Genomic DNA, 72089 nt, shown 5'->3' on the forward strand with positions numbered 1-72089 from the left:
TATATTTATATATATATATTTATATATATATATTTATATTTATATATACATTTATTTCGCAGGTAATTTTATGATATATTTTATGTATGAATATATAGGTATATACATGAAATCTGCATGTATATGACTATATCTATTTTTATATAACTATATTTTTTTTTTCTTATCATAAAACAGAATCTATGAAAGATTCTAATTTCAATTACAGGCAAAAGTAAAGTAATAATTCTATTTACTGTAGATATTATTTTCTGTAAATAAATAATGCTAGTGTTTAACAAAAATACCTAACTTCAACTCTATCAAGGACTAAGTTTAACAAATTTTCCAGCAACCTAATAAGTATAGATTTTATTTAAATGAAACTATAATAAGTTAAGATCTTTATTTCCCGCATTTATTAAATAGGCAGGCTTGCAAAAATCTACAGTAACTACTTAAATGATAGAGATGCATTTTCTATAATGAAATAAATAATAGAATTAACTAATCCTAAAACAACAACTATATTAAATAAAGAATTCCTTAACTTAAACTATAGAAATGATTTTGATAATTTTAGATTTTATTTTCTACATTTAAAATAGAATCACAGATAAAGTAGGATCATAGATTTAATTAAAATACTTTTTACATTTCCATGTATAATCCTAAGTGCTTTTATATTTCAGCCCTTGCATGCATGCAAAATCAGTTCTATTTCTTTTCCAGTAAATAAGAGAATAAATTAAACTCATTTCCTTTCAAGAAATAATAAATACTCTACAAGATTTAACCTTAACTCTAGAACAAGAACTTAGAATAAACCATTTAGCTTTTCTGCAAAATAACATGATATTTTTTGCATAACAAGTAACATATCCTCAAGTCTTTATTCCTATTTTACAAATAGCCTCTCATTTCAAACAAGAGAGGACTTTTCAAAAGGTAATAAATACATTTGCAACTCTTTTTTTTTTTTTTTAAATCAACATCTTCCACCATAACTGCATGCATCTGATATTTCCTCTAACATCCTACAAATAAATCAAATCTATGACCATGGAGTGCTCACCTCCTAGCCTAGGCTAACTGGTAGCCACCCCCGAGCTCAGAGAACTAAGCCCTAGATGGGAAACAAACATGCAAGCACAAAAGATAGAATACACACAAATTCAAACACACTCCCAACCCGGCTACACTGCACCACACCTTGGTGATGACCTTTTTAAGGGTGGTAGTGGACCAAATACCCTGAGGAGAACTGCAAGTATGGAAAAACATGTAGCCACCTCATGGAAAACCAAATACATCAAGAATAGCAACCCCTTATTCCTTATCCCCCCCAAGGAAATCATGTCTTATTTCCCTCCTTGTGACCCCCATTGCATAAACAAGCCATGCAGCAAGGGTCACACAAAATCCCTTGTGATCACTCTCATAACGAGAGTCTCTCAATTGAGGGCTGTCACTTCTACCACCCACGAGATCCTCCTCTCTCCCAAGAGTAAGAGGTCTTGATGAATCCCAAAAACACATACAATATATAACACAAAATACCAAATAAAATTTCCAAAATAACATGCACGGAAGCAAATCTTTTACACCAACATTACTTTCAAACACATGCAATAAGAAAGCCATTTTAAGAAGAATGCAACCAACCTTAATCTACCCAAAGGTAGGTTAGTTTTGTTGAGGATGAGCAGCCTAGTTCCATGGTTCTTCTCCTTCTACCCTTAGCCAAAAATCTCTATTCAAAATCTAGCCTATTCTTTTCAAAAATTCTCTTGTCTCCAAAATTGGAGAGTGGGTGATTACCCACAAATTTTCTAATTCTTGCTTAAGAAGCCCCTTGTGAGAGTTCTCACAAGTTTCTAAAAACTAAAGAGGAAGGTAAGGTAGAATGGGAAAGGGAACTCTCATTCGAAAAGGAAGGTTTACAACTAGGTTCAAATCTTCTAATTTCAATTTTCGCACAACTTAGAAAAGTCAATTTTTAGGGTGTCTAAAAGGTCACATGGGAGTAGAAACTTGCCTTAAATTACCCCTAACCCTTAGGTATACCTTATGGGCTTTAGGAAACCCTATTAAACTACCCCTGGGTGTCCATTTAACCCTTTTTTAACCCCTCTGAAGTTTATTTTCGGGTCAAACCTATGTTGATCATCCCAAAGATTCTTTACCCAAGGCATTTATGACATCACGTTACACTAATTGAAAAATCTATAGTTAAACAATTCCCACCAAGAGACAAATTTAAAAATTCAAACATAAATCCACATGTGTCAAGTGACACAAAGAAAATACTTTTACAAATTAATACATGAAATCGTCTCTTGTGGATTTTACATAAATCAATTAAATAACACTTAACACACATGCATCATTTACTGTTATGAATAAAATACAACACAAATGGGGTGTTGTCTCTCCAAATAGACAAACCATGGCTTACGAACATACATAGGTCTAGGTTTGGTTCTCCGTAATATTTCCATGGTCACATGGATAACTTCCTGCGCATCTCAATTTACACATTAGTAACTTTCAAATAACCACATATAATATAAATCATAGGAATAATAATACACATCATCACTTGCATACAATTTACATTTGAACAATTTAATACATCTTTTATCCAAGCAATTTCAAATAAGCAATTCATCTTAATTCTCATAATGTTGTTCCATACTTAAACATACATCATAATTCTATTATCATAGTAAAGTTCTGCAAATTCAATAACGACATTTATCACCGCAAATTCATCCTATTCAAAAATCATGTAGTGTTCTATATCATAAAGCATATAAATAAATCATCAACATATAGCAATGTTATCCAAATCATGACATCATATAAGTTCTAAATCCATAATGCATAAAAATAAAGCATCCATAATAGTCTCAATATAAAAACCACTGAAATGTCAGATTGAGTTGAGGTGGGGTCTCACAACTTTGATGGTATGGCTAGAGGAAATCGAGGAATATTAGGTGCTGGATTTTTTATTTCAAAATGGGATGGAAGGATCATAGATAAAATGACAAAGCCTTTAGAATAGGGTACCAACAATCAAGCAAAATTCCAAGCTTTGGTGTTAGGGCTTAAGAAATGTAGAGATCTAGATATAAAACTTTTAGAGATCCAAGGGGATTTTGCCATAGTAATCAATGAATTGAGAAGAGAGATAACACCAAATTAAAGATTAAATACACTATTAAAAAAAGCTTTAAGTATTGTTAGCTCCTTTGAAGCAGAGTGGTTTTCAGCCATATTTACAAGGAAGGAAATTGGGCAGCAAATGTTTTGGCTAATAAAGTAGCAGACGGTATTTGTATAGATGTAGAGTATCTACTTTAAGTCATGTTTGGTTTGTCAATTATTTTTATTAGTTTTGGTTTGGTAAGGTTTTAAAATCCTTCAGAGCGGGAATTCAATCCGAATTTTGAAAATTAAAGTGGAGACTTCTAGGCCCATAGTGATTTAAGTTGGAATAACACATCATCAATAATAAGAATGGGCATATTTTATTTAAAAAGTAAAAAGTAATAAGAAGTGAAGTGATGTAGACAAATTGTTAGGGAAAGTATTGATGAGTAAGAAAGCATGCGATCATAGCATCATCATATAACATAATTGAGCGGGGATTCAAGAACTTTTTGCTAGATATGTTGAAGGAAGTACTCCCTTGCCAACTCTTTAGCCTAAAGTCTTACAGTGATCACATGAGTGGAGTTGGATATAGATATTGCAATAGATTTATTTTGTGTGTCTCCAAGCATTCATTATGGGATGTAAATTTTGCGTGAGAAGCTTCATCGCCTCTATTAAACCAAGATTTTATAACCATTCTTCATTCATTTTCTCTTTGTGTTTAGCAAAGCTATGTGGATAATTTCAGTGGATTCTAATATCAGGCTGGTAGCGAAGAAGTGATAAATGGCACTCTTGGGTCTTATCACAAGTAAAATGCTTCAACAAGTGACAAATATTTCACATCCACTCTTGTTGGATGTAATCTACGACATACTCCAAGAGTCCAGTTTCTCATAGCCAACCATAGGTATAGAGTCAATACCGACATCCCGACTCATTTCTTGGCTACTATCTTGAAATTGGGGGAATCCAAAGTGGTAGCAGAATCTAATTATGTTTGAGCATTTTTAAGGCAGGCTTTTTGGGGGATATGGACAGAGCTCTCTATGAGAATTATCACAACCTTACTATCCCTCCATCTTCCTTTTACAGGTTAACATGTAGGAATGGAGTCCCAATGCCTAGGTTTCCAATACTTTTCATATGGGATCAAGAGAGTTGGGAAGTGAGTATTCATTTGAAGAGAAGATGCTTAGACTTTATCAAAAAAATTATGGGATTTGCAGATGATGGAGTTTTGGTTCCCCCTATAGGGGATGATATTGATGTCACTCTGTAGTGGGTTTGTGAGTTCAAATGTTTGACTGGAAGATGTGATAAAGATGATCGTTTCTCAGAGAGTGGGAGTAGCAACAATAGTGAAGACGAGGAAGGCCCAGTTCTAGGGAGGGAGTGAGCCCTATATTGACTTATAGCCCTATCATGGTGTTGATAATATATACAGGATAATATTTAGAAAGGTATGTATGGTCGAGATATGATAGTAAAATATCTCTGGCTTTATTAATTGTCAGAGATAGTAGATCTACTATGGTTTCCATCCCTATTTTTCTATTTAGGGATTGTTGTAGCTTAGAAGTGTCCTCTGAGATAAATTAGTAGTGATATGGCTCAATATATCATTTAAAGAGATTCGAGAAGGTTTATTTTTTAAGATGTAAGTTTCTACTTATATTAATACAAAAAAACTATATGCCGTTTACTGAGCAAAATAAATAAATCTGATTGTGTAATTAAACATAGCTATTATATCATTTAAATTCTCATCATAACCTGATTGTACAATTAAATCGTAGAGAAACTAACAAATTAGGTTTATGTCATAATTGACATCTTTTTAAGATAAATAATGTACTATTATGCTTATCCTAACCCTAACTTTGATGTAAACCCTAAACATAATTGTAACCCTGACACTAAATCCTAACCATAAATGTCCCTAATATTAAACCACATCCATAACCCTAGTCCTAAACACAATCCGAATTGTAATCCTAAACCCTAATGCTAATCATAATCCTCGACCAAAACCAAACCCTAATGTTGATGCTAACGTTAACCATGATAGAAATCCTAATCATTATCATAAGCCTAATGGTAAACTCTAACCCTAATCGTAGACCTAACCCAAACCATGATGTAAACGTTAACCCTGACAATAACACTAAACTTAAGCCTATCACCAACCATAACCATAATACTCATGATTAAATAAAGTTTAATATATCTTAGATTTTAGTATTTTCTTTGATCTTGCAACACATATATATTATAAAAAATAGTCTAAATAGATATATAAAATTTCATATATCTTTGTGTAATAATATAATAATATAATTTATTTTAATAGAAAGGTACTATATAACATTATATTTTGATTTATTTTATGTTTTCCATATCGTGTCGCACGACTCTGGCTAGCATATATACCTTAAATTTTAATTTAATCTATTTTATATAGATTAAATTACAACTTAAGGTATATATGCTAGATATTAAGCCTTCCTTACTTTCAATCATATAGAGCACTTTCTAAATTGAGGAGGAAAGGAATCATTGTACAATGGTAGCAAAGGTAGAGTGTAAAGGTGTGAATATGTTAACAAAGAACTTTATTTTGTATCTTCAATTTGACAACCATTTAGACATCAAAAAGTTGATTTATTTTCAATATTTCTTTTTATTATTTAGTTTAAACAATTGTATTTCTATATTTATCTAAAAATTATAGTTTAATTTTTAAAAAAATTCTATTTATTTTTTATTTATTTTGAAATTATTATGTTTATATTAAATTAAATAAAGAACAAATAGAAATAAAATTTTAAAATACAGCTATATTTTTAGATAATTGTATTTAAAATAAATAATTAATTAAAAATATTGAAAATAAATAAAAATAAAATTTTAAAAATGAATCTAAAAAAATATTAACAGATCTTAAGGAAAATTAATTTCTTTTAATAAAATATGTTTTTTGATATTTTGTAAAATAATAGTAAATATAATAGTTTGCAATAAAATAAAGTAAATTTTAATAAATGAAATAGCTTAAAAATTGATATCATTTTAGATTTTCTCAAGAGTGTTGAAAATATTTATACCAATTTATATAATATATACAATAATATTATAAAAAAAAATATAATCTTCTTAATGCAATAATTCTCAAGTGAATAAAATAATCTAAACTACTATATATATATAATCTTTAATAAAAACGTAATTCTCAAGTGAATAAAATTAATAATAAGAAGAAGCATCTACCTTTACCAATTTATACAATATATACAATAATATTATAAAAATTATATAATCTTCTAAATGTTATAATTCTCAAGTGAATAAAATAATCTAAACTACTATATATATAATCTTTAATAAAAACATAATTCTCAAGTGAATAAAATTAATAAGAAGAAGAAGCACCTACCTTTGTTGTAGATTTATAAAGAAAATTTTCTTCTTATGAATAAAATTAATAAGAAGAAAGAGTCGATGTCTGCAGCTGCTTTGTTTTGTATGAGCTATGGATGGAAAAGCGTCAACCTCCCCTTCACCTGCAAAACGCAGTGGAGTGTCAAAGAAATAGAAACAGAAGGAGAAGAAGAATTTGCAAAAGAGAGCCCTGCGCAGGAGGTAGAATCTCAACCATGACCTGTAGATGTATCATGACAAGCATAAGCACGAGCATAGTCCCAAGCTCAAGAAAAGGTGCCTTGTATTGGCATCCCGCCTCGCCAAAATGCTGCAGCCCACACCTAATCTACGCAATGCAACTTATTTAAGTGTAAGTCAATCTCTTACAATGCGTCTCTATTTTTATCATGGCTGGCAAATCCAACAAGTGATGTGCAGAGAAATAATTGGTTGTGCTCCTGAGATGGTGATTCACTCCTTGTGTGCAATGTTTTAGTTTGCCCCGATTTGCCACCATATTTCTCCTCATATTTTTATTGTATGGGAAAATGCCTGCTGTTTAGAATGAAAAAACTTTCTTTTGCCAGAGGATGTTTCCTTGTGTCATAAGATTTTTTCTATTTGTATGGGTTCATGATTTATCATTCTTATGTATTTGCAACTCAAATTTAGGTGATGTTTTAGTGTATGCGAAAACCCCTTCTATTTTTTTTTTCCCCTCTTTCAAGAGGATGTATAATTCTGGCTGTATCCAATCTTATGTATTTGCAACTCAAATTTAGATAATGTTTTAGTGTATGCGAAAACCCCTTCTATTTTTTTTTCCCCCTCTTTCAAGAGGATGTATAATTATGGCTGTATCCAATTTTCAATTCGCTTGGGTTTATCACCGGGGACCTAAACCCACAAGAATTGAACACTTTCCTTTTGGTGATTGCTCCAGCTTGTACACTGCAATTCCGTTGATGGTTTTAATTTTTGCAATGGCTTAGGTTTTGTTATGGAATATAACTGAGGTCTTATTTATAAATTTGGAGCGGGTAGGGTTGTATAGTTCAAAGCAACATAAGGTAAATGGAAAAAACAAATCATCTAGTGGAATGCTTGCATGAGTGTACTCTCATACATCAAAATGGTGTCTTGTTTGGTGGTGATCTAGTATAGGAGTTGTCCTCCTAATTTTCTTTTTAGATGTCTATGAAGTTATCTGATTGTCCATGAACTTGAAGTTTGGAAGATATATAACATTTTTTCAACTTTACATAGGGTAGAATAATCCATTGCTCCAGGGGCATTTGTTGTTATATTCTTAAGTCTTAATAGCTTCAGTTGATGTCATAGTTAATGAACACTTATCGTAAAGACATGTCAATAACAATGCAGTGTTTGTAGCCAAATGAAGAAATAAATCATATAAATGTAAACCAAATTCTTTGTTAATGGTGGACATTATTATAATTTCTTGGATTATATTTCATGCCTGTGTGCACTTCATGTCTTATGGTACTTATGTATACTTGTGTCATACCTTAAGTGAATTCATGTGTATACTTCATGCGTACACTTGATTCTTTACATGTATTTGTGCCTTATGTGTATATTCTATGTTTTGCATGGATGCTTCTTGCCTTATGTAATTTATTTGTATACTTTGTACTTTACACCTTACGTGTATTCATGTGTATGACTCATGCCTTATGTATTCATCTGTATGCTTCATACATGATGTATTGGATTGATTCATACTTGATGTATTGGATTCATTCATAAAGTGTTTTTGTATACCTTTCTCACGTATACTTCCGCCTCTATGTGTATTGCCTCCCATGTGTTCATCCATGGATGTGCTTTGTATCTTATGCAATTGTTTCATGTACTTTCAGCATGAATTCTTTTTGTTTGAACGAATGCCCCTTATCTTACATGTTTCAATGTGATTGAATATGCTTAGTTATTCCATGAGTATGCTTTATGAGTACTTATAAATGGGGTGATTGTTATAAATCACCTGAGCCCTTCTTTTTGCAAACATGGGTTTCATACTCCTAATAACATGGGAAGGACAACATAGGGATTACTAAAACATGATGATACTATGAAAATCTATAGGATAGAAGAATGTGTAAGAGTAATATAGGAAGGAAGAATGTGTAAGAGTACAATTGCTCAAACCATGAGGTGATAATATAAGAACTTGATGAGTATAGAGATTTTGCCCATAAATTGTCATAAGAGGAGAAAGAAAACATGTTGAGAATGCAGTCAGACAAAGATAATATTAGCCATGTTCAATTTATTCATGATATATTTAATACCAATCTACCACCTAAGTTTACCAATACGTCAATATCCAATCATAACAATCTATATGGTTACAGACTGTATGACATGAAGGAGTGATACCAAACTTAATTAATTGAGATCTTATTCATTACCCACCTCTATTTGGTAACTATGATGTCAGTGACATTCACGCTGCCCACTGAAATTTCTCATTGACTAAACATTTTCCAATATTAATACATACTCTTTATGGATGTTAACATTAAGCCAAGTTATTATTATTAACTTTTCATGTTGTCATTTAGATCAAACATCTTGCACATTCTCTAATTAATACAACCTCTACATTTTGGGAAATTTATCCCTCTAATTGGGGGTTCAGACATATTCATCCAACAAATTATAAATCAATAAATTTAGACATATCTCATATATGTATTCCTCTCATGCACAATATGTAATGATAGAGTAAAATCATCATTTGTGGTTTCCTTACAATAACTCCTAGAATCAAAAGTGATACTTAAAAATAGTATTTATCATTTCACAAACTGCTTATCACAAATTGTTATGTTCAAAATTTGTACCAAGCCTGACTGAACATAATCATCTTCCATGATATCAAACCCCTTTGCAAATGTTATAGCATTTTATCATCTCTCAAGCAATGGTGTTAGGCTACAACTACCATACAAAACAACAATATTCAGTGAACAAATTTCTAAGGGCCCCATTCTATAAGGCATAGGCAGCATGATAATCTCACAATTAAGGTCATTTTTCAAATCATCATATTACCAACCTAACCAGTTTTTGCAAACACAATTGGATGGCCCTTATCCTTTCCTCTAGAAGAGAGTGGGCTTGTCTTAAGTTAAATCATGCCGATTTCCCACTATTGGTTATAAATCACACTCAAATTAAAGGTAAAAGCATATATGCCTTAATTCAAACCTACAACGTGTAGTAATATCAGAGTAGAGTCATCTTGAGCACTACCATTATGATCACCCTAATTTGAAATTGCTTGAGGACAAGCAATCTGGGGAAGGGAAGACTGTCATGTGCCCACATTTATAGTAGAAATAATTAATATAGTTTTTTCCATATAAAATTATATGTTAAAAACATATCAAAATTATATTATATCGTATTAACATTAAAATAATATTATATATTATCAATTTACATTTTATATTAAATGATGTTATTATATTAACAATAAATAATATTATATTATCAATTTACATTTTTTATTGAATGATTTTATTATATTAAAAATACACATTATATTATAATGGTGCTTTGTATTAAAACTTATATTATTTATGTTAACCAATTAACCCCTATATTTACCAAGGCTCGATAACCATTCTTTAAAGGGAGGTTTGAATAGTTCCAAACTGGGTTTTATATGAAGTGATGCTCTTCTTGAAAAGAGCCGTCAGAAATAGAGGGACATCAACTCTTCAAAAAGGGGGGTGTTGCCTATTAGGAGACCATCGTGGCTCTTCACCACATGGGGAGGTAGGATAAATACCCCCCTATGCAAATGGGAATAGGGAGAATACAGGAGGGGAACAAGAAAGTCAAATCTGCCAGCAAGGATAGAGAAATGTACAGAAACTGCCAGCAAGGATAATAAAAGAGAAGAGGGCCTGTAATGGAATATAATAGCTGATATTATATATATTAAATTTTATATGGTCTTAACTAAATTAATGGAATTAATATGATATAAAGTTCAGAAGCAAATAATGTATAATTATTAAAATAGCATTAAAATGATTATACATGAGAACACTATTAGACATAAGACACACACACACACACACACACACACACACACACACACACACATATATATATATATGTTAATGAATTTAGAAGGAGTAAGGCAATCAAATTTAGTTTGTATAAGTTGCTATAATACTGTACCATGCTAATAACATAAAATACAACAATAACAATTAATGAATAATTTTGATTTAAAGTAATACTAAAAGAAATAACTGTTAACAATCCGAAATAAGACACTAAGGCAATATAATATGATGAAGTATAATAACTATGTCAAGTACAAATTGATTATCATAATTAGTTCAACTGAATGACAAATATGACTTCATTGGAATATCACAAAAGGTTCATTGTAAATGAGGGACTCTCTTAAGTATGCCACTCCATAGTGGATGCCTAACACCTACCACATGGAGCCAAGAGGGGTGAAGCATCTGCTCTTTGGCTTAAGAGAGAATGCGGTTGTGATGAGGGGGAATGGTGATAGAACACCTTGCTTGGTACACCACTCCATGATGGATGCCTAACACCTGCCATATGGAGCCAAGGGGGATATGGTATTCTACCCTTGGGCCTAGGAGGGATGGTTTCTAGGACACCCTATCCAACTAATGGACTAAAGGAATTGATTAGTAACTGACCTACAAACTAACTTTATATAATAATCTGATCTCATTTAAGAAATATAATAATATGATTATATCCTGAGTTATCGGGTTCGGCCCCCTAGACCCCTTGTACTAGTCCGGTACAATCCTGGTTCGGGGTTCGGGTCTGCTTCGCCTGTGGTTCAGATAGGATTTGTGGTTCACAGGCCTGGTTTGAACTAGGGTGAACCCAAGATGACCCAGGGTCGAACCCAAGAGGACCCAAGATGAACCCAAAGGTCTGACAGCCCAAAAATGGATTTTCTTTTTGCAAATATTTTTCTTTTTAATTCCACCACATAAAAAATTAAAATGACCCTATGTCTCAAGCCACACACCTATGCATCTTACAACCAAGAGAGAAGCACAAGTCTTTACGAAAGAACAAGTTAGAAATCACAATTCCCGTATGGGGGAATGCACCTTGATCAGAATTTTGACATCTTTGGCCTTATTCCTGACATCTTAAAAAAGCAAAAAATCAATCCATGCCATGGAGTTCCGTGTGGGTTTGAAGGTTGTAATTTGGTGTTGGCAGTGAGGGCACAACCCCTAGACCCCGCCCTCTACAGCAATAGTGAGCGCACCCTGGGCGTTGCCCCAGGACCCTGTGAGGGGCATTGCATATATATATATAATTTACATGTTTTTGTACTAATGAACCCAAACCCCTTTTCAAAATTTTTTTGTACCGGCGTACCAGGTTCTTGGAACCTGAACCGGTAACTTAGATTATATCCCACAATTATAATTCTAATAGCCATTAATATAGCAAATTTGATATCATTCAATATAGTTCATTTTTCAGTTTAAGTATTATTTCATATATGTTCTCTAATTTTGTTGCAGGAAAACAATATACAAAGGTACACCTATAAAACCCAATTACCTATTTATAGCTTTGGCCAACTTTAGGTTAACTTAAAGTGTAACTAAATAGGGGACATTATAGTGGTATCAGAGCATGATTCTGCCAGCCTGTTGGACAAAACAACTACTCAGTTAGGACTAATTCTTCTAGTCTCTTCTCAAATAAATAAAAAATTGAATTGGTTAGGCCAACATTGCATTCTTATGAGTGTGCCTTTAACTGCTTCATGTCTTACGTGTTTCTTATGTGCTTTGAGCATGCCTACTCCATGGGTGTTTTATATGTACACTTTCCTCATGTATACCTTATGCTTGCACCATGTCTATCATGTGTCTGGCATATCTGTTTTATATCTTATGTGTATTTGTGTTACTTCATGAATGAGATGTTTTCAGATGTCTATTCCATGAATACCTCTCTCTTGTATGCTTCATGATCGATGTGTCTTTAGCATGTCCACTCCATGAGTACCTTTCTCATATATGCTTGTATCTTTTGTTTATTTATGTATTACTTCATGGTTTACATTTATGATTCGTGTCTTGCATGTATTCATATGTACGGTTTGTGCTTTACATAGCTCCTTCATGCCTTGTGTGCATTACTTCATGCCTTGCATATAGTCATGTATGTTGCTTCTTGGCTTACATGTATCCATTATTTCATGCCTGTGTGCACTTCATGGCTTATGGTACTTATGTATACTTGCTTCATGCCTTAAGTGAATTCATGTGTATACTTCATGTGTACACTTCATGCTTTACATGTATTCATGCCTTATGTATATATTCTATGTTTTGCATGGATTCTTCTTGCCTTATGTAATTCATTTGTATACTTTGTACTTTACACCTTACATGCATTCGTGTGTATGACTCATGCCTTATGTATTCATCCGTATGCTTCATACTTGATGTATTGGATTCATTCATAAAGTGTTTCTGTATACCTTTCTCATGTATGCTTCTGCCTCTATGTGTATTGCATCCCATGTGTTCATCCATGGATGGGTTTTGTATCTTATGCAATTGTTTCATGTACTTTCAGCATGAATTCTTTTTGTTTTGAATGAATGTCCCTTATCTTACATGTTTCAACGTGATTGAATATTCTTAGTTATTCCATGAGTATGCTTTATGAGTACTTCTAAATGGGGTGATTGTTTTAAATCCCCTGGGCCCTTCTTTTTGCAAACATGGGTTTCATACTCCTAATAACATGGGAAGGACAACATAGGGATTACTGAAACATGATGATACTATAAAAATCTATAGGATGGAAGAATGTGTAAGAGTAATATAGGAAGGAAGAATGTGTAAGAGTACAATTGCTCAAACCATGAGGTGATAATATAAGAACTTGATGAGTATAGAGATTTTGCCCATAAATTGTCATAAGAGGAGAAAGAAAAAATGTTGAGAATGCAGTCAGACAAAGATAATATTAGCCATGTTCAATTTATTCATGATATATTTAATACCAATCTACCACCTAAGTTTACCAATACGTCAATATCCAATCATAACAATCTATATGGTTATAGACTGTATGACATGAAGGAGTGATACCAAACTTAATTAATTGAGATCTTATTCATTACCCACCTCTATTTGGTAACTATGATGTCAGTGACATTCACGCTGCCCACTGAAATTTCTCATTGACTAAACATTTTCCAATATTAATACATACTCTTTATGGATGTTAACATTAAGCCAAGTTATTATTATTAACTTTTCATGTTGTCATTTAGATCAAACATCTTGCACATTCTCTAATTAATACAACCTCTACATTTTGGGAAATTTATCCCTCTAATTGGGGGTTCAGACATATTCATCCAACAAATTATAAATCAATAAATTTAGACATATCTCATATACGTATTCCTCTCATGCACAATATGTAATGATAGAGTAAAATCATCATTTGTGGTTTCCTTACAATAACTCCTAGAATCAAAAGTGATACTTAAAAATAGTATTTATCATTTCACAAACTGCTTATCACAAATTGTTATGTTCAAAATTTGTACCAAGCCTGACTGAACATAATCATCTTCCATGATATCAAACCCCTTTGCAAATGTTATAGCATTTTATCATCTCTCAAGCAATGGTGTTAGGCTACAACTACCATACAAAACAACAATATTCAGTGAACAAATTTCTAAGGGCCCCATTCTATAAGGCATGGTTAGTATGATTATCTCACAATTAAGGTGTTAGGCTACAACTACCATACTAAAGCTCTATAATTTGTTTATGTAAGTTTTAAACTAAGTCTATTTTCTTCTTTGTTTTAGTATGCTAGTGTTCTTCAGCATTTTACTTGGCAGAGATGAATATTTATGCTGATTTAAATAATAAATCATTTTTACTTTGAAAATTTTCTTCGCTTCTCATTGATCTGTGCTTTTTGAGTCATGGATACTTGAGACTTTTGTTTATTACAATACATCCGTCAATCTATGCTTTTTTATGTTGATCATTTTGGATTTCTCATTTATCTTGTAAAAGCCTCTAAATTATTTTGATTTCTTTCCTCAGGTGCATAAAACTGCTGGTCCTTCGAATCTGACAGAGAGCATGAACGTGCAGGTAACCGATAGAGTTCTCAGCTGCTCTTTCCAAGAAATTTGTACTCGTTACATTGTCAAATATGTAGGCATCTTTCATGATTAAATTTGTATGTTGAAGTTGCTTATACTTGCAGTCACATACGTCCACTCCACCTCGTTCTACAAGAAACGGGATAAATTCTATCAATTTAGAGGATTATGAAACAGATAACATAGACACAGAGGATGCAGATCTGATGGTAGGATTTTCTCCAATCTCCATTGTTTCTGGTTTTTGTGAAGATATAACTTCTCTTGCCTAATAATTTGTTGCATAATATTATAAGTTTGGGTATCAATGGCTGCAGAGACAAACATATCGGCCAGCTACTATTAAAGTTGAGAATAACCCTAGCCAGGATGAGCAATCCAGTCCAATGCAAGAGAAGAGGATAAGAGATACTATATCTTTGCCATGGCGACAAGCACTTCGGCCTCGAAAGTCAACCATCCGACATTCTTCTCAAGATTCTGAAGACCAGGAATGCACAGAGGAGGAAGATGATAGAAATAAAGGGGAGGCTAGGGATGAAGGAGAGGAAGATGAAGTTGATGAAGTTGAGGAAGAGGGTGAGGAGGGTAAAGAACAAGAAGGAAGGAGACGGTATGCTCTTCGAAATTGCACTGAGGCGAGGAGGTTTTCTCTTGAAAAAGAAGAAAAGCAACGACTGCAGTCTCCACCACGTAAAGTACTACATAAAGGAATGGGAATAAAAAATGCACGTGATGCAAGACGAGGTGGCTCAAGGGCAGAAAAACATTGTTGTGCACAAAGAGTTGATGATTCAGATGATTCTCTTCTTGTGGATGAGATGGATCAGGGTCCTGTTGGTTCATCATTATGGATGCATGTGGGAAATACAAACTTTGGTTAGCAATGGGTTTGTGGCAGACTTAACATGCATAACACAACTACATGGGTTTGAAAGTTGCAGCATCTGGATGGGGACACCAAGCTGATACGTTTGGTTATGGAGGTGTAGGTGCACAACCTACTAAGCCTAGTTCAAAAGGTGGAGCTGACATTCAACCCTTGCAGGTTGATGAAACAGTGAGCTTTGATAATATTGGAGGGCTTTCTAACCACATTGATGCATTGAAAGAAATGGTTTTTTTCCCTCTTCTCTATCCTGATTTCTTTGCAAATTATCACATCTCTCCTCCAAGAGGAGTCTTATTGTGTGGTCCTCCAGGAACTAGAAAAATGTTGATTTCAAGGGCTTTAGCATGTGCAGCTTCCAAGGTAGGACAAAAAGTAAACTTTTACATGCAAAAGGGAGCTGATGTGCTCAGCAAGTGGGTTGGGGAAGCTGAGCAGCAGTTGAAATTACTTTTTGAAGAAGCACAAAGGAACCAACCATCCATAATATTTTTTGATGAAATAGATGGTCTTGCCCCAGTGAGGTCTAGTAAACAAGAACAAATTCACAATTCTATTGTATCTACACTTCTTGCTCTAATGGATGGTCTAGACTCTAGAGGTCAACTAGTGCTTATTGGAGTGACAAATAGGATTGATGCTATTGATGGAGCTCTTCGCAGGCCTGGTCGGTTTGATCGTGAATTTGTATTTTCCTTACCTGATTGTAAAGCACAAGATGAGATATTAAAGATCCACACAAGAAAGTGGAAGAATCCTTTATCAAAGGAATTAAGAATGGAATTAGCAATAGCTTGTATGGGGTATTGTGGTGCTGATTTAAAAGCTTTGTGCACAGAAGCTACAATTAATGCTTTCCATGAGAAATATCCTCAAATATACACTAGTGATGATAAGTTTGTCATAGATTTGGATTCTCTGAAAGTAGAGAAGCATGATTTCTTGGAAGCTATGTCTACTACTCCTGTTGCCCATAGATGTGCAACAGTATAGTCAAGGCCATTGTCCCCAGTAATAGCTCCATGCCTACAAGGATAGCTAAAAATAATCAGTGATTATATTTCTGACATCTTATACATAGTGGCCAAGGGTGATAAAAAAGATTCGCTGAATGATAGTTCTCACCATCTTGCCAAGTTACTTGGATTTCCCTATGGTTCTTCAATTCCATTTTTTTATAGACCAAGACTTCTACTTTGTGGGAAGGAGGGTGCTGGCTTGGTACGGTTAGAAATTGCTTTCATAGATGTTTACACATCTATAACATGAGTCTGTTTTTTAAAACTTTTGAATTGGCTGGCTTCTAATCTAGCTACAGTTCTGAGTGATGCTATATTTCTACTTTTCTTGCCAGGATCACATTGGCCCTGTAGTTTTACACAAATTAGAGAGGTTCCCTGTGCATTGTCTTGGGCTTCCATCACTTTTGTCTGACCCAAGTGCACGGACCCCTGAGGAAGTACTAGTACACATTGTGGGAGAAGCAAGGAGGACTACTCCTTCGATCTTGTATCTGCCTCAACTTCAACTTTGGTGGGAGATGCTGTGTATATCATTACATTAGTACACTTATACTTTTAATTCTCTACGCCTTTTGGATTTCGTGTGATATATTTCAAATCGCTTTGTTTTTATTGCTAGAGCTTCCTAAAATGACTATATATCTGATTTTGTTTGTTTCACTGAGCTTCATAGGCCCATGATCAGCTAAGAGTTGTTCTACTATCTATACTGGAAGAATTGCCATCAGACCTTCCTTTATTACTTCTTGCAACCTCCTCTATACCCTCTGATGAATTGGATGGAGAAGCTGCATCCTTGTTTGGTCGTCGCTATATGTATGTATCAAGGACATCATTGTCTTAGTTTTTGTATTTTTTCTGCTTAGTTTGTTCAAGATTATGCTAAGGCATGTGAATCCATTCTGTATAGCATTGAGTATGTAGTACCCCTGCCCTAATCAATTTCAAATCTTAGTTAATCTTGGTTAGTTTATCTTAATATAATGTTATAGTCAGATGTTTGATTTAATGCATACCTGTTGATGTGGTTTTCACACTAGTTGTATGCAAGTTGTTCAGTGTTCCTTTTTTGTGGTATTAATATTAGGCTAACACTTTCATTAAGTTTATATATGTATGCATGTATGACTCTTGGTTGCAGGAGATTTCAGGTACAACGCCGCATGAGTGCGAGGTTCGTCTTCACCTAGATTTACAGGTTTGAGTGTACCTCTTTAATCCTTAGAGTTGGATTAGGTGGTCGTAGGACCCTAGTTGACCATAGTCGTGCTCAAGTGAGCATCGTCAGTCATCATCGGTTTTCCCTTTTTGGTTGGGTTTGCGAGTCGTCTGTCTGATCGACTTTCTTGGTTTGCGTGCTTGGTGTGTATGGTTAAATTGATTATTAGTCCTTAGTGTTTAATTTGATTAAATATCTATTTGTGCATTAAATATTAATGGACTAAATTAATCGGGATTTCGTTATGCGATTATCGTTGATATTGGTTTTCTCATTTTAAATTGGGAGTAAGTTCAGTTAAATGGTTGATTTTGAATATTAAATGCAATTTGTATATGCTGTTGAAAAAGAAAGATTTAAATTTAATTGCAATAGAATTAATTTAATCTTTTGGCATTTTTGAAATAGAAAGGTTAAATTTCAGTTGAGTGAGAAAATCAATTTTGAATTGAAAAACAATTTAATTTGTTGATATAGTTGGAAAATAATCATTTTGTGAATTATTTTAAATAAAAATTTTAATTCCAAAAAAATAAAATTTTTGGTCAACACTTCCTTATAACCTAAATTTTTGAAAATTTTTGGAGGATGGATATTGTTGTTGGAAAAAAAAATATATTTGGGGATGAAAATTTGGGGGTTTTGGAAGGAGGAGGAATTCTTGAGCTTGCAGGTTGGGCTCTTCAGTAAATCTCTTCCAGGATTGCGTATGAAGGTAGGATTCTAAATTGTTTTCTTGTTGCCAAAAGAATTTACTGTTCTGGTTGAAAGAAATGAATTTGTTATTGAAAAATCGGTTTGATTGAGTAATAGAGTAGAATGGAAACAAGATCTTGAATTATCCCTCCTTGATTTCATTCTTTGTTTTCAAATCAATTTCTGGTTTGCTAAGAATGATTTAAAATAAATAAAATTGAGATTTAGTTGGGGGTTTATCAGATTAGATGTTAAATTTGTGAAGATCAATCTTGCTTGACCAATATTCTGTTGGTTTTGGAGAAATTTTTCCCCTTTCCTGATCTGGGTATTTTTTTAAAAAGATTGCGAATAGGTGATTAAAAATAAAAAAATTTATAATTTTTGTTAGTCTCTGGGAGACTGTTTTTTTTCCAGACTGTGTTTTACACAGTAAAAAATTTTTAAAAATAAAAAATAAAAAATAAATAAAATGAAAATAAATTTGTTTAAACCCCATCCACGTGGAGAGTTTTCCCCACCACGTGGAGGGGTGCTGCTTTCCCTTTGGGCAGCAGCGCTCCCATGGGGGCTGCGTGCTCCCTTTGGGAACAGCAGCGCTCCCATGGGGGCTGCGTGCTCCCATTGGGAAGCACTCCCAAGGGGGGGGCCCACATGGAGTTCCATGTGGGTACCCTCCCCCATAATTATGTTTTGTTTTTGTATAAAAAAAAAAGAAAGAAAAGTTTTTTTTTAATCTTTTTTTTTTTAAAAGAAAAATATTATAGTTTAATATTATTAAATTTAATTTTAAATTAAGTTTTTAATTATGTTTGATATTTTAATTAAGTTTTTTTTTATTATGATTAAATATTGGCATTAATTAATAATTCAAGTGTAATTTGTTATTAATTAATTGTATAAGGTTAAATATACAATAATTAATATTCAAATCTTATCTTATTATTAATGCATATTTTTTTTGTAATAAAATACTTAATTTGTTAATTCCGTTATTAATTATTAATTTGTTATATTTAATTAATCGTGGATTATTAAATATATTCATTAATTAATAGTTAATTTTAGTAATTTTCTTTATATGTTCAAGGAAACAATTTGTTAATATGGGAATGGATTTTCTTTATTTGTCTTCCCTAAATATGTATATTTCCTTGATCTGTATAATGTAAATTGGTTCTGAAAAAGACAAATGTGTAGGATTTATTTTGAACCAGTACGTCAATGATGTTTTTATTGAAGATTAAATATCTTAATTAATTGGTTAATGGTTGTCTAAATTATATTCTTGTGAAATTGGTTAAAGAACTCATTATGGCGTATTTTTGTATGTTCGATGCAATGAACCTTAGAGAGTTAGAAAACCAAGAACAACCTATACCTAGATGAGGTAGATAACTGCAATATAATATAGACCTTGTGGAAAACTTGATCGACGTTTAATGTCTAGATTAGTTTGGAGAAAGATTGTATCTGCTGAATATTACCTATGTGAGTTTAATTTATGTATTCGCTTTTGCTTATGTAATGGCAAGTCATGCTTTGTTTGATAGGACCCTATTGTATGGCTTGATTTGGGGTACCTGTATCAGTCCTCGGTTCCGAGTTGACTGTTGTTTTGTGGTAGTGTCGTATTTGGTCATATCCTCTATGTGGGAGTCGAATGATGATTCGTGGTTGACCTTAGTTTGTCAGGTCTCTAGTTAGAGTACCGTCAGTAAGTGTACCACTTTTGAGTCGTGTTTGACCAGATGGTTGTCCTCTCCTTCTTGAACTCCGTTCATCTGACAATGTGTATTCCCTGGTTTTGAGTTCGTCTGAGTATAGTCTAGTGTCGTATGGGAAAGTGGCTTTTGATTGGGGGCCACGCCCAAAGTGGCTGCTGGGTAACCCATCGAAAGTGAGTCTAATAAGTGATAACCTATCAGTAGATTAGAATGTAATCTCTAAGTAAGATAAATGTGCCTCACACATAGGACGAGTGCTAACATAGACCCGACATGCTGTGAGAAGGCCTGAAATGGCAAACTATCATCCTTGTCTTCACGAGAGGATGTGTGGGTCCACATGAGGCTTGGATGGGCCGGAGGCTCGGATTAGGTTGCCAGGGTAACCCAATGTATGGGGCCGGGACCTATGAAGACCTGCCATGGTAACCATACCAGGTTGTGTGATGACACTTGTCCCTACGTTCGCTAGTGTGTTGTCGATTTGTCCTGTTAGGAGTACCTTTGTGGGTCATCCTATTGTCTTTGCCCTTGTGAGTACCTTGGTTTCATGTTAGACCTTGGGTGGTGATGACTCAGTTTTGTGGATGCTCTCATGGACCTTTGTTTTAGCTTTGACTTTGCTCAGCTGGATCCTTTCCTTTTCAGGGATCGTTTATGTATTAATTGATCGATGTGGTCGTTTGCATATTGTTTATGTTTTGCCTTGATGGCAGGATTGTAATGGTGTAACCTCTTGTATTCTTAACTTTATTAATTATCAGAGGGGTCTTGCAGTTGAGCAGACTCGGAGATGTAGCCTTTAGGGGTGAACTCTGAGATCATTATGGTGTTATGTGATGTTATTCTCTTATGTTTTCCCTTATTCATCTTTATCATGTATGAATAGCTTACGTTAGAATGTATAAGTGGATAAGATGGAATTAACTTTAAATGTTTTTATGCAATTCTTTCTTGCATGCCTTTTTGATCGAATGCATAAGTGGTTTAGATGAGATGTATCGTAGATGTATGTATGTATGTAATCGTCTTTTAAAATGCAATAAATTGGAATATGAAAGAATGTAACTTAGAGTAATGGAATATATTCAGTTGTTGTTAAGGAAATTAAGTATGCTTGGAAAGATCTCATATGTTTATGATGAAATTCTAGTGTGTTGGAATATTAGATGTATGGCTTGTATTTTTATGAAAAGCTTGAATGAAGATTATGAATAGATCTTAATGGATGAACCTTTGCTTGGGATTTATATTTCCATCTTCTGAAAGAAATTATCTTGATGAAGAATTATCTCGTTATTTCGATAATCAGCTTATTGGATTAATTGTGCGAGTTAAGTGAATTGTGAAATTTAAGTAATCTTGTTGGGAAACTCTTTAGGTGTTAGTTGATGTCTTCCACTATGTAATCTGAATCTTTGATATCTTGTTGTATCTTAATGTGGTGTAACTTTTTAAAAAAAAAATTTGCACTCTATTCTTGTGTTTTGGCTTATCCCTTCGGGGTTTCCTGGTGGGGCATTACATTTGGTATCAGAGCCAAGTTGCAAACACTGGGATCTCTGGTGTCGTGTGTGCCCTCTATTGGTGTGAGGTGTAGCGACCTTATGTGTATGCTTGTCCTCCTTTTGCATGTGAGTGATTGAGCAGACCTTAACTTGTGTGTAACGTGTGTGTTCACACCTTGTTCTCACCTTCTTGATGTTGGTGTTTGAGTGTTTTTATGTGCATTGTTTGCTTATTGATGTCTGGGTCTACGATTACTCTTATTCTGAAAGAGAGTCGTATGTATCTTCCTTTTTGAGTGTTGTACTCTATAGACTAATCCATTTGGGTTGGTCAGTGCTTGTCTTTAATCTGAAAGTGCGAATTGTGTTTGTTTAAGATTATGATCTAGCTTAGTGTTGTCCACTTGAAGGACTAGTATGGCAAATATTGAACGCTTATTTTGTAGAAAATTAAATGATTATCACCATTCCTCTCTCTCTTTCTAGAAATTAAAATGATTAGGATATGTGTAATTATCTCTGATTTGGGTTTTCTTGTTTGTGAGAAAAAGGCTGTGACTTCTTGAACCCTTGTGTGAACCCTATGATGCTTATGTGTTTAGATAATAAAAGGGCTTTGGGTTTAAAAATTTATTTTGGTTGTTGGGAGAAAACTGTATGTGTACATTTAAAGAATTCTCCATGTGTATTTTGTAGGAGTAACATAATTAAATTTTATTTTAAGTGAGGTGTACTAATATGCGAATAGTTGAATTATGTGAAACTGCTTGGTTTGTAGAAGAAGTATTAAAAGGAGCATGTTATTGTAGCTTTGAGAGAGTATTAATGTGTTCCCCGAAAGATTGTTTTATGTGTTTCATTAAACCAGTTTGATTGAAGATTTATTTTAGCAAATGCTCCATTGAACTCGCTTTTGGGTATATGTAATTACCTTAATGTGTTTAGAAAGTGCGAATGAAAAGCTTGTTTGATGTGTATGCATTAATATGTTTTATTTGGGTGATAGCTCCTTGCTTACCTTTGATCACAATGTGATTTCTATAATAGGTTGCAAATTATGGCATGTGTCTGTATTGTATTATTACAAGTGAGTGTTTTCAAGAGGTCTGGTATTATCGAAAGGATTGCTTGTTTTGATCTCTGTTGGTTGGAAAACTAGAACCTCCTGTTGCAACCATAATTATTGGAAATGTTTTGTTAGGCTGATTGTCATCCTTTTGAATGGTAGCGAAATGAAAACCATGCAATTGAAATGATAGGCTTATAGTGAGAAATTTGATATCATAGTGTGATTTTGTTGATCTAGTGTCTTTGTAGGAAATAGTTTGGTTATCAAACTTTCTTTCCCTTCTCTTTCCCTAATCATAAGATTTTTAGAAATGGTATTAAGGAACGCATTGATTTAAATAGAATGTTTATAAAACATGTGAAATTGTACTATTGCATTTTGGCTTCATAGTGATAGATGAAAGTCCTCTTTGAGAAAAGAGTTTGCATAGCTAAGTAATTTAGTTGCGAATGCTTAGTGAAATTTGATAAAGATATAGGAATGATGTTATTTCCTTATGTAACTGTGAATTGTTAATAATTTCAGTACTTGTATCTAGAGTAAACTTGATTCAGTTATTCATATAGAAAGCATAACTAAAATCTTCCTTGAATAGATGTTAGCATACTGAAAAGTACTCCCCGTAAATGTGCCTAAACCAGTACTGGTGTTTTTGTGTGTATTGTAAGAAATTAGTGCTTATTATATGTGCCCATGGATTGGTGAAGTAATCAACCATGGAGGATATGTTGCTTATGAGTATGGGAAACCATACTATTTATGTGATGTTGCTTATTTGTTTCCCTACTGAGTACCAAACCTCGGGTTGTGGGTAACTCAGTATGTTAAGGGGTAGTATTCGAAGTAACCGTTCCTTGAATAGTATGGATTGGCGTATGAGTAATGTCAGCACGAAGCGACTTTAGCTTCTCTACTTCGAGGAATGATATAGTTGTACTATTAAACTGTATCAAAGGTGTACTCAATACTTTCCCTTTTGATGAATCTATTTATAGGTTTATATGTGACAGCCTATTCCTCTCCTTTATTTGAACTTATGGATGGTGATTCTTGTGTATAGTGATGGTGTGATTTGGAGGATCCTTTACCTTGTCTTCATGAAAGGTAGGTTTATTCACATGTGCTGCCACTTAGTATGTGTTGGTGGGCATGTGGGTGGACCCTAGTCATGTATACCTCTGACTTATGGTGAGTATCCTTCTAGATACGTCGCTATGCGGGATGTGACCTGCGCGTGCATTTTCCGTGAGGTACATTACCATGCGGGATACGCCCATTGCGTGTTTTCTCCACTTGGAGTATTGCCATGCCGCGTGATGACGTGATGCGGGGTGATGTCGAGGTGCACACCGCCATGCCATGTGGGTAGTGTGACTATGTCGCACCACATGATGAGCTACTGCAATAGCTAGTCAATTGTTCCTTCCTTCCTCGTTGGTGGCTAGATGTTAGTCACATAGTGATGTTATGTGCAGTTGTGATATTCTTATTATTTCTTTGGGGGTCAGCAATTTATTTTACTTTGACTTTGAAGGTTTAGCCACGATCTTGTGATCTTTTGCACTTTTGAATTGGTGTTGCAATTCCGAATTATTTTCTTACCTTACTGTTGGAATTGATGATTTATTATCTTTATTCATCTGTACTTTTGGTGGCTAAACTGGTTTATCCTTATTGTTTTCGTATGCTGGTCTTGTGTTGAAATGTGAAATTCCTCTCCAAAGACGTATGACACGAATTTGGTAGAGTGTGTGCGAGGAAGTAGATGTAGGGAACCTTGAGGATGGGGGTATGTGAGGCTGGGTTGCAGCTAGTATCCACTACCTACCTATGTGTGGTGACTATCTCTTGGAGGCTAACCACCTTGCTCAACAAGAGATGTTCACGAAGGTCTTGTATGGAAGGTAGCACCGCTATGGTGTGCCTAGCACCATCGAGCCTTTGAGTGAGATATTGGATATTTATAATCATATTGTTGTTCTGAGATCAGGCATAGAGATGCTGATCGTGCATGTTATCTTTGACCGAGCGTTAGACACGCTCACATGTGGCCTTTTGTGTTATGCATTCCAGTTATGTGGATGGTTATTATGTGTATCATGGAGTAAATTGTGTTAACTTGTCACTATGTTATGGGACATAGTCATTGGAAAGGTTTTCTTATGCCTGGCAAGTGTAAACAATTGAGTTATTTTGTTGCTCTTATTTATTGAAAGTTAATTTGGCTATAGAAATTGATATTTTAAGCTAGTTCTATGTTATAAAATTTTATGATAAAGATGTATTGGTAAAAGAATTGATCATGATGGCATGTTTTCTTGTCATGTTTGATAGATGATTATGGTAAGTGTTGTTTACCTCTTTGTAATGCTTTAATTTGGTGTAATGAAAGGGAGAAAATTCTTGTTTCTTTGCTATGATTGTGGACAATTTCTAGAATGTTATAAGAAATGTATGGATTTAGATGTATCTTGCCAATGGATAATGGCGTTTGTAAAGGATTTTGCAATAATATTTTATTTATTTATGGAAAGATTTCTATGTGCAATTTGATCTTTGTTGAATGAGTTTCAGGGCTGATGCGTACGACATGTTCTCCATCTAGCCTTACGACTTCCAGGAGTAAGTCGGAACCTAGGGGGGAAGAATGTAGTACCCCTGCCCTAATCAATTTCAAATCTTAGTTAATCTTGGTTAGTTTATCTTAATATAATGTTATAGTCAGATGTTTGATTTAATGCGTAGCTATTGATGTGGTTTTCACACTAGTTGTATGCAAGTTGTTCAGTGTTCCTTTTTCGTGGTATTAATATCAGGCTAACGCTTTCATTAAGTTTATATATGTATGCATGTATGACTCTTGGTTGCAGGTGATTTCAGGTACAACACCGCATGAGTGCGAGGTTCGTCTTCACCTGGATTTACAGGTTTGAGTGTACCTCTTTAATCCTTAGAGTTGGATTAGGTGGTCGTAGGACCCTAGTTGACCATAGTCGTGCTCAAGTGAGCATAGTCAGTTGTCGTCGGTTTTCCCTTTTTGGTTGGGTTTGCGAGTCGTCTGTCTGATCGACTTTCTTCTTTTCCGTGCTTGGTGTGTATGGTTAAATTAATTATTAGTCCTTAGTGTTTAATTTGATTAAATATCTGTTTGTGCATTAAAGATTAATGGACTAAATTAATCGGGATTTCGTTATGCGATTATCGTTGATATTGGTTTGCTCGTTTTAAATTGGGACTAAGTTCAGTTAAATGGTTGATTTTGAATATTAAATGCAATTTGTATATGCTGTTGGAAAAGAAAGATTTAAATTTAATTGCAATAGAATTAATTTAATCTTTTGGCATTTTTGAAATAGAAAGGTTAAATTTCAGTTGAGTGAGAAAATCAATTTTGAATTGAAAAACAATTTAATTTGTTGATATAGTTGGAAAAAATCAATTTTGAATTGAAAATTTTTGGAGGATGGATATTGTTGTTGGAAAAAAAAAAATATTTGGGGATGAAAATTTGGGGGTTTTGGAAGGAGGAGGAATTCTTGAGCTTGCAGGTTGGGCTCTTGAGTAAATCTCTTCTAGGATTGCGTATGAAGGTAGGATTCTAAATTGTTTTCTTGTTGCCAAAAGAATTTACTGTTCTGGTTGAAAGAAATGAATTTGTTATTGAAAAATCGGTTTGATTGAGCAATAGAGTAGAATGGAAACAAGATCTTGAATTATCCCTCCTTGATTTCATTCTTTGTTTTCAAATCAATTTCTGGTTTGCTAAGAATGATTTAAAATAAATAAAATTGAGATTTAGTTGGGGGTTTGTCAAATTAGATTTTAAATTTGTGAAGATCAATCTTGCTTGACCAATATGCTGTTGGTTTTGGAGAAATTTTTCCCCTTTCCTGATCTAGGTATTTTTTAAAAAAGATTGCAAATGGGTGATTAAAAATAAAAAAATTTATAATTTTTGTTAGTGTCTGGGAGACTGTTTTTTTTCCAGACCGTGTTTTACACAGTAAACAATTTTAAAACATTAAAAAAAAAAAAAAAAAAAAATGAAAATAAATTTGTTTAAACCCCATCCACGTGGAGAGTTTTCCCCACCACGTGGAGGGGTGCTGCTTTCCCTTTGGGCAGCAGCGCTCCCATGGGGGCTGCATGCTCCCTTTGGGAACAACAGCGCTCTCATGGGGGCTGTGTGCTCCCATTGGGAAGCACTTCCAAGGGGGGGGCCCACATGGAGTTCCACGTGGGTACCCTCCCCCATAATTATGTATTGTTTTTGTATAAAAAAAAGAAAGAAAAGTTTTTTTTTAATGTTTTTTTTTTTTTTTTTAAAATATTATAGTTTAATATTATTAAATTTAATTTTAAATTAAGTTTTTCATTATGTTTGATATTTTAATTAAGTTTTTTTTTATTATGATTAAATATTGGCATTAATTAATAATTCAAGTGTAATTTGTTATTAATTAATTGTATAAGGTTAAATATACAATAATTAATATTCAAATCTTATCTTATTATTAATGCATATTATTTTTGTAATAAAATACTTAATTAGTTAATTCCGTTATTAATTATTAATTTGTTATATTTAATTAATCGTGGATTATTAAATATATTCATTAATTAATAGTTAATTTTAGTAATTTTCTTTATATGCTCAAGGACACAATTTGTTAATCTGGGAATGGATTTTCTTTATTTGTCTTCCCTAAATATGTATATTTCCTTGATCTGTATAGTATAAATTGGTTCTGGAAAAGACAAATGTGTAGGATTTATTTTGAACCAGTACGTCAATGATGTTTTTATTGAAGATTAAATATCTTAATTAATTGGTTAATGGTTGCTTAAATTATATTCTTGTGAAATTGGTTAAAGAACTCATTATGGCGTATTTTTCTATGTCCGATGCAATGAACCTTAGAGAGTTAGAAAACCAAGAACAACCTATACCTAGATGAGGTAGATAACTGCAATATAATATAGACCTTGTGGAAAACTTGATCGACATTTAATGTCTAGATTAGTTTGGAGACAGATTGTATCTACTGAATATTACCTATGCGAGTTTAATTTATGTATTCGCTTTTGCTTATGTAATGGCAAGTCATGCTTTGTTTGATAGGACCCTATTGTATGGATTGATTTGGGGTACCTGTATCAGTCCTCGGTTCTGAGTTGACTGGTGTTTTGTGGTAGTGTCGTATTTGGTCATATCCTCTATGTGAGAGTCGAATGATGATTCGTGGTTGACCTTAGTTTGTCAGGTCTCTAGTCAGAGTACCATTAGTAAGTGTACCACTTTTGAGTCGTGTTTCACCAGATGGTTGTCCTCTCCTTCTTGAACTTCGTTCGTCTGACCATGTGTATTCCCTGGTTTTGAGTTCGTTTGAGTATAGTCTAGTGTCATATGGGAAAGTGGCTTTCAATTGGGGGCCGCACCCAAAGTGGCTACTGGGTAACCCATCAAAAGTGAGTCTAATAAGTGATAACCTATCAGTAGATTAGAATGTAATCTCTAAGTAAGATAAATGTGCCTCACACATGGGACGAGTGCTAACATAGACCCGACATGCTGTGAGAAGGCCTGAAATGGCAAACCATCATCCTTGTCTTCATGAGAGGATGTGTGGGTCCACATGAGGCTTGGATGGGCCGGAGGCTCGGATTAGGTTGCCAGGGTAACCCAATGTATGAGGCCGGGACCTATGAAGACCTGCCATGGTAACCATACTAGGTTGTGTGATGACAATTGTCCCTACGTTCGCTAGTGTGTTGTCATTTTGTCTTGTTAGGAGTACCTTTGTGGGTCGTCCTATTGTCTTTGCCCTTGTGAGTACCTTGGTTTCATGTTAGACCTTGGGTGGTGATGACTCAGTTTTGTGGATGCTCTCATGGACCTTTGTTTTAGCTTTGATTTTGTTCAGCTGGATCCTTTCCTTTTTAGGGATCGTCTATGTATTAATTGACCGATGTGGTCGTTTGTATATTGTTTATGTTTCGCCTTGATGGCAGGATTGTAATGGTGTAGCCTCTTGTATTCTTAACTTTATTAATTATCAGAGGGGTCTTGCACTTGAGCAGACCTAGAGATGTAGCCTTTAGGGGTGAACTCCGAGATCATTATGGTGTTATGTGATGTTATTCTCTTATGTTTTCCCTTATTTAGCTTGATCATGTATGAATAGCTTATGTTAGAATGTATAAGTGGATAAGATGGAATTAACTTTAAATGTTTTTATGCAGTTCTTTCTTGCATGCCTTTTTGATCGAATGCGTAAGTGGTTTAGATGAGATGTATCGTAGATGTATGTATGTAATCGTCTTTTAAAATGCAATAAATTGGAATATAAAAGAATGTAACTTAGAGTAATGGAATATATTCAGTTGTTGTTAAGGAAATTAAGTATGCTTGGAAAGATCTCATATGTTTATGATGAAATTCTAGTGTGTTGGAATATTAGATGTATGGCTTGTATTTTTATGAAAAGCTTGAATGAAGATTATGAATAGATCTTAATGGATGAACCTTTGCTTGGGATTTATATTTCCATCTTCTGAAAGAAATTATCTTGATTAAGAATTATCTCCTTATTTCGATAATTAGCTTATTGGATTAATTGTGCGAGTTAAGTGAATTGTGAAATTTAAGTAATCTCGTTGGGAAACTCTTTAGGTGTTAGTTGATGTCTTCCGCTATGTAATCTGAATCTTTGATATCTTGTTGTATCTTAATGTGGTGTAAGTTTAAAAAACAAATATTTGCACTCTATTCTTGTGTTTTGGCTTATCCCTTCGGGGTTTCCTTGCGGCGCATTACAAAGTACCAGGTACCTCGTTAGCTTCTGACTCTATATAAATTGAATTTGTCATTGAACTGAGTGTACATGAATTCGATGGTATCTGGTACACCTTGAATGCATTGCAAATTTTATTTTGGTTTAGTATAATAGAATGTAAAATCCTAAATGGATTACATTCTTTTGCTTTATGTGCAGTTACCAAGTAGAAAAACCAAGTTTAGATGATAGGTGTAGATTCATCTCGCAACTGGTTGATGTTGTTCTTACTATCCCTGATCAACAAGTAGTAATTACTCCTAAAAAGAATGTTTCTAATCCTGAACTTCCAAAGGTACCAAAAGCAGCAAGAGGACCAAGTGAAACTGAGCTACATGCCAAGGTAGAAGCAGAGGAGCATGCTATTCGACAACTCCGAATGTGTCTTCGGCATGTCTGCAGCAGGTTTTGTAGTGATGCATCAATCATTATTTGATTCATTTGTTGAGGGATGTCTGCAGCAGGTTTTGTAGTGATGCATCAATCATTATTTGATTCATTTGTTGAGGATGTGTTTACCAAGTGAAAATTAATTTTGAGTGCTTATATGTATCAATCCTTGTCTTACGCATAATCAGATTCTTGGCATGCTTTCCCAAATGGATCCTGTACTAGTTGCCTTTTGTGATAAAATTGCTGCTCAGGGTGGGCCAACTCGTTTGTCAGAGGATTCAACTACAAATTTTCCTTCAAATCCTGTTGCTCAACCAGTTCATATTACAAGAACAAGTGAATGCTTACGCAACGTTCAGCCTGATATGAATGTATCTCAAAGTCACGAGGGCTTGAAGCGCTCAAAGCAGAATAGTGATCCTGATCAAGGTGGAATTATGCTTTGCACCATGCCACTTGTAATCCTTTTTTATTTTTGATATTTAGAATTAGAAGCACAATTGTATTGAAATTCTCAGAATGTTTTTTTTCTACAGGTAAAGTTGTGGCTGGGGACTCGGATCCATTTGCTGAGGACAGATCACAACCCATGGAGATTGATACTCCTGGGCAGAATACTCTATAAACAAAATGCCTTCATGGTAGTGTGACAAATGAGGCATTTAAAGGTGTGCAGCAATGTGACGCAAATAATCAAGAAGAAATAATGAATCAACAGGAACGCAAATCCTCTTCCAAAGTGCCAATAAGCAATCACCTGGCAGAACAGATTGAATCAATAGAAGATAATTTTGTGAAATGTACCGAAGGTTATGGAATCTCAGAACTTGAAAGACTTTATGCTCTAATTTGTCGAAGGGTGATATCCTTAGCAGATGCGAACAAACCTACAATTATTAAATTCTTGAAGGACTTCTCATCTGATGAAAGCAATTTTCATAGATAGTTTTGTAACCGAATGTCCTATGAAGTGTTTTTGGGGCTCTAATTTGTCGAGGGGTGATACCATTGAAAGATGTGGACAAAACTATGATTTTTTAAATTTTTGAAGGACTTCTCATCCTATAAAAGAAATTTTTAAAGAGAGTTTTGTAACGGAATGTCCTATGAACTGCTATGTTACCAGAAACGCGACAGGAGAACTTCGTTTCGCGTTTTCGCCGTCGCAAACGGTGGATTCCAAACTACTATCTCACAGTCAGAGAAATTTAAAGGAGTGAATTTTGCAGTGAAGACCTTAATCTTACTACAGGGGAAATAAGAGAAGATATCATTAATACTGTGATATATGCACAGGAAATCTTGGTAATACATAGGTTTCAGTGAGAATATGCTCACTTTGTAAACAGATTTCTTCATGATATTGTTCTCTTTCAGGTTGAATAAATTGATTTTTTGTTATTGTCTCCATGAATGAGTGTGCATTGCTTTCAAATTGATATGTCAAGGACATTGATATTGGTCTTCTTAGTCTTTCTGAGTTGCATTTTCCATTTACTGTCTTCATTCAAGGAATGGATTAATCTGGTCTAAATGGAATATGGAGTAATGTATGTTCATCTTTGGATTTCTCGGAAGAATTGCAGAAAGTGTCTATTGGTGGGAGTGTTTCTATAATGTAATAATACAAAGGCGCCCCTTGGATGTGAATTTGTAGTGTCATGATGAGTCTCTGCATGGTTTGGTATTTGACTTTGTTGCCCGGATGAAGCACTGATCTGAGTAGTTATTTGTTCAAAGGTCTAAGCATTCATTGGAATTCAAAGATGAATCATTTGAACACTTTATTTTCAGTTATGTTCTTTGCTTTGTTAGCTTAGGATTCTTCATGTTCTTTGATTTAAGAAGTGAGATAGTCAAGAACACTGTCAGTTTAAGAAAATCTTGCATATTATTTTATATCTGCTTGTTGTTGCTGAATAATATATCATTTTTGATAAGGGATACCTTTAGGTCTAGCAGAGCCTAAAGAGAAAAAGGTGTCAACCTTTGGGTTGAGTTTTGTTCGTTGGCCAAACTAACATTTAAAATCAAGAATAAGTAATCGCAAAGCTTTAGGTTTTAATGGCTGCAATTTTGGAAAAAAATGTCAGCACACTCGACTTGTGACTACACAAGACTAATGGTTGTTAAAGCAACTAGGCATTCTACTACTATTGGAATTAGTATGACCAAAAATGTTCCAAACAAATTACAATGTAATATTGAAAGTATTTTATTAAGATGAGAGTAATAATATAAAAAATCACAGCTGTGAAAAATTTAAGATCTTTTTGAAATGCTGCATGTTTGATGTTTGTGGTTTGTGATTTGAACTGCTCGATTAAAAAATCTCTGTTTAATACCTTTAATACATCTTTAATTAGTGAACATTGACCAGCCAAAAAAAATAGATTGGTTCAATGGTGGATAAATGAATCGCACCATTTAGATATACTTCATCAACCTAATATGGTCCTAACCACCTTGTTTGCATCTTGATCTTATGATCGTTATATTGTGAGTCATAAAGGAGAGTCCATTCACCTTTTTGCAACATTTTTGTCTTGATAAAGAGGTCTTTCCACTTAATTTAATATTTTTTCACTATCTCAATATGATGGAAGGTTTCTCTTAAGATAAAATCAAGAGCATTAAGTTGCATCATTCTCTTTTTTTGGGCTGCTAATAAGTCCATAATGAATTAAAGTTTTTACCTTAATGTGTTGTGTTCAAACTCAATTGGAAGGAAATATTTTATCCCATAAACTATTTCACATGGTGTAAACAAGTTGTAGTCTTAGTAACAATCTATCAAAGAAATTGGCCTATGCCATATTTAAGTACCTTAGTAACAAACTATCAGAGCCTCTTTGATATAAAATATCACCAAGGATAGTGAAGTATGGTGTACATTGGAGGAAAGTTTTGTGTTATTTATGTGAAAGGTTAGGTGGTGAAGTTTGACCATGGTGGTAAGCGTAAATATCATGATACTAGGGTGAATAAGGACCAATAAGCTGTCATATAAGTTCAAAATTAGGGACATTGTGTGGGTATTAATAATTTCTCAACAAGAACTTAGAATGTCGACTATTCTATGGCATATCCAAGACACATTCAATTATGGCTATAGTATCATCAACTAGATCTGCAAGAAATTATTCTTGAAACTATTTGACATGTACTTGTAGGTGATCAATTCACCATATTTTGTTTGATATTCATCATTAACCTTTTTTACTATTAGTTTAGAATAACCATAAACAAGGATGTGTTGGATATTCCATTGAATTGTTATATTAAGACCAACAAGAAAAGCCTCATATTCAACAACATGGTTTTCACATGGAAAGCTAAATCTAAATGCTTTCAACATGGAATTTCCTTGAGTATAAACAAGATTCAAACGCTTGCTCCATGACTAGTACAAGAACAATCGAGACATAACTTCTATATAGAGGGCTCTTCAATAGTAAAGATAGATTCATCAAGATTATCTATAACAAATGGATGATTATCTATAAGAGGTGCCTTAAATAATTGATCCATAGAAACCTATGCTTTAATTTCTTTTTTATCTTAAAACTTACTGTCAAATTCACCTAACAACGTTACCCTCTTAGCCATATTAATTGTAAGAGAATTTTTGAATAAGAGGCATTTGAATTGATCCAATTAATAAATGAGATTTGCTTGGTGACTAAGCATGTAATGCCACAATTTTTGTGTATAAAAAAGACTACTAAACATTACCGTTCCATAGAAATATAGGAAAGCTCATTTTTCGTGAGTGTTTGATTGATAATAGATTGTTTTCTCACAATCTTGTTTATCATTTTGTGCTAAGAGTGCGCCCAAGGAGACTAATATAGTTGATATGTAGAAGTATGTGATTATTTTAATAGGAGGCATAAGAACCATTGGTGATGAAATATAGTCTTTGATATGATCAAAATATTCTCAGTAGGATTCATTCCATTGAAACCCACCATATTTCTTGAGAAGGTGGGGAAATGGTTGACATTTGTAAAAAGTTGTGCTATTAATCTTCATATGGCTAGTATCTTTCCTTGAAGTCAATTATATTATTTTAAAATTTTAAAGGGGTGGCATATCCATGATATTTGCAAACTTAGAAATATAAACATCTATATATCATTGAGATATAATAAAGATCAAGATTTTTTTGATGTTATACCGAAAACACATTTCTTGGAATTAAGGCACACACACACACACACACACACACACACACACACACACACACACACACACACACACACACACAAGGATTCAAATATAAATTCAAGGACATGAGTGGTATTCTCTTATTTTCTATTTTCCCATTTGAAATATCGTCTAAATAAACTTCTACAATTTCTATGGAGCATGTCATGAAATGTAACTATCATTGCCCTCTGATAAGTAGCTCCCACATTTATCCATCTAAAGGTGTCACTTGATAGAAAAAGATACCTCAAGGGAATTATGAAAGAAATTTTGTGTTGGTTTATAATAACAATTCAAATATGATTACAGCTCAAAAAACTATCCACAAGTGATAGCATTTTATAACTAGCTTCGAGATCAATAATTATGCCAATGTTGGAAGGATGAAAATCATCTTTTGGGAAAGATGCAATAACATATTTGAAGGCTCTACATATGCATATTCCTTTTATCTTTTTTGACATGAATTATAATGGATATCCATTCAAGATAGTCAATTGGGAGTATGAAGTTAACATTTAAAAGTTTTTGTATTTCTTCTTTGACTAGTAGGGCAATTTTAGGATGCATCTAATGTAGTTTTCCTTAATTGAAACTTAGCATTAAAAAAAGCATGCATGGAGGTGAACCAAAATAGAAGGGTCCAATCCAAACATGTTAGCATAGGACCAATAAAAATATATGAACTGTGCTTTGCAAAATTGATGACACTCTGTGTTCTTTTGGAGGATTTTAAGATGCAAATATATAGATTATTTTTTATCCCCAAATTTCTATGAATACTAAGAGGTGGGGGGGGGGGGGGGGTGAATTACTATGCCCAAACTTTTAACAAAACTCTTAAGCAATTTTACTGTAGACTAGTATATTAGTTTAAACAATAAGCTGATTAAAACACAAACAAGCCAAATAGCAAATAGATAATTCACCCACATAAGCACAATCACCATAACACAAGATATTTTGACGTGGAAACCCAAATGGGAAAAACCATGGTGAGTAAAAATCACAAGTCAACTATCTACAGAATAGTAACCAAACCGGTTAAGGTTAGATTGGTTAAGGTCAGACCAGTTAAGGCCTTACAATTTTCTTCATCAGAATAGATCTTGTTAGGAATCCAAATCTCTGTTAGGAGATAAGTCCTGTTAAAGACTACCTTGTTAAAGGATTTCAGATTCACAACTGTGAACCACCTTGTTAGAGGATTTACAAAAGGCTTGACTAGGCTTACCCGGTTAAGGATTTCAGACTTGTCGAAGAGATTAGTAATCAATAAGTGAATGATATAGACAATAGCATAGAATGCTTGATTAGATCCTTGACAACTCTTTGTTAATGCATTGCAACATTACTTCAGTCTTCTATCCTTTTCATGTTCAATCTTTATCGCACGATGCTTCTATAACAACTCCACTTCTTCAACATACATACACACATACATTCATTCCTATAAAAACCCTAGACATGATGTCCTTAAATAGGAAGCCGATTTCATGTCGGTCCAATGAGATTGGATTACAATTTCCTAGGTTCAAAGCATCTAGACACATTTGGTAACATGAAACAGAAGCACTGCCAAAGTGTCAGTGGATGATAACTCATCACACTCTACCACTTTACTTGTTAAGCACAATATACCGATAAACAAAGACTGGTAAACTGGAACATAGTGTTCCGATAAAAAATATTGATTGTCGCTAGGGGTCCTTGTTCTGCTTGAGGTCTTCATACCGCTTGAGGTCTTCAGTCATGCTTTGACCAGAAAGCATTTTCTGCAAAACATCGATAGTCTTCTACAAACAAAGACTATTCATTCAATGGGATATAATACCGGTGTGAACAATACAACACATATTACCGGTGGAGATTAACTCATACATAGAATAAGTGTGTGTCCATCAATGACAATCACAACAAAACATCATCAAAATACCAACAAATTTATGTCATTTTTATTTTCAATCAAGATTGCTAAGTGATATTTTCATTGTGGAAGTGCTAGGGGAAGATTGGATTCCTCATGTAATAAGGCGTCTAAGAATTTTTCATCACTAAACAAATCTTTATTTTCATCTTTTCTATGTTTGATAGCACATTGGTTTCTCTAGGGGATTTAAAAAAAAAAAAGTATGACTAAGGAACTCTTCCTCTTCCCCAAAATAGATAGTGGTATCAAGATTGATTTCAAATTATGTTATATGATATCGAATTTTAATACCATTGCAGAGTTCCAAGAATTTGACAATTATCTCATTATCTTGAAATGTTTTTAAAGGCATGAGGTTTTGCTAGTCTCAATTAATAAATGATGCATATATAAGTTTTGTGGAAGAGATTGGTGATATATAAAAAATTGAAAGAGGCAAGATGGTCCATCCCATGGTATTTTCAATATTGTCAAAGGTTTCCTTTGTATTCATAGAAGTTACATGGTGTACACTATTTTTCTAATTAAGTAGCATGTATCCTAATCAATGACGGTGAACATTGTATTGTACTTGAATCAATTCAAGAATATCTTACTCATGTTAGCCTAATTTTTACAATTCATGTTTTCACATATATGTGTAGACATCTAGAATTGCCTTAACACCCGTGAATGACACTTTTACTAAATTTTTCCTCTTAACTAATTAAATAATTTAAAAAATATTCAATTCATCCAACTTTATTTTCCTATTCTAAATTTAAAAATTAAAATTCCCTCTCTTCTCATAATTAAATAATTTTTAATTATTTAATCATCTTATTTTATTGTAACATTAATTGGATATTTTTATTATTTAATTAACCCCCACATCCCATATAATTAAGTAATCTATAATTAAATATCTCTTCTTATCAGTTTCTCACAATTAAACAATTATTCCAAATTATTTAATTTACCGATTTATTTAATTGTCCATCCCTTTTCAAAAATCAATTTCTTCCAAAATAGATAAAATATTTATTTTAATTATTTCTCCTACAACATATGTTTAAAATGGCTAATTATTCCCTCCCATTAACTACCACCGACTTCCACTTCAACTCATAATCACCTTTTTTTGATCAAGCCAATTAATCTACCTCACTCCCAATCAATTTAGATAATAGCCTAGTCATCTATCCCAATACATCAATCAATCCAATTGGCTAATCAGTCAGTCTAACTCACATTAGAAATCAACTCTCAATCAAATTGTCTCAACAATCCTCAACCATTGATAATTCCGTTGCTATTTTAATGTGAATTGTTGATCAATATCATGAAATCTATAAAAGAAAACCTAATTATCAGTCATCAATAATCATAGTCTTCAAATTTTTTTGTTATCATGTTGTAGGAAAAGTTTGAGAATTTTGAGAGCCATCACATACAACACAAAAAGAAGGAGAGCAATGGAAGTCTCTTTCATGAATTTGACATTGGGTTTACTTTGTTATTAATTTTTATTTTTTACTCTTACATTGATCGCGATTGAGAATTTAGTAGTTGATTTGAGTTTGTGGTTTCTCGTTTGATCTATTACATGTTTCATATTTTACATTCGTTACATTTGATGAACTTGATGTGAAATCATGCATTAATTAAATCTATTTTGTGGGTTTTTAAATCTTACAAGTTGCAAGTTTTATGTGTTGCTTTCATGGAATCTTCACTACATTTGCTTTAATTGGTAATGCAATTGCAGGTTGCTATGCCACATTCACATAAAATAGTGACGTGTACACAAAGGAAAGTGTCGCACACACATAAATTCACAATGGGGTGACCCCACAATACTTGGTTACACTTTTTGGTACATCACGATTTTTGTTGAAATCATACATTTTTAAAGAAAATATAGTGATTTAAGCTAGAAGAGGTCCAATTTGAAGTAATTAATTGAGGAGAGTTAGATCAAAGGCTCTTAGATCAAAATTTCTTGGATAGAGTTTCTCTACTTCTAAATCATACCCGCAATGGAGTCTCCTTCACAACTATCAAAATGTTGATTAAAACCCACCTTTACATTAGGTTTTGGGCATGAAATGAATTCATTTAAAAGGCAAGTGGGAGCATTGGAGAAAGGTATTAACATCCATCACAAGACAAACTACATAGGATTAATTTTGTTACATGTAGTTGAAAATGCCCTTGCAGGTCCTTGTATACAAAAAATTGTAAGCGTAGAAAAGGAATATGAATTATTTGATAGATTTCCTCAAAGAAATAATTTCTCAACCCCTTGATTGTAGGGGATTAACAAAATGGATTTGTTGAAAAGGCTTTAGAAACTTGCAACCCAAATTAAATGGCAGGTGTGAAGTCAGAGTCTATAATATAAAAAAAATAGATAAAATGTCATTATAGGGGCATAACATCTTCAAACATGAGGCCAATGGGGATAAATATTAAAAGGGTCTAATATATTCTAAAAACTAAGGTTATGATGAAGGTCTTTAAACCTAAACATGAATTAAGCTTTGTCTCTTAATAATGAAGTTTTGATGTGTTCCTTAAAATTTTAATTTCTATGCATCAATGATTAATATCTTACCTTCGTCCTAAATTATGAAACAATATGTTCATATCCAAGTCAATTGTTTGACTTTGATGCATTACATACTATACACATTAATGTTCATGAGTGAATATTAAAATACTATGAATTTCTTTGAAGATAAAATATAACTTAATTACATGTGAGCACTATAGATCCAAACTCAAAAGAAGGTCCGTATTATCTAGCTATTAAACATAACATTGATAGCTTGTAAACCAAATAATATGAAATTTTATACAAGATTATAAAGATCACGCATTTTTAAATTCTCTGCCAAATGACCACGTAACAATCTCTAGGGCCTATTAGTATTAGTCTCAAATCTTAATACCGTTTTTGCATAGATGTGGCCAACAAATCTACTCTAGATCAAATTCTTATCAACTATTGAATTCATTTTATGCCTTGTAGTTTTCATACATTATAGAGAGTTGGCTATTATAAATAGTATGTTCTATACATGCTAATCAAATTCCTTCTACATGACCTTATCTATTGAATTAATTAGACTTTTGTTTACGTATATAGAGACCTACAACATCTCTTATGGGGCCAAGCACAAGTTGATAGTTGAAACACCTAAAAAGTCAATAGTTATCATTCTCCACTCATATAATAGCCATTATTTGGTATTTATAAATCTACTATGATATCAATAGTGACCACAAGAGTGACCATGTATGTCCAGTCTCCATTAATGAGTGGCTTTAAAACATAATGAGGTATCATGGTTAATTATTTCTTAGTTCTTCTTTCTACCATGAAATACCTAGGGTACTAATAAAACTATACCCTTCTTATTCTCTAATGTGCTTTAGCACAACACACAAAGTATAAAAACTACTAAAATCAAAATTATAAGCAACTAATGATTACAACTATTGGATTTGACCATATAACTTATTGATTATGGGGCACTACCCAAGAACATACCTTAATAGTGCCATCACTAGATCATGTATTCTCTTTTTATCATAGATAAATCTTCAAGGTGATCAACACCCTTGGTGTAAAAATAGGGATATTATTAAACATGCATTCATAAAAGTAAACCCAAAAATTTAAATGAAAAAAAAAATCGAACCCAAATTAGATCATACTTTCATTATTCAGATAAGAAATTTCCATACACAATAACTTTTATCATTCAGGGTAAAATATTTCAATAGACAATTACTTGTTTTGTCAAAGTAGGAATATTGTTGACCTTGACAATAAATGTTTGGTTTTGTGTTCACAATTATACTATGTTCATTCAACATTATAATTGTGGGATATTACTATACAGGTTATCTTGTTTTATATATGTGTAGAGTGATATTTATATAGTTTTATAGTATTTTATTTCAATGGTTTGTTTGCATCATTTTAGCATATGATTTGATTATTTTGATGTATTTATTAATTTAAAATTTAGTTGATTAAAATAGTATATTTTATTTTCTTGTTTAGAATCATGTTATTTCTTACTTGAATAGCTTATTCATCGTCAATAAAATTATACAGAGGATTTCTACAGACAATCTTCATTATTTTGGACAAGTTCCCTTTGTGATCTTGTATCTCCATTTTGTATCGCATTCTTAATTTTCTCTGATCCTTGAGGGATCTGGGCTAGATCAGAGGTTTTCTTCCCTCCATTCTTTCCTACCGGTGCCCACACCAAATGGAGGTGTAAATGTAATTCTATCTATTTTAAAAAAATTAATAAAATTCTTTGGCCTCGACCTTTTATCGATAAAAAAAAAAAAATACAAATTTTCATATTTCAAATCTAATAATTCTCAGATCCAACCATTACTGACTTATATGAATGCCAAATTTTAATTTCATATATCGAGTTTGTACATATTTTAAAATTTCATCCTAAGACATTTTCACATTATTCAAGAATGTTTTGATAGAACATTGAAATAATTCTTCTCTTTATTTGCATATGCATGTCATTCAATCACATCATAAATCAATCTAAAGTTAACTTTCTTCTATCAATTATCATCCATTATCAAGCTAACACTTACAGGTACATTCTAGTACAAAACTTCAATTGGCTTACATTTGCAATATTAGGCACTTGATATAGTGATGTTCATTTTCCTATTGGTGTAAGGGCATGCTTTTGGAAAGTAAAATTCTACAATTTATGAAGTTTTGTAAGTAAGCTTTAGATTGTGTGTGGAAGAGGTAAGATCATACAATGGCATAAATAGTGCCACGAGTTCTTCATGATTGATAAAACCACATTGTTTTCACATAATAGCAAAAAGATAGAGCACAAATGATTATAGTCAATGTAATGTCCACATGATAGTTGTGCATGATTGATAGATGACAATCAAATAAGATCAATAATTAATTTTGGATGTCATTAGATGATCTAACCAATATTAACTATAACTTTTTTAAGATTAGCAATGTATGTTGTGTCTTTAAGGCATTAGATAAAGTTTATAACTTTTAATGTTGGAGCTTACTACATTGGTAATAAAATTCAGGTTTTAGCCACTAAATTATTTAATAATACCTTTTTGAGCCTAAGAAACTATACAATATCTCATTATAAAATTTAATAAGTATTAATTTTGTGTATATAGTGAAGGTCTTTTCATTGTCCTTACAATAGGAGTTGAATCTAAATATTCATATAGTCAAGAATGGCTATGTATATATTTTATCTATAAATGTCTATTCATTGTTATTTGAGTTATTGAAAAGCATTGTTCTCATACCATCTCCTTATTGAACACACCACAGGAATGAGAGGGGAGGGGGGGAAGGGTAGAAGTCGGGGGGGGGGATTAGTCTGGGCCTAAAAATTTACATAATTTCTAATTTTAAATTAAAGTTCAAGTCACAACTATATAAAATTACCGCAATAATAAATCATGAAAGTCCAAAGCACAACAAAAACATGAGCACAAGATCTAAAACAATCCTTGGAGTAATTTTTTGGCACATCACTTGGAGGGAAATTTCCAAACAATCCTTATAGCTTGCAAGTTAATGCAATTTGGCAATTTTACGTAATAATGGCTACCATAAGAATATTTGGGAGAGTAAAAATGGGGGTCATCAAATGGTGCTTGAGGGCCTTGAGACATTTCATGGGCTTGATTAGGAGTTGCACAAACTATATCATCAAGTGAAGATTGGATGACTAATTCATGTGATTTGATAATGAATACAAATATGCAAGCCATTAGATCAAAGCAAGATCAATGGCCACCATTCTCTTTGCTAGATTTATATTATAAAATTATAGAAAATAACAAAAAGGAACTTATATAAGATAAATATCATCATAGGGGCATAACATCCTAAGAAGAGTGCATGTCCTAGGGGGATAGAGGCAAAATAATAATGAAAATGTTGAATTGACAAATGATACCCCAAATATGAAACCCTTGGCATGAAATATCACACAAGCCTTGTTGTAGATTGGGTGAATTCACACAACATGTTAGTGCATGATTTCATTAGGGAGAAACACAATGTAGTCGAACATGATTTTTGTAACAAAGTTGTATGCTTGAATGCTTTTCTCCTTGAATGCATACTTGAACTTGAATTGCTTGGTTATGCTTGGTTTAACTTGGTTTTAGAGACTTAGAGTTTGAAATGAGAGAGGAGAGAGGAGAGAGAGAGAGAGAGAGAGAGAGAGAGGAGAGAGAGAGAGAGAGAGAGAGAGAGAGAGAGAGAGAGAGAGAGAGAGAGAGAGAGAGAGAGAGAGAGAGAGAGAGAGAGAGAGAGAGAGAGAGAGAGAGTTGTGTTTATATGTAGCTTTTAAACCTTTTCAAATTTAATTTTCAGGTAAGGTTAATAAAGGTAAGTAAATTCCCACAATTTGCAAAGTCAACATTCATCTTTTGAATTTTGAGTCTAATTTGTTTGGACAAGGTAACCCCACTCTATTCCTATAAAAATGAGCCATGAAAAAGATTGTGAATAGGGTAATGCATCAATTTTAAAGAAACAATCATAAAACTAAGTTGAATTAGGCATAAATTACTTGAAAAAATACCAAAGTGGTTCCAAACCTAGTGTCAAATTGTAAAGGTATAAAATTTACTATAGTACAATAACTTGTTCAATTTTTTATGTGAAGTTGTTGAACTTTTTTTTTTTATTGTCACTTAGAGGCCTAGTTTGGCCCATCATGATCCTTACAGAAATGTATTTTATGGTTTTTGAAAAAAACATGACCACTTTTTGTGGCCCCCCTTTTTCTCACCATTTTTTTTTTAAATTGTAGTTTAGAAAATAAATTTGGTGCATTATAACTCTTATTTTCATACATTTTCAATTTCATAAGTCTTTCTTTTTTTAAAAGAAAAAAGTGGCCACTTAAGAGCCCCATTTGGCCCCCCATTTTCATACACTTACTCCTAATGAAATCTTATATATAGATAGTCCCCTATGGAAAATATAAGATTCTTTTTATATCTCCCTCAACCACAATTTTTAATGCTTCTATTTTCTAATGACTCTAGTGTGACTTGCTTTCTCAATCATTTTATCTTTTTGTTTTGTTTTCTTTTTTATCTTTTTATCTTGGGTTTTCTCACTAACTTGTCCTACATCCTTTTTGGTTATAGAAAATATGTATTGTCTCAATCATGCCTATAATCAATGTGATATTTTATTTAAATTCTATCTAATTATTAATAGAGTAAGAGAAGGCCCTTATCCGTAACTTTAATTACCAAAGAAAGGGGCATAAAAGCTTCAAATCTCAATTAATAATGTTAGATGGGTCATCATATTTTAGATTATTCTCATCTTGTACTTTTACAAACATTTTTAATATTTTCAATTAATCATGATATATTGTTGTTTAATGTGCTTGATCTATGCAAAATAGTAGATTGAACTTTTTTTATGTTAATATTTTACTTGTGGACTAGGCTCCACTTATTCTTTCTTAATATTTTGATTTTACTTTGGAACCCATTTGAAATTAGCATCTTCAAATAAGGTGGCATCGAGATTGGTGAAATTTTCTTCCTTACTTTTCTTTGGAGCATAAATATGGAATCTTCCATGTTTTCATATATGGAGGAATGAAATTATTATTGTCTACTACTATTTTTTGCTTTTTTACCCTTTTTTTTGTTCTTTTGATATATTCTTTTGGCATAATTAATAAATTCTATATTTGTGTTCATAAGAAAATTCTATTTAATGTTCCTTACTCTTATAATCATAACAAATGTCACTGAGAGTGTCCAACATAATTTTCAAGTGTGAAGTGACTTGACTCTAAATTGTAATCATGATCATTTTAATCATTTGGAATATCTTTAAAATATTGTAATTATCACAAAAATGATTTAACTAATGAATTTTTTCTTTGGTTTCATACAAAGTTTCTATTTGATGTTTGTTTCCTTTGCAATCTTATAAATTTCTTTGTTCGAGTGACAACATAATTTTCAAGTTTAAAGTAGTATATATGTATCTCTCATCACTACTATAATATTCTCTTGGAAAACATAATTTAGACATTGATGTATCAGAGAGGGTATCACAATTACTATTGTAACAAAGGTCTTCCAAGTAAACTACAAAATCTAGCCAATGGAACACGATATGGAAAACTTCACCTATCTCCTTAAACCCCATCTCAAGAGGAAATACAAAACTCTCTAAAGTGTTCACAAGAATCCTGTTGGCTATGTTTAGACAAACACATAAATAGTTTTATATTTGTTTGATGTTAATTTTTTAATTATATCAAATTATTCTATGCATATTCTATATTAATTGCCTAGATTAATGTGAATACCTTCACATTGTTGACTGATGGTATGATGAAAGAACAAGGATCCAGTAAACTACTGAGAGGGGGGGTGAATCACTAGATATAAAAATTGATAAAACTTCACCAATCTCAAAATCAATCTCTCAAAGTAAACTTAGAACTATCAATGCAATATCTCCGTCAAGATAAAAACTGTCAAACTAAACCGATTGACTGTTACAATAGATAACAGTAATCAGCTCAAAACTTATAACCATTCAAATAATTTTATTGACATAAGTAAAACTTCATTTCGTATTGCTATCAATTATCATGACTTATCAAAGTGGAATAAGTAGTTAAGAAAATCAACCATAGAAACATAACCCAAAAAAATTCACCACTTGACACAATATTTTTGACGTGGAAACCCAAATGGAAAAAACCACAGTGAGATGGAACTCACAAGAAATTTTGAACTCTTCTGAAGTTTGCCTGTTAGGAGCCAAGCCTATTAAAGCTCTCCAAAACTCTTGTTAAGAACTGATCCTGTTAGGAACCACCCGGTCAAGAGATTGACTATAATGCCTTGTTAGAAGCAATACCCTATCAGGAGTAACCTTTGTAAAGGATTTAGAATCCAAACTAATAAATCACCTTGTTAGAGGATTTGAATAACACCAAGCTTGTTAGAGCTTACCCGGTTAGGGTATTTAACTACTGTAATTGTTAGAAAACAACAAGAATTTGTTGATATGTTTGAATAGCACTTCATTTGCTTGTTCAAATCCTTTTCAACCTCCTATCTGCCTTTAATCAAACTATAGATACATCATCTAGTTTGGCAACCACACATTCAATCCAACTTTTCCAACACACTCAAACTAAACAACTCATCAACCTTATAAACAAATCAACTAGGTCGGTAACATAACAAAAACTTAATTCTCATAGAGATTACAAAAAATTCGGTTCAAGTATGACCGTTGGATTACATAACAATCTCTACACATTATTCAAGAAAGCCTCAATCGCTCCTTGATCACCGCTTCATCGAACTTAGTAACTCATCATGCACTTTGCATTATATGCAATATACTTGCTCATTCCCAAGACAAAAAAATGTTACCTCAATGTGCCAAAATCACTTTGAAACTCTCTTCTCACAATATGCATGCGTGTTATAATCATTAACGCTCGTCATCAAATCATTAACCAATATAACCAATTCACCAAACTTAATTGGTTAGGGTTTATCAAACAACAGGTAGGGTTTACCGATTCAACCCTCCAATACTTAGCAATATCAGCTCACTCAAAAAAATTTCCTACCGATTACAGTTCCTTCACTTAGCTCTTCCTACTGGTTACAAAACATCATTACAATAATAACATTACTGCTTAATTGACATCAATAACATATCATTAATACAATCTTCATGCAAATTCCAACAATCTCCCCCTTTGGTATTGATGGTAATACAAATATCAATACCATTGATTGTTGTGATTGTGATAGGAATCCTGGTTTACAATTTACCATTGTACTCTCCTTGTCTTCATCTTGTCTTCAATTTGTCTTCAGCTACTAGCTAGTTGTACATCATACAATTCTTCTCACAATATTCACATAGTTCTTCTCCTCCTTTGACAACAATGCCAAATAAAAAGCAAAATAGGAAATGCCTAAACTTCATTGTGCAGCATCAACAACCTACAACTTGATTCTCCCCCTATGGAATAACTCCACTTCTACACCAATCTTGCAGTAAAATTCTGCAAGTAGCTCCGGGACTAATGTAATCTACATCATGCTCAATTTACCTCATGAAGGGGTACAACCCCTAACTAAGATATCTGCAAGTTGCTCCTTGGTAAAAACATGCTCTAAGATCACATCTTTACTTTGCACTTTTTCCCTCAAGAAATGATACTTCAATTCAATGTGCTTGGTTCGTGCATGCAAGACAGGGTTCTTTGAAATATTTATGACACTAGCATTGTCACATAAGATCTTTACAGGTTTTCTAAACTTCATCTTGAAACCTTCCAAAATGTATTTTATCCAGATAGCCTGGGTACAATTCATATAAGCTGCAACATACTCAGCTTCAACAATAGATTGTGAAATACAACTCTTCTTTTTACTACTCCATGAAACAAGTCTTCCTCCAAGAAAGAATGCTCCACCGATTGTGCTTTTCCAGTCATCAACATCACCTGCCCAGTCTGCATTTGTCTACACCTTCAAATCAAAGTTTCCTCCATATGAATAGCACAATCCATAGTCAACAATACCTTTCAAATATATGAAAATCCTCTTAGTTTCTATCAAATGTGTTTCCTTCAGATTCTTCTGAAATCTTGCAGCTAGACCAATTGCATGAGCTATATCCGCTCTCCTGTGAACAACATAGTGCAATTTTCCAATCATTGACCTGTGCTCTTTCTCATCAACAGATGTGGCCTCATCTTCCTTAGACAATTTACAACTTGTAACCATTGGTGTCCCAATTGGTTTATAGTCACTCATACCAAATGTCTTTAATACCTCTTTCACATACGTATACTGTGTGATGAAAATACCACTCTTCATTTGTTGTATTTGCAAACCTATGAATTTTTTTTATCTCCCACTAGAGATATTTCAAACTCACTTTTCATTTCATTTGCAAAGTTATTTCTCATGTCATCATTTCCTCCAAATATGATATCATCTACAAACACTTCACTAACCAATATTTTATCTCCTTCAGATTTAAGATATATTTTGCTATCTTCACTGGTTCTCTAAAATCCTATCTTCATTAGGTGTGAATGAAGCCTTTCATACCATGTTCTTGGTGCTATTTTCAATCCATATAGTGCCTTGTGCAAATTAAATACCATGTCCTTCTTGTTTGTTAAAGAAAAACCATCTGGCTGCTCAATGTATACTTCCTCTTCTAGTATTCCATTCAAAAATGTTGACTTTACATCCATCTAGTATACTTTGAACCCTTTATGAGCTGCAAAAGCCAGTAAAGTTTTGACACCTTCCAGTCTGGCCACTAGTACAAAAGTCTCACCATAACCTTCTCCTTCTTCTTGTGCATAACCTTTGCAAAACAATGTAGCTTTGTTGTGAACTACAACACCATCTTCATTGGACATGTTCATAAAAACCCACTTAGTACCTATTAAATTTTTATTTACCGATTGAGGTACTAGAGTCCATGTGTTGTTCTTCTCAATTTGTTCAAGCTCCTTATCCATAGCTTTAACCCAATGATCATCACTAAATGCTTCCTTAGCAGTTTAGGCTCAATAGTGGAGATCATGCAGGAATTTTCTCCAATTCTTCTTCTTGTTTGCACTCCAGCATCCTCATCTCCAATATTTTATTCAGGATTGTTATTGAGTCTCACATACCTCAGAATAAGATGTTCATTATCTTCAGGTTCATCTTCATTATCATCATCTTCTTCTGAGTCTACCTATTCTGGTTGAACTGGTACATCAATATTTGCTTTACCAGTTTAAGGTTTCACAGGTTCTGGTTCCAAAAACAAAATGAAAGGGTCTTCATCCTTTTTCTCTACATTGGTTTCTCCAAAGAATTTAGGATACTCATCCTCTCAAACATCAACATTCTCAATGATTCTTTGTGTCTAGTTGTTAAAACACTTGTAGGCCTTACTCTTGGTGGAATAAACAAGAAATATACCTTCATCACTTTTAGCCTCAAACTTGCTAATATAGTCACCTCTCTTAATAAAAAATTTGCTACCAAATATCTTAAAATAATCAACATTAGGTGATCTACCATACCAATATTCATAAGGAGTCTTGTCCTTACCTCTTTTTACCAGAATCTTGTTCATAGTGTAGACACTTGTGCTGGCAGCTTCTCTCCAAAAAGTTTTCGCTACACCTCCTTGTATCAACATCATCCTAGAAGCTTCAACAACTGACTGGTTGTTTCTCTCTGCAATAACATTCTGGTATGGTTTACTTCTTGAACTTGTCTCACTTGTGCTCATCATCACCATTGGGACAATTAGCATCTTGATGAATACTAAGAGGGGGGGTGAATTAGTATGCCAAAAATCTCTGCACTAAAACACTTAAACAGTCTGAAGACAAACTAGTAAAACAGTTTAACAGACAGACCGGTTATCACACATGCAAACCAAAATGCAAGTAAAGCATTCACCCACAAAAGAAATACAACCATAACACACAATATTTGACATGGAAACCCAAATGGGAAAAACCACGGTGAGATGGAACTCACAAGTCACTATCTGCAGAATAGAAACAAGACCGGTTAAGGTCAGATCAGTTAAGGTCTTACAATGTTATTCACCAGAAGAGATCCTATTAGGAATCTCAATCGTTGTTAGGAGATAAGTCCGATTAAAGACTACCTTGTTAGAGGATTTTAGATTCATAGAAGTGAACCACCTTGTTAGAGGATTTTACAAAGGCTTTTGGGCCTACCCGGTTAAGGGCTATAGACTTGTCAAAGATGTGAGTAATCAACAAGTGTTTGATCTATCTAATAGCACCGACTGCTTGGTTAGATCCAGTATAGTTCACTGCTAATGCATTCCAGCATTACTTCAGTCTTCTCTATCTCTCTCTCTCAGTTACAACTTGATCTTCTCAGATAAGATCGCTCTTTCAACAACTCAACAATCACCTTAAACCCTAGCACAACATAGACCCTTTTAGCAACAACCTAAAACCCTAGACATGATGTCATTTTAAAGGAATCTGATTTCATGTTGGTCCAATAGGATTACATTACAATCTCCTAGGTTTTAATGAATCTAGACATACTTAGTAACATGACACAAAAAGCACCGTCAGTGTGTCAGCACCGTCAATCAACCAATGGATTTGTAACTAATCAAAAAATGTTGGTTGGTAACTCATCACAGACTATTACCGGTTCATACAAAATACCGGTTGCCGGTTTGACAAAAATGAAGACTGGTAAGAATGTGTTATGCCACTTTGCTTCCTCGTACTGCTTGAGATCTTCGAGCCGCTTTGGGTTGACATGCCGCTTTAGACCGGGAAACACATTTTGTAAAATCACCAATAGTCTAAAGACTAGAATACAACATACTGGTTGGAACAAATACCGGTTGAGCTCTAGCTCATACATATAAAGGAGATCTCAATACAAGTGTGTGTCCATCAATGACAATCACAACATAAACATCAAAAATGCCAACACATCTATGTGTCCAATCTTGTTGCATGCAAAACATTTCAAAGGTAATTTACCTCTATATTTACCGGTTCCTCTGGGCAACTTCTTGGCCAACAAAGATTCAATCTAAAATAAATTATCTTCATCATCGGCTTCTTTGCTGGATCTAGATTCATAACTGTGACTGACATCTCTACTTTTTCTCATAGATGGGTGAGAAATAGAAGCTTTACATGGTGATTCAGATTTCTGAACACTACCATCATAACCATTTAATTCAAAAGCAGTAAGTTTACCAATGATGGAATCAAGGGTTACCTTGGTTTTGTCAATAGATTTCAACTCCTAAATGGCTGCAACTCAGATAGCATAGACTGGTAGCAGGGTTCTCAATACCTTACTACCTACTGTGGCATCATCCATTTTACCACCAACACCCTTGATCTCACCAATTATCTCTTTTATCCTCTGACCATACTGTTGGATATACTCACCTTCCGCCATCCGTATGTCATCAAAATTCCCTCTTAGACTCCTTCCTTGGCAATCTTCACATGTTCATTATTGCTATAAATCTCTTCAAGTTTCTTCCATACCTCACGTGCAGTCTCCAGACCATGAACTGTTAGAACCTAGAGGCAACTGAGAGGGGGGGGGGGTGTGAATCAGTTGTCTATTAATTTCAACCCAAATACAACTTAACCAAACTTAATGCCGGTAGATAGTTTAGCAATTAATAATAGTACTGGTAAAGTTTAATTCATGAAAAAGAAAGACAAATAACATACATAACACATAGCACAGTTATTTGTACGTGGAAACCCTATAAGGAGAAAAACTACGGTGGGAAACCTTACCCAGAATCAGATGATACTACTATAGATAGTATGTGTGTACAAATGGGGTCTGCACATTCAGAAAGGCCAACTACCTAGATCTCACTGCTCAATCATAAAATCAAAGTCACACTGACTAGAATTGGATGGTTAAATCTAATGATAATGTACTACTCAAAATAGCATCTTCATATGCTGGATTCAGTACCAGTTAAGCTCTGTTTGTCTTCCTCATACCTTCCTTAAATCTTCAAATGATGTCTATGTGTATAGCTCTACTTATATTCGCATATATCCTATTACAATCCTTTTCCTTACTTGTCTACATAATCTCACAACTCAAATCTTACATATATACCAAAACCTAAGACTAGATGTGTAGGTCGACTCACTAAGATATTACAATAAAATCAATTACAAATGAATCAATATGCGATGCATCATGTCAGCTCAATACATTTACAATAGTAACAAATCATCTCCATAATGTGTCATGCTGATCTGGAATAGATAATGCTTGTCGGTCCATAACCTAGACCTATTTGCCGGTAACAACAAACATGCAAACTCGATTGTACCAATAATTAAATCACCAAAACCAAGTGTCCAAACAATGTCTTTGACATAACCAAGTAATCTCTAGATGATAACAGATCATCCTTAGTGTCGGTGAATAATATAACTTGTAGGTTAATCAGATACTGGTGACTGTGCATAAGTCATTGAACATGCCGCTGAACATAACCAAAGATCTCCACAAGGATAAGTATTGACAAGTGTTGACATCAATGCCAAAACCAATGCAACACATCCATAATACCAACATGAACATCAACATATTCAATATTAGATAAAGAACTGATAATAGCCTCTAGTGCTTGATTGTTTTCTTGTTGCTCTTTCTTCTGATCATCAGTCATAATTCTAGTAGGTGCAACATATTGAGTATTGATATGTTCGCAGTATTGATTCCAAGACACTTGATATAAATTTTCATTCTATCACTCCATATCCTGTACTTCTCTCTATTAAACTTTAGACCTTCCTACTTCATCATATTTACAAGATCTTTACCTCAAGTTGTGAGGATTAGACCTTAGAGGACCTAAGAACCTAGCTCTGATACCAATTCATGGTATTATGAAAGAACAAGGATCCGGTCAACTAATGAGGGGGGGGGGGGGGGTAAATCAATAGATAGAAAAACTGATAAAACTTCACCAATCTCAAAATCAATCTCTCAAAGTAAACTTAGAACTATCAATGCAATATCTCTGTCAAGATAAAAACTGTCAAACTAAACTAGTTGACTATTACAATAGATAACAGTAATCAACTTGAAACTTATAACCATTCAAATACTTTTACTAACATAAGTAAAACTTCATTTCTATTGTTGTTTGTTATCATGACTTATCAAAGTGGAATAAGTAGTTAAGAAAATCAACCATAGAAACATAACCACAAAAACATTCACCACTTGACACAATATTTTTGACATGGAAACCCAAATGGGAAAAACCATGGTGAGATGGAACTCACAAGAAATTTTGAACTCTTCTGAAGTTTGCTTTGTTAGGAGCCAAGCCTGTTAAAGATTTACAAAAGGTCCTATTAAGAACTGATCCTATTAGGAACCACTCAGTTAAGGGATTGACTATAATGCCTTGTTAGAAGAAATACCTTGTAAGGAGTAACTTTTGTAAAGGATTTAGAATCCAAGATAATGGATCACCTTGTTATAGGATTTGAATAACACCAAGCTTGTTAGAGCTTACCCGATTAGGGAATTTAACTGCTATAATTTTTAGAAAACAATAGGAGTTTTTTGATCTGTTTGAATAACACTTCACTTGCTTGTTCAAATCCTTTTCATGATACTATCTTTCTTTACTCAAACTGTAGATACATCATCCCATTTGGCAACCACACATTCAATTCAACTTTGTCAACACACTCAAACTAAACAAATCATCAACCTTATAAACAAATCAACTAGGTCGGTAACACAACAAAAACTTAATTCTAATAGAGATTACAAACAAGTAGGTTTAAGTATGACTGTTGGATTGCATAACAATCCCTACACATCATTCAAGAAAGCCTCGACCACTCCTTGATCACTACTTCATCGAACTCAGTAACTCATCACCCGCTTTGCATTATATGCAATATACTTGCTCATTCCCAATACAAAAAAAATGTTACCTCAACATGCCAAAAACACTTTGAAACTCTCTTCATATAATATGCATATGTGTCATAATCATCACCGCTCGTCATCAAATCATAAACCAATATAACCAATTCACCAAACTTAATTGGTTAGGGTTTATCAAAACAACAGGTAGGGTTTACCGGTTCAACCCTCCAATACTTAGCAATACCAATTCACTCCACAAACTTTCCTACCAGTTACAGTTCCTTCATTTAGCTCTTCCTACCAATTACAAAACATCATTACAATAATAACATTACCAGTTAATTGATATCAATTAATGCAATCTTCATGCAAATGCCAACATTGACTATGGAGAAAATAATGACCATAATAATTGTGGTTTAGGATCTCCTTGTAAAATGAAATAAATAAAGGTACATGAGGAGGTGAAATTTTATGAATAATAGTCATAAATGTTTTTTTGTAGAAGTATGGGAAAAGGATCAAACATGCAAGTTGTAATATCCATAAGTGTATACAACACATAATTAGTTGTATGTTTGAATACCTATTAGTGTTCAATATTTTTAGATTGTGCATGCAATGAAATACTGTTAGCATATCTTTTTCAATTTCATTCTAGTGGATTAACCTAACAATTTCCCTCATGATTCATACAATTCATATGAATTATATTATATTATCAATGAGACTTACAATTTTATGCTTCAATACCACACAAGTGTATGTATGGTGTAAATTAACTCTATGAAATTTGTAGAGGGATTTTATTCATTATAACAATCAAATAATCCTTTAGAGGAATCCACTACATTAATAGTGTAGATACTTAAAATTGTCCTATTTAATTAAATAAATTTTTATTTATTTAACGAATTCATTAATCCTCTTCTAAGCCTTTCCTCATTTAAATAAATACTTTTATTTATTTAAATTGTCCTTTTCATAAATTAAATATATACTTATTTATTTAATTGATCCCATTTCCTCTACTAATTAAATAAATCTTTATTTATTTAATTAATTCATTAGCCTTTTCTATCCATGACACATGTCATTCATCTCTTAATTCCTACACTACCTACCCCCTTTATCATTTTATTATTTCCTCTACCTACCCTCTAATCCTAGCCGACCGTTTATCTTTACACCTCTTAATCGTATCCCTCCATTTCTTACAGTGTCTTCTATATAAGAGGATGCTTCTTCCATTATGAACCCTAATCATTCAAATCAGCTAATGAGCATTCTAATCAATCTTATGCAATCAAGCCTTTTTGTGATCAAACTATCAACCACATTTTCATTTTTTGTTGAGCTCTTGTGCACACATAAAATCTGAGAGCAAATATATCAAGCAAGATCAATGGAGATAAGAAGAATGAAGATTCAAACCCTAATTGACATGTGATGGTATAATCTTTTTGATTTCGTTGATTTGCATTGTCTTAATTAATCTTCATATGTTATGGTGGATCTTTGCTATTGTTAGGCTAGGGTTTTATGGTTGAATTCATTTAGTCTTTCAATATTGTTGTTCCATTATCAAGTTTTCACCATACACATTTTGGCACACCCAGTGGGACTCTTGTCCCTTTTGCATTTAACATCTTTTGTTGCAAATTTTGTGTTTTTGAACTTCCAGATCTGACATTTTCCGATGACATTTCAAATTTTTGCATCTACACCCTCTGAAATCATGTTTTTGTTTTTCTATCACGTCTGTGCATTCCAAAATCCCGTTTGTGTTCTCGACAACATTTTTAGTTTCCATATCGTAGGTTTTCATTTCAGTCGCATCTATGCAGTCTTTAGGGGCGTCTGTGAGTTTAAATCACGTCCATGCATTCCAAAATCGTGTTTGTATTCTTGACAACATTTTTATTTTCCAGATTGCAGTTTTTCATTTCAGTCGTATTTATGCTGTATTCAGGGGCATCTATGAGTTTAAATCAATTTTGTGATTGGTTTAATAGCGTTTGCGTTCTCTGCATTTTTTTTTGTGTTCTGCATTTTTTAGTTCCTCACTTAGGGTTTCTATTTCATCATTTTGTCTTGCATTTAGGGTTTTAGATTTGGTTCATTTAAAATAATATCTTGTGATCCAACTAATGAAGTGGTACAATTTGTTTTTGGAAGCAAATCATGAATCAAAGGCCCCTATTTTTCACAAAGTGTTTTGGGATTTTGTTAAAATAAACCTAACTTGTTTGCTTGCAGGAAGGGGTAATTATTTGAAACAACCCAAATTACTAACAAATATTTGTTGCAGGGCCTTGGCATGGGTTTGATTTTGATTTTCATTGTGTGCTTTGTTTTCATAGATTAGCAAACACTTCAATTGGTGCACTAAAATTGAACCAATGTCTTTTGTGTCTTGAGCAATAGGCTCTTTGTGTTTAATCTTTAGAGGGTCTACCTCCCCACGTGGTCACTAGGACTACTAGTGAGGAGGGAATGACCCAAGTGGTAGCGAGGCAATACCCCCTCTTCCGAACCACTATAAAGAACTATATCCATGGTGAAATCCATTGGTAACATGTGTTGATTAGTCCACATCGATACTATGTCTCCCCATAAACCCGTTTGATCAAATTTATTTGATCAATAGTAGGGCATAACCCCTACAGGTTGGGAGCCTTCTATAATTACTGAGTTGAAAGTGTTGCATGTATGGCCACACAAGTGGATGCCCTTACTGGCACCTTTTTTTTTACAAAGCCAAAATCCTTCTAGTTGCTGGGATAGGAGGTCGGACCTCTGGAGCGGCCCACACACATACAGTTCTTAGTAGAGGTACAAAGTTTGCCATGAGGAGTTTTCATGGGGACTAGTACTTGGTTGCCTTGGAGAAGTGAGTGTCAAGGGTGGAGCTAGTGGGGTCAAGCACCTAAGTATCCTCTTTGAATAGCGTATCCTTAGGGGAAACCCCATGTGGGATCAACAACTATTGTCCTGGCCAACCATAAGAATTGTGCTTGTCTTCTTTTAAACATTCAAACATTCAAGGCCAACCATCAAATATTGTGTCTTTTGTCTCTTAAAGTGTATGAAAAACATTTTTACATCAAACAACACACTTTCTTTTGAGTCATTTTGAGTCTAAACACTTGCAAACATAGAGTCCTCATCAACATTGTGTCCTCTTGTCATGAAAAAATGGTCAAAGATTCAGATTTGGTCATAACAAAAATGTCACAAATTGGAAAAATTGCACTCGGGCTTTATAAATGTGTCTGTGTCTGATAGAAATACGTATGTATAATTTAACCGTACCTGTGTAGGACAGCAACACGTTCGTGTCATCGTGCAAACTATATATTCACAAGATTCTCAGAATCACGCTTGTACAATATCTAGTCAAGTTTGTCTTTAATAATTGTGTGTGTGAAGGATGCATGCACACATGTGTTCAATATTGAAAAAACTTACAATCCAATGAACAAGAGCAATCAGTTTCAGAATTCTTGAGATTCCTGGATTATTTCTCTAGGTTTTCATCTACCATTCAACCTATTTTTGGGTCTAACAGAGTTCATCACTACTTTACACCTTGAATTACATTCACATTTTTCTAAACTTGAGTCAAAAGGTCACTTGCTTGTCCCCATCTTACTTTTTCAGCACAATACATACAACAACATTTTGCTAAGTGGTCCCTCATCAAGGTCTATCACCTTTGGGTCTCATTTGGTCTTACTTGGAGTCAAGGTCAGCTTACTTCATCAAGAGATCTATCATCTCTTTGGAATTCACACCTACTCTACTACATACATACTTGGTCCTACACTTTGGCATAGCATATACACCTCAGATTCATTTACATTCCATCCAACTCTTGGTCTTCCATACTATTTCAATTTTCATCTAGTCTCACACATCTTGGTCAAGACCTAGTTCATGGTTGAAACCCATTCCCAAAAATCTAGAATGGAAGCTAAAGAGGCTCAAGACTCTACAAATATGAGTGGCTATGAGTACGATAATCATATCTTTTTCAATTCTGACCATACCACATTACCTGACATGGACATCTATAGAAACATTTAGAATATTGAGAACACAGATAATACAAACAATCATGATGCACAAGATGACAATATGGATAACACTTCAGTACACTCATCAGAGGTGGAAGATGCAATCATGGATCCTCATTTCAACAAGATGATACAAGAAATCATGAGAAGAGAGATAATATTTCCTACAAGTGATGGCACAAAGTGGAGCTAAGATACCTCATGATTTTGTCATGTCCCAAATAATAGAAAATTGACCTACTCAAGAAAATTAAGTCAACATGGATCAAGGAGACCTAATAGTCGAGGTAATAGAAGATCATGTCTCATGCCTGAGTCACCATCATCCTTATTTTAAAAATCTGAGATTTCAAATACACATGGTCAAGCTTATGATACTCAAGAAAGAACATCTCATGAACAATTCTGTCTACGCAGACCCTTATGGAAATCTTATGTGGATAAATACATCCAACCACACACCAATACTAAGGACCAAACACAAAGAACTTGGATACCCAAAGGAATGCTCAAAATTTGGATACAAGAAAACCCCATGTCAAATTTGGGGGCAATACACAAGAGAAAAATTGTGATATGCCTTATGACCCTATATCGGGTGGTCCCTACATTCATTATCATTATAGACCCCCTCCATATGAACATGTTTACGATCAATACCATCCATACATGCATTATCCTCCTCCTCCACCCAGTGGGTCAGGCATGGGATATGGTCCAAGAATTTAGACTCCACCCAAAAACAATTTGGAACAACAGATCAAGGACTTACAAAAGAAGATGGAGGAGATCAATACACCTAAACCAGCTTACACAATGAGAGATATATGCCCCTATCCATTTGATAGAAAAATTCCAATGCTTCCATTTCCTACACACTTTGTAACACCAAACTTTGAAAAGTACAGAGGCAAAGGGGACCCTAAGGCACATATAAGACAATTTTTCACAGCTTGCATTGAGGTAGCAATAGAAGAAACATACTTGATGAGATTGTTTCCACAAAGCTTAGGTGAACAATCTATGGAATGGTTCTCCCAACTTTCACCTAGAATTAAGTCATGGGGTGACTTAGCAGAGGCATTTATCCAACATTTCTCATATAACATAGAGACAAATATATCAGTTGCCACTTTCTGTAATACCAAACACAAAGTTGGGGAGTCCTTTTCATCATTCTTACAAAGATGGAGGAATTTAGCTAGCAAATGCTCTTGCAAAATTCCACAAAAACAATTCGTAGAGATGTTTACACAAAATGTCAATAGAGAAAGTGGTTATGACTTGTGGAAAGCTTGTTTGTCCACTTTTAAGGAAGTCATTGAGATAGGCTTAGCAACAGAGAAGTTCTTAATTGAGAAAGGTATCATCAAGATATTTTTAAAAAATAAAGAATATTTTAAAGGAAAATACAAGCCACGATTTTGGAACAAGAAAAAGAACACAGTAAATGATGGCGTTGTTGATGCTAACATGGTGAGACCAAAAACCACTCTTTTAGGACCAAGTTCTTCTACAAACAACCAAGTAAATACACAAGGAACTTCAAAACCATGAAGGAAATACACCCCATTGGGAGAACCACTTGAGTTAGCTTTTAGGAATCTAGTAGAAAACAAGCTAATAAAAATTCTAGACAATCCTCTATATGAACCAAAATTCAAACCAAATTGGTGGAATGATGATGAGTACTACGAATATCACAAGAGAAAGGGACATAAAATAGGAAATTGCCATCGCTTGAAGAACATTATTAAGGATCTTATTGATAGAGGTGACATTGAGATTAATGGACATACATCCAATCAAGAACATGAAATGTTTAAGGAACCATTCCCTAAACATGACAAGGGAAAAGCCAAAGCCATAGATAATCAAGCCAACTATACCAAACTGTCCTATGACTATGATTCAACCGTTAACTACATTTCATTAGACAACCATGTTTCTACTATTATCATAAAGGACAAAACGCCTAGAAGTTCTACCCAAAGAACCAAATTTGTCCTAAAAGTAATTGTACCTTCTTCTGAATCCACCTATAAATGTAATGTCACAACTCGTCAAGGTAAGGTCACCCTACAAGGTGCTCCAGCTAAAACCACCACTTTGTCTTTGGCCAAACCTGAGTACAACCTAGTAGAACAGTTTGGGAAGACACCCGCGCTTATCTCAATCCTTGAACTATTACGTATCTCTCCTTCGCATAAAGCCATACTTGACAAAGTCCTAAGAGAAACTTATGTACCCACTGATCTAAGCATGGACCAGTTTCAAGCCATGGTGGGATACCTTTTCATTCCACATACCCTCACATTTACAAAATCTGATGAGGCATCCGTAACCTAGCCTCATAATGCACCTCTACATATTGAAGCCTTTATCTCTCAGAGTTGGGCCAGTAACTAAGGATGTGGTTTGTCAAGTCCTTGATCTAGATCTCACATACAATACAATCTTGGGACACCCATGGATTCACAATATGAGATTTGTTCCCTCAGCATATTATTAATGTATCAAATTCCCATACAATGGAGTTGAAGTGACCATCAAAGGCGGCCTAAATGTAATGCCCCGCCAGGAAACCCCTAAGGGTTTAAGTTAAAAACACTCAAATAGAGTGTAAATATTTTTTTTTTATAATAATAGCTAAGAGTATTACTGATAAGTTACAACCTCAAGATAACTAGAGTTAACAAAGACTTAGATAGCACAGCAGAAGGCTAAACGATCCTAAGGAGTTTCCCAACACAATTACATAACCTTACACCTAACTCAACTTGCGACAATTGATCCAATAAGCTACATATCTTAATTACGAGATAATGCTTAAGACATGGATATATATATATGTTCGATAAATTGACATCTTAGAATTTCAGGAAGCGTTCATTTATTTTGGGTGGTTAGGAGGCCATTGTGAGGTTATTTACTCAATGCACTTTAATTCATAATTTCATTAAGAGGCCTCCCAAGAGGTTCAATGCGACTAATATCACGAAGTTCATTCATTTGGGTTTAAGGTAACCTCCCACTATTTTTATCATCCTTTATAATTAAAAGTATGGTTAATAAGATGTGATTCATTCATTAAGGATTAAACTTCCATTAATAGAGTGAGGTTCCATCATTTGAATTCAAGCAAAACCAACTAATGAGTCATAGTTATTTTAAGGAGGATAGAGTGCAAGTGGCCATAGAGTTCATTCATCGAAGTTTTAATAATGCTAATAGATGGACTAAATTCATTAAGGTGAAAATGTATTAGGAACACATGAGTTAATCCTTTAAATTAAAATATAGTTAGAAAGATGATATTCAACATTATAGGATCAAAATACATGTTCATAGTGACGTTCTTCCATTAGGATTAGAATATAACTATTTTGTTGCATGTCACTCCTTTTAGTTAAATGAAGTTAATATGAAAAGATACATTCACTAAGATTAAGATATAAACAACTATACAAATACTACCCATTTTAGTTCAATTTTAGCAATCATAAGGGATTCTTTTAATAGGGTTATAATTATGGATAAATAGTTGAATTCACCCAATTTTCTAGTTAAATTTGATAGGGGTTATTTGTAAAGATTAAAACGTAAAATAACTAAACAAATTCATCCAATATAGTGTAACATAATTAACATGGCGTTACTCATTTATCAAGATAAAAAGGTAAATACCTATATGGCATTCACCATTTAGATTTCAATCTAGGAATTATAACATTAATTCTAACTTTGTTTTCCATTCACATTCGTTCAATTTACATGCTTAATAACAAGTTAATTCCAATGATGTAACCCAGCAAGATTCTTCCCACTATTACTACTTTTAATTAACATTATCCAAATACTTTTCCCTTAATCCTAATTACAATCTTTTATGAACCTGATTACTACATTTGTCAAGATGGATAATTTTATGCACTTAGATTTAAATTCGTTAATTTCCCATCGTACACTTTACAAGATAACAACCATACATGATAACTTAAAGCATGAAACAAAGGAAGCTAAAACATCGCATAACACAGATATGATCTCGGAGTTCACCCCTAAAGGGCTACATCTCTGGGTCTGCTCAATTGCAAGACCCCTTTGGTATTATATCGTTAGGAATACATAATTTATAAGTCTTTTACATTTTTGCCTCTTAGACGAACACAACCAATATACAATAGACACTTCGGCCGGAATTTACATAATGATCCCTTCTAAAGCGGATCCAACTGAACACTCCAAGCAATTACAGTTTCAAATGATGGATGCTACTCTATCTAGGGACGTAACCGGCCATGACCAACTCAAGTAAACAGATGACAGAGTCCAAAACATACCTAGCAAAGCCTTGCCAGTACTTAACACAAGCGAGAAAACATAAAATAAACTTGCCATATTTTCCATTATCTATTTCACATCATCGAGGAAGAAATAACTAAACTATTTGTTTTACTAAAAGAAGGTATCATCTTCTTTCGAACTTCAAATCAACACATTATTAAGTTTCTGATGATCTTGTTAGCATATCAGTTGAGTTTTTTTTTTCCAAAATTCCCAAGATGAACTTAAAATACTTTAACATTTCGATTCCTATTTCTAAGTTCTCAGAATGCTCAGATAAAATCACTATGTGTTATCAGAATACAGTATTAAATTAATGATCACTAGTTATTAATTTACTATTCAATATATTTATGCAAATTTCCTTAAAAACTATATATATTAAAAAAAATATTGTTTACTAACGTTCGAATTCCAAATTAATTATTTATCAACACATATAATGACTTTCACATTAAATAAGTGCATTAATAAAATAATTTAACCATTAACAAAAGAAAACATATTTAAAAAGGAACACTGTCATAAAAACCATTTTTTTTATTTGATTTTATTTTATTGTATTATTATGTTTTATTTTTTTCTTAAACTAATAAAAAAAAAAAAAACTAAAAAAAACTAAAAATTAAAATAAAGTAAATTGGAAGGGGCATTGCGGGCCCCACCTTCCAACACGGAAGAGGCAGAAGTCCCGCAGCTCCCGCACAGCCCTGCTGTGGCACAGGGTTTCCCCCTGTGGCCACTGTGCACGCAGGGTTTCCCTGCGGCCACTATGGTCGCAGGTTTTACCCTGCGGCCACAGTGAACGTAGGGTTCCCTGCGGCTGCTGTGGACGTAGGGGATTCCCTGCGGAGCCATGAGGTACGAGAGAAATGGGGGAGGGGGCGACGGCACGAGCTGAGCTTCAGTTCCTCCGCCCGCCAAACCCTAACCCCCAAAATACATAAATTTTTTTTTATATAAAAATTTCTTATACAGCCTAGTTTCGACCCAAGCAAAATTTTTTATTTATTTATTTTCTTTAAAATCACAAAATGAAATAACTAAACTCACATAAATCCTCCATTAATCCATTTATGACAGGCACAACCATTTTTTGTCCTTTTATTTTTATTTTTCCAGAATGTTTAAACCAAGAATGGGGAAGATTTTCTCCTTTCAAATGTCCAAGAAACCATGACAAACTTTGAATCCAAGAACAACCAAGCTATTCAAAAAACTGAAGCTAAATCTTAAAGACATTCATGGGCATTATCATTTCTTTTTCCAGCATTTCATGGAGAACATTCCATCACAAAAATCTTTTTTTTTAATTCAACAATAAATAAAAGGGTAGATTGGAATCCTACCTCCAAACGCATTTCGGGAAGAGTTTTGATGAAGAGCTCCACCTGCAACTCAAAGCAAATCTCCCATTTTTCCAAAATTTCCCCCCATCTCCATTTTTTTTCCCAAAAAACTCTCAAGAAAGAACCCCCCCAAAAATATTCAAAAACTAGGTTAAATGAGAAACCTCCTTTTTTGCCCTAATTTTCAATTTCGAATTTAGGCATTTATTTTTTTTAAATAAAAGAAAATGAAAAATGGAAATCATTCCTTTCCATTATTCAATACTTCTTATTCGTTTTTCTTATTAAAATTAAAAAGCTTCCATTTCTTATTTAATTCTAATTTTAATCTCTCAATATCAATTTAGGCCTACATTTATATTTTGAACTGTTAACAAGGGTGAGGTATTTAAATTAATTTAAATTTCAAAAATCAATCCTTTATACTATATCAATTTTGCAAGTAAAAAGAATAATTTCCTTTTAAATAATAAAATCTACCCTTTCTATTCCAAAATGCGAAAATGATAAATTTATTTCTATTTCCCAAATGACTTTAAGTCTTTCCTTTCTAAAAACGCATAACTAATTGAATTTCGTTATTATTAAAATTAACTATTAAACTAACTCGCTATAACATAATAAAGCGACCTTTTTAAATAAATGACTAATCTCATGAACGAGATCTATTTATTCTAATTTTCTCAACCACAAATGCGTAAATGAGCACATTAATCCAAGTTAAATACCTTAAGCTTGCTACAATAATAATTAAAGCAATCTCTTTAAATTAACGATTAATCGTATAAAAGAAAACTACCTATTTTAAATTTCTAAATTACAAATGTGCACATCCACACATTAAATTGAAATGAATATTTGGGATAACAAACTCCACTTACCCCGCACATGGCATGCAAATTGAGGAAGTCCACCAAATCACACGACACGCAACCCAATGAAAAGAAAGCCCCACGAACCACACACGACGCTTACCTGACAATGGCTACGGCAAGACGAGAGTTTTATGACCCCCAAATCAGAATTCTGAGGATGGAGGAGGTATACACAACCCTGCAAATCCCAAGGAAGATGAACCTCGCCCTAGGCAGTGTTGTACCTGCAATCTCCTACACCCATGAATTCATGCAAGCATACATATACATATACATATTCAATGAGGGCTTTAGCTCGAGATTTATCACAAGAGTTAGGAAACAATTACATTTACACAAGAATCGATGCAAGAGCACAATAATAGGTATGCACGATTATTTATATTATCTAAACTACACATTGCACCACGGTTAACCTACCATTCAAGAATGCCACATAGGAAGTCAGCCAAGGTCAAACGGGTTTTACAAGTCCGACTAGGGTAGGGACATTACACTGAATCTGTTCATATATTGCAACAACCTGCAAATTTTGTGACATAGATTAGAAATAACAATACTAGTCAATCGAGAGGCTATTCCTTGATCAACATATGTGGATCCAGAATCCTTGATAGCTTCAACATCCAAACAAACAGAGCTCAAAGAAAAGTTCAAGATTAAAGATATGGGATGTGGTGAGTATATCTTTCATGTTGATCAACTCCCATTGTTTCCTAAGGTATTTGGTCGACATGAGAAACCTACAAACAATTTGCAATGCCAAGGAATTGTGTGTGAGCCACCTAGCATTGTGACTACTAAGTCTGAATGCAAATCTCCTCTAGTGGTGCAAGAAGCTCTTGATATCAATAGTCCTAAGAGTGGTTCCAACGAGGAATCTATTGAGTGTATCGTCATCCCTCTTGATAACTCACATAGCTTTACCATTTCATCCATTCATTCCATTTCCACTTATCTCCCAGTGTTGGATCAACAACAATCACAAAAGCCCATACTCATTGGGGATCAAAAATGAAGTTATGAAAAGAAAAATCTAAAATTCAAAAATAAAGGAAAGTCGTCTAGTCCAAATCAAAATCAAAAGCTATTGGACTCTACAAAAATCAAGGTCAAGGATAAAAATCCTATGAAAGAAAAAGAGCAAGAGATGATCTCCCCTAATATCAAAATAAATGGGGGCAAAATTTCTACAATTTCAAGTCAAAAAGAATACTTGTTGATCCTAAGTCTCCATCATGCCATCCTACTTTCACTTCTTTTCACAATCATAAGCCTTCATAACTCATCCACTTGCTCCACACATCCATTCCCTTTTGGCAATACATCATGTCAATAGACCTTTAATGGAACTTCCTTGAAGGAATTTGTTGTCAGGGATGCCCAAAATTCTTTAGGTGACACACATATGGGCATGTGTAGTCCACATGCTAGTAATTCTCTCTGTTACTTTACAAAAGAAGACAGTCACTCAAGCTACACATCATTCATTTAAGGAACAATTTAGTTACAATCATAAGATAAAGCATCACACATTTGAGGTAGGTGACTTAGTTGTCAAGTAGAATCTAAGAAATCAACAGGACCGAGAGAAAAAAGGAAAATTTGAATCCAATTGGCTTGGTCATTATGTCATCACAATAGTCTACGGATTAGGTGCATATCAACTTTTGACCCCAAATGGACAACCTTTGGAAGATCCGATCAACAACATGTATCTTCACAGGTTTTACACATAACTCTTCAGAGTATCCCAATTCAAAGATACAAAAAAAACCAAAAGCATCAAAAATACAAAAGAAATTAAAAAAATATCAACAATACAAAAAAAAAAAAAAAAATCAAAAATACAAAAAAATTAAAAAATGATCAAAAATACAAAAAAATCATAAAAATTAAAAAATCGTTACTTGGTGAAAACCTAGCAAATAGGTGCCTTGTGACACAAAAAAATCCAAACAAAATAAAGAAATAAATTTGTCCAACGGTGAAAACCACTTCGGTGGCGCCCTGGGCAAGTACCATGGTGAAAACCGGGTTACTGACACCATGTGTAGAGACATTGCTCCTCCCTCCTTTAGGATTCAATCGCATCCCTTCACTTTGCATACACTCACAACGTATCCATCCATAATAAACTTACCCATTCCCATCATGACTTGTTATTGATCTACCTAAGATTGGTTAGCCATTCATAATAATCCATTCCTTTCACCCCTATGCATCCATAATAAAATTACCCATTCCCATCATGGCTTGTTATTGATCTACCTTATATTGGTTAGCCATTCATAATAATAATTCATTTTCACCTCTATTCATCCATAATAAATCAGCTACTATTTGTGGCTAGGGCAAATCCTAAGTCTAGTGATGGGTGTGGAACTAAGAGCATCACACATTCCGAGGAGTAGAGTTTCTTCCAGTTTTCTTTAGTCTATCTGTGCCCAATCCACAATAAATAAACACTTACATCATGGATCTGTAATAAAGTTTTGTCTTCTCCATTTTGATCAGTTTCAAATGAGATGTAAATAGCAGCAATGGGCTTCAACAAATCAAATCTTTCAAGAGACAACATTATGGTTCAGTACTATCTATCCTTTTTATGAAAGCAAACATTGTGACCAAAATCAAATAGACTTATACAAGTGACAAGAGACACTAAACTTGAGGACTATAGTGGATGTTGGTGTCGAGTCTTGTTTTCTTTTGACTTTATCTTTTGGTCACATGTTTTTTAGCTTTTTCGGGATGTCTCTGACTAGAGGTTCTATCTCTAGGATGTCTTTGACTAGAAAGGTGAGGATGGGATATGTTCACCTATTGTTTTGTTGTCTATGGATTGTATCTTAGTAATGTATGACTTTTCCAAGGATATGAGGACACTATGAGTCTAGTATGAATTGGGGCATTCCTTGTTTGTGACTATTTGATCTCCATGCAAATGGGTACAATGACTTTCAGGGTCGAACCTATACGTCGATTGTCATAACCTATTTGCCATAATAAAGATCAATGATGATAAAGCACAAGAATATTTTTCACTTCCATATCTTCTATCTTCCATCCCCCTTTCGTGATTGACCTCCATCATCCTTCCAGATTTCATGTAGCCTACTATCACATGACTGAGTAAAATGACATGCCAAAACTATTTGCATTTCATGTAGATTGCACCTACATTACCACATATTAGTGTTTCATACATACATATAGATATCACAATCGTACTATATTTTGCATATATCATTAGTGTGTAGGGGAAAAAGTGAGACTAGGCTGACATGTCCTAATCCTACCTTTTGACACATTGTGGAATACGAAAGAGCCTAGAGGTATCACACAATTGGCTACTTCTTTTTGGTGAAAGAGAGAGCCACGGGCTACCTATTAGGGTTTCTATTCCTTTGTTGTAATTGAAAGGTAAGATTATGTGAGTTCAATTCCTAACCCCAAAATGCAAGTATGAACTAATAACAAGATTGTAGAATTGAACTTAAACAATGGAAAGCTGCAAACACAAGGACAAGACAAGAATGTAGATGCATACTTGGAGCCAAAATCTGAGTGAAACTGTTCAGGACGGGGGCGCGGGCACCACTATCTTGATTCTGCACCTGAAACTGCACCTGAAACTGCCACTTTGCAACCTGGAAAACTGTCCGAACTGCTAAAAATTGTTGTCTGTCAGGAGGACCAGGGTGCCCAGCGCCCCCGTCCCAGGGACTAGGGCACCTAGCGCCCATGTCCTGGTAGGACCAGGGCGCCTCACGCCCCTGTCCTAGTCTTTTTCTCCGAAACATGGTGTGTGGTTCCGTCTCCGTCTGCTTCTTTCGGATCTGCAACTTGCGGCGTCGTCTGAATCCCGAAATCTGCACTTATATCTGAAAAAGGTGTTTGGGCGGCTATATAGGGTTTTGCCTTAGTCAAACCCCCGCTTCGGTGATTTCCACCTCCACGAATAGCCAAGTTGTATTGTAAAAGTAATGTGTGTGCAGACCTTGTGTGTGTGCAAGATCTAAAATGCAAGTAAGCAAACTAGAGCAACCTAGAAAGTAAACCCTAATTGCTTGTAAATGATAATGTAAATGCTCCAAATCAAGATGCAAAGTGATCTAAAGCATGAATACAAATGATATGATGAAGCTTATGCAAAGACATGAAAACAACATGAAATCATACCCAACCCCAAGGGAGGGGTACAAGCCAATCTTTAGTCGGTGATCCCTTATTGTTCTTCAATGCCTTAAAAGCCCTAAATGGATGAATGAAATTGATAGATGCTTGATGGATGGATGTTGAATGTTGTTGAAGTCTTCAAAGATCTGCTCTTTCACTACATAGAAGGCCCTTGAAACCAAAAATTGGATCCTTTCCAATGAAGAAAGAGAGCTCTTATATATGAAACCCTAGGTCTTAATTCCAACTTTTGGCCGACCTAGAGATTGAATCTCCTGCCAATTTCTTGGGGTTAAGCTTTATTTTATGATTGGATCGCGCTCCTAAAATTTCGGGAAAAATGTCCGGGACCATGTGCACTCCGGGCGCCATGGTCCCGACAACTTTTCACCAAATTTTTAGGGTCATCGGATATGATGATTTTAGAGCGAATCCCGAAGTTACAGCTGATTTCGATATGTTTTGACCCCCAAAATCAAGCCCCCAAGTTCAAAATAGGACCTAATTAGGGTTTTTGATTAAATGATATATTGGAGGAATAAAATGAAAGGGGCACACTTTAATGAAAAGGGCCCAACTTTATGATATGGAAGATGACGAAATAGGACCTTAGACTTAATTAATTTGATTAATTAAGTGCTAAAGGGGAAATGCAATGCAAAATGCAAAATGCGCCAAGGCGGGTGCTAAACTAGGTGTGAAATTGTACCACCCTAGCAAGTGCGTACAATTTATGACGCTACATTTAGCCCCCACTTTAGCGGTCATATGAACACTACGTGCATATGCAAGATAAAGTATAGAAAAGTAAACATTATTTGAAAAAGGATATACCCATAAGTTGTCGGACGAAGCCCCCAGCGGCATCTGCAGTACATAGTTAGGAACCGCACCCTACAAAACACATGTTAGATCACAAAATCACCTAATGCTTACTAAGAAAGGTGATGAAAATTCAAGGGTAGCTATATGCCCCCCCCTATTTCGGCTTGCTAGTTTTAGTGAGTTGAAACAGGGTATCATGTTTACCACTTCGAATTGTTAAAGAATATTGATGACAAATGCTCACAAGAAGATTTGATATGAGATCAAAAATTAATGGACAATCATTTGGTAAGAAAGAGGACTAAATCTTAATTCCAACACAACAAAGAGTGTGAGGATTTGAGAGTTCTCTAACACAAGATGAAGGATGTAAATGGAAACAAAATGCAAAGAGAAGAAAAGAAAGGAAAAAAGCATGAATACACACATTGGTGATCCCTGAGAAGAATAGTGAGAGAGAAAACATGGACTTCTCACCCCTAGATCTTGTCTAGGTGATCCATGGAAAAAGGGACATGGAAAACTAGCCCCTAGAGTCTGTGTAGGTGATCCATGTAAGGGAGGAGAGTGAGAAAGTCTAGCCTTATGCCGCTAGTTCCACTCAACCTCGTGCATGTGTGTGTAAGGGAGGTTAGAAGCACCTCATAGGAGTCTATGCCCGAGTATGCTACAACCTGTATATGTATAGTACAAAAGCGTGACATCTCGCTCTAAGAGTCTGTGCTCTGGTTCCGAGAATAATCACCTTGCATAAAAGAAAAATGGAGACATCTCGCTCTAAGAGTCTGTGCTCTGGTTCCGAGAATGACCCATTGCTCAAAAAGTGTAATGTTTATGTCATAATCAAAGTAGAACAAGGATACCTACCTTCATCACAAAAGAAGATACCCCAAAAATGCAACAATGTCATAGATCCAAGCAAGAGAGTTTTTTACTCTTTAAGCAAGGATAAGATAGTTGAAAAGGGACATCTTGTAGTATGTGTAAAGGAGATCCTTAGAGGAGAAGAAATCTTTGTACAAAAGACACCTATCCCCAAGGGGAATTGTCTTAGACAAATATAACATCTTCTAGAATAAGACAAAGAAGAGAATAAGAATGCAATACTTCCTCCTTTTGCGAGGTGAAAGTGATTCTTAATGAAGGATGACGCTCTTTTTACCCCAATTGGGAGAGTGAACTCATTATGGATGTATTTTACCAAGTGCAAAAGAGGTTGTAGTCAAGGACTTACACCTCTTGTAAGAGAGAATCCTTGAACAAACAGCAACAAATGCATACAAGGAATAACCTCAAGTAATAAAGTTCACACCATCCACGAAATGGGGAAAAGTGTATCCTTAGATAAAAATAAGGAAAGATCATTGCCTCCCAAGGATAAGGACAATGAGAAGGACTTACACAATCTTCTAGGGAGAGATTTAGACATAAGCAAAATGTACTACATACTCACATGAGTTCATGCGAGCAAGATATTAGTGTATGTAAAATTCTCCTCACAAGAAGAGGGTAGGATAGGAAAGAGAATACACATCTTCTCCCATATCTAGGAAAAGAGGATTCTAAAGAAAAGATGATTAATATTTCCACACTATTACCCCAAAGGGAAATTTTAACCATAAAAAGAAGAGATATATGAAATCACTCTTGTCCCCATAGGAACAAGAGATAACATAAAAAATTAGGCTATTATGTTGCTTCAAAAATATGATTGCACTTGAGATTGTACCATCATGAATGACAATGAGCCCCCAGTAAATGAGCTACCAATGTCACATAATGATGAGCAACATAATAGCCATTAATGTTATTTAAAGACATGATAGACTAAATGAGGTATTTGAATATGACATGCTAAATGCTCAACTATAAGTGAGATCAAAAACATGTATAAAATGATAAAAATTGAAGAAGAAAAGTCACAAGAAATCTTAGAAGAGGGATGAGTGTAATTTATTAGAGCCTTATCCCTGGAGGAAAGGACTTTATGATGAATAGGAGATAAAGATTCATAAGTGGATTTAGAAATTTGAGGGGATTCATAAAGAGATTTGTTCATCGCCAAGATTTACTTATGAGGGGAATGAGAGTTGATAGAAGTAGAAGATGATTTAGTTGAAGTGAGATCATCATCACTATTAAATATAGCATTCACATTGAGAGATGGTCTTTTAGATGCTTTGGTGGGCTTAGAAAGATTATATCCAAGTCCAAATGAATATTCATGCATGTTATGTTCTAAAGGAACTTTAATTCCTTGTTCATATGCGCCACAACCATTTCCACTATAGCCACTCTTAGCCAAAATATGAAAACCATGACCATAACAATTAGCCATTTCAGAAAGAAAAGGTGGTTTTTCATAAGACAAAGAAACAAATTCTTTAGAATTAGAGGTGTGAGGAGAAGAAGTTTGAGAAGCGGCCAGAAAATTATTGCTCATAGGCTCAAGTAAGACTGATTGATCTCTAGTTTCTTCCTTCTTTTTAACTTTAAGCTCTCTAGGAGGAACCCTATACTCACCTACAAAGGTGGGATTAAAATCAAGAGATCCGCAATCGTCTTCTGCGAGAACCTTCTCAGGATCAAAAGCCTTTTCATGTGTATATTCAAGTTGAGAAGAATCTTCTTCAGGAACTTCAGACTCATCCAAAGAATTTTGATTATCAGAGGGTGATGATTCATCCATAGGTATCTTGTTTAATGAGTCATCACTAGAAGAGGAAGGCTTAGAAGAACTCCCTTTGGAAGTAGATGTTTGCAAACAAGTTTGAAAATTAGTATCACCTATCAAGGTATATGTCTTATTGTTATAAATAAATTTAACTTGTCTATGCAATGTAGAGGGGACAACTTGCATACTGTGAATCCAAGGTCTCCCTAATAACAAGTTGTATGTTAGATTTCCCGACATAACATGGATAGGAGTAGGCAAAGTAACAGGTCCCACTGTGATGGGTAAGGTGATAATACCTAATGAAGACTTAGCCACATTATCAAAGCCTCGAATGGGACGAGAGTCAAGCTCAATAAGGGATGTATCCACATTCATCTTATGTAATAGATTAATGCTACACACATTAAGGCCAGAACCATTATCTACCAGTGTTTGTCTTATAGCAGTGTCATTTATGATAACCACAATCATCAAGGGATCATGTTGATGTTGAATTTCACTAGTAGGCAACTCATCTTGAGTAAACACAATTTGAGCTTTAGGATTCATCACAGAGTTAACCAAAGACACTATATTACTAGATGTATTAGGTGGAGGAACATTCAAATCTTTCAAGGCATCTTGTAACATTCCATGATGAGTGGAAGAAGTTTGGATCAAATCCCAAAGGGATATCTTAGTAGGGGTAGTTTTAAGTTGTTCTATGAGATCATATTCCTTACAAAGAACTTGTGAAATCCGTGGAGCTTGCGGAAGAATTGGTTGAGGATTAGGAAGAGACATTGGAGTAACAGAAGGAAGATTAGGCTACCTATTATTTCTAGTATTATAAATATGGGCAACCGCACGATAACTCTCTCTAGTCATTTGCTTAGCATACTCATAAGGGCTCTTAATAGAATAACCTCCTTGCACAGTAATAATAGGTTTCTTAGGAGTGCAAAAAGAATCATT

General features: G+C 34.0%; 1 pseudogene; it reads left to right on the forward strand.

Moving 5' to 3' along the window:
• The first annotated feature begins 6808 nt into the window (after positions 1 to 6808).
• On the forward strand, positions 6809 to 31081 carry LOC131054449 (ATPase family AAA domain-containing protein At1g05910-like; annotated as a pseudogene).
• Positions 31082 to 72089: the final 41008 nt, after the last annotated feature.

This window comes from Cryptomeria japonica, chromosome 2 (genome assembly GCF_030272615.1).
Source record: "Cryptomeria japonica chromosome 2, Sugi_1.0, whole genome shotgun sequence".
NCBI lineage: Eukaryota > Viridiplantae > Streptophyta > Pinopsida > Cupressales > Cupressaceae > Cryptomeria > Cryptomeria japonica.